This window comes from Nelumbo lutea, chromosome 1 (genome assembly GCF_056320005.1).
Source record: "Nelumbo lutea isolate HS-2025 chromosome 1, American lotus-T2T, whole genome shotgun sequence".
NCBI lineage: Eukaryota > Viridiplantae > Streptophyta > Magnoliopsida > Proteales > Nelumbonaceae > Nelumbo > Nelumbo lutea.
Window position 1 is genome coordinate 45338995 of NC_142684.1, and position 72089 is coordinate 45411083.

The following is a 72089-nucleotide window of genomic DNA, read 5'->3' on the forward strand; positions in this document are numbered from 1 at the left end:
GTGGCCTTCTCCACCACCTTCAAAGGAGTAACTCGCACATGGTACAGGAACCTCGTGCTCGGGTCAATAAGAAGTTGGGCGCAGTTCGTGAAAGTCTTTACCTCCTATTTCGTCACCAGCAAGCGGTGCTCGAGAACCCAGGAGAGCCTCCTCGGCATAGTCCAGAGGGAAGGGGAGCCTATCCACAGCTACATCAAGCGGTTCAATGCTTGCCCATAGATACCCCACTTGGACCCCGCAGTGCGACTCACAGCAGCCAAGAGAGGCATAACGCACAAGGAGTTCAAGTGGCATGTAGTTGTCAACCAACCTAAGACTGTGACCGAGTTCTTCAAGCTCATGGAATAATTCATAGGGACGGAGGAGGAGATTAACCAGAAGAATGAAAATGTGCCTCAAAAGAGGAAAAGAGAAACTGAGTCCTTGACCCACGGGGATAGCAAGAAGAAGAAAGACCCAGCTCGGGGGGCAAGACCAGGTTAGCCTTTCCAAGCCCCTCCAGTATAAAGAATTGACTACACACCCCTGAACGCGAAGCGGTCCGAGATCCTCATGGCAATCAAAGACGCCCCGTATGTGAAGTGTTTGCCTTGGTTGAAAGGGGACCCCAATGTAAGGAATAAGAATTTGTATTGTCGTTTTCATAAAGATCACAATCACAGTACCAAAAGTTGTAAGAACCTCTGCGACGAGATAGAAGAGCTCATCCATCGCAGATACTTAAGGAACTTTGTACAAAATAATAATAATAATAATAATAATAATAATAATAATAATAATAATAATAATAATAATAATAATAATAAGGCAGGTCGGCAAGGGGAGCAAGGTAGAGATGCTCCCGAATCCAGCAGCAGGCAAGCTGAGCAGCCACAGAGGCAGCCTCCCAAAGAGAGACCAGTTCGGGGCACTATACATGTGATCGTCGGAGGTTTGATCGTCGCGGGCTGCACTTCGGCTGCAGCTCAGATTTCAACTCAAGAGGTCGAAAGGGAGGAGCAGAACCCCCCGAAGTGGCCATGGACAGAAGACCCGATCTTCTTCACTAAGGACGACATGCGCATGGTCCACTACCCCCACGATGATGCGCTCGTCGTAAAGATAAGAATTAATGACTTCGAAGTCAAGCGTGTCCTCGTCGATTCCAGCAGCTCGGCAGATATTCTTTTCAAGGCAGCATTCAATAAGCTTAAGCTCTAGGAGAGCGATCTCAAGCCGCAAGTATTCCCTTGGTAGGCTTCAGTGGAGAGGAGGTCAGGCCCCTAGGGAGAATCACAATACCTGTTGAGGTTGGCACTTGGCCTAGCATAATAAGACTCAACCACGACTTCTTGGTGGTTGCAACTCCCTCCCCGTACAACGCCATAATAGGTCGGCCCGTCACTCATGCTCTTTGTGCTGTGGTCTCCACCTATTATTTGGTGATGAAGTTCCCCACGGACTTTGGAGTTGGGGTAGCGCGAGGCGATCAACTCGAGTCTCGCAAGTGCTACGTCGCCGCCCACAAAGGGAAAGCCAAGGTAGTCGACGACTTCAAGCTGGAGCGACTTACGGAGCAATGCGAAGAGCGAGCCCACTTCGATGGAGGACCTAGCTCGGACACTCCAGATAGGCGCTTCAGTCCAAGAGCCCCTGCAATCTCAACTGGTAAGTTTTTTACTTCAAAATTTAGATGTTTTTGCATGGTCCGCGGTAGAGATGCCCGGCATAGACCCTAACATCATAACTCACAAGCTAAATACTAATCCTGTAGTTAGGCCAGTTAGACAGAAGAAACGCAACTTAGCCATGGAATGTTGGAGAGCAGTTGACGAGGAGGTCGCGAAGCTCTTCGCAGTCGACTTTATCAGAGAGGTTCATTACCCGAGCTGAGTAGCCAACCCATTCCTGGTAAAGAAGGCCAAAGGTAAATGGCGCATGTGCGTCGATTATACCAACCTAAACCGAGCTTGTCCAAAGGACTGCTTCCCACTCCTCAAGATTGATCGCCTGGTGGATGCGACCTTAGGGCATGAGTTGCTGAGTTTCCTGGACACCTACTCGAGCTATAACCAGATAAGAATGGACCCTGTCGACGAAGAAAAAATGATGCCCTTTGGACTAGGCCTGTACTGTTATAAAGTCATGCCCTTTGGACTGAAAAATGCTGGGACTACCTTCAAAAGACTTGTAAATAAATTGTTTGAACCGTTGATCGGCAAGAAAGTAGAATGCTATGTAGACGACATGGTCATCAAAACTCATTTTTCAAATGATCTAATAAAAGATTTGCATTCTGTTTTTGAAATTTTGCGTAAGTTTAACATGAAACTAAACCCAAACAAGTGTGCCTTCGGTATCACCTCGGGTAAATTCCTAGGGTACATCATCAACCGGCGTGGCATTAAGGCCAACCCAGATAAAATTAAGGCTATCCAAGATATGAGACCACCCCAAAAATTGAAGGAAGTTTAGAGGTTGAATGGCCATATAGCCGCCCTGAGCCGCTTCATGTCTAAATCGACAGATTGCTGCCTGCCTTTCTTTATGGCAATTAAAAGCAAAGGCTATGAATGGACCGAAGAGTGCCAGCTCGCATTTGACAATCTCAAAAGATACGTCACTAGTATCCCAGTCTTAACCCGACCTGAGGAGGGTGATGTTTTGGAGCTGTACCTCTCTGCAAGTGACGAGGTGGTCAGCTCGGTGCTGATAAGAGAAGTAGATCGGGTCCAACAACCTATCTACTATGTTAGCAAAGTGTTGCAGGGTGCAAAGACGAGGTATCCAGAGATCAAAAAGTTGGCGTATGTGCTAGTCATTGCAGCTCAGAAGCTCCGTCCGTACTTCCAAGCTCATATTGTCGTCGTCCTCACCAACAAGCCTCTGAGGCAAGTCTTGCTCAAGCTCGAGGTCTCTGGTAGGTTAACAAAGTGGGCCATCGAACTCAGCGAATACGACCTCCAATACAAGCCGCAAACTGCTATCAAGGCCCAAGCCTTAGCTGACTTTGTCGCGGAATGCACTTTCAGCACCGAAGTCTCCAGGCTGGTCGAGCCCGAGGCCCCCAGGTTGGATGAGCCCAAGGTTCCCAGGCCAGTTGAGCTCGAGCACCGTGAGGTAGCAACCAGTGTGGCTTCTCTCCTAGTTAGGTTGAACCCAAGCTGGGATGAGGAGCCTTGGATCCTTCACGTGGATGGCTTGTCCAACTAGTAGGGCAATGGAGCTGGAATCGTTTCGTATGGGCCAAGCGGGGTGAAACTGGAGTATGCGTTACGCTTTGAGTTTGCGACGTCCAACAATGAAGTGGAGTACGAGGCGTTAATAGCCGAGCTGACTCTAGCAAATGAAGTGAAAGCCAAGCACATCGTCATCTGTAGTGATTCTCAGCTCGTGGTCAACCAAGTTATATGTGAATATGAAACTCGCGAGCCAACCATAATCGCCTACTTAGCCAAAGTAAGATAGGCTCTGCTCAACTTCCAGTCTCACTTCATCAAGAAAATCTCAAAATCTGAGAATGCTAAGGCCGATGCCCTATCCCCCTTAACCAGCACCGGTGATAATACCATGAGAACCGTGTAAATAGAGAACCTGACTCGGCCTAGCATTCTCGGGGGGGGGAAGGAGGTCGCTCCTATCGTACAAGCAGAGCCGAGTTGGATCGATCCACTCACGAGCTTCCTGCTACACGGGACCCTCCCTGCGGATCGTAATGCTGCCAAGCGGATAGAGCATCAGGTAGCCAAATACGTCATAATAGATGAATGATTGTACCGAAGATCTTACACGCTCCCCTATCTGTGCTGCTTGCGACCTTCCGAGGCCGAGCTCGTGCTCCGTGACACTCATGAGGGCCTGTGCAGCGGACACTTGGGGGGCAGGGCTCTTGCCCAGAAAGCGCTACAACAGGGATACTATTGGCCAACGATGAAGGCAGATGCGATTGAGCTCGTCAAAAGATGTGACAAGTGCCAGAAGCATGCCAACATCCACCACCAGCCCGCCGCTGACCTGAAGTATCTCACCCGCCTGTGGCCTTTCGCATAGTGGGGGATCGATATTACTCGGACCATTTCTACTAGCAACAGGGCAGAGGAGGTTCTTAGTGATGACAGTTGATTATTTCACTAAATGGGTAGAAGTTGAACCTCTTACAACGATCACAACGCAGAATGTGCAGAACTTCTTTTGGAAGAATATAGTGTGCCATTTCAGACTACCCCGAGTACTAATCTTTGACAATGGTAAGCAGTTCGAGGATATTAAATTCCAAAATTGGTGCAAAGATATAGAAATTCAACAAAGCTTCACCTCGGTGGCGCACCCTCAAGCAAACGGCCAAGCGGAGGTCACGAACAAAGCCATTCTCCACGGACTGAAAACACGCCTCGACCGAGCTAAGGGATTATGGGTAGACAAGCTACCCATTGTACTATGGGCTTATCGGACCACGGTAAAGACCGCCACAGGCGAGACCCCCTTCAACCTCACTTATGGCACTAAAGTAGTCATCCCAGTCGAGATCAAGATTCCTACGCTACGTTTAGAAGTGTATGACGACAAAACAAACGAAGAGGAGCTACGCACGCATATATTAGGACCGCGGCCTACCAGCAGATAGTAGCTCGGTACTATAACGCCAGGGTCAAAAAGCGGAACCTCCACGTCGGAGACCTGGTTCTTCGTAAAGTTATGGTGCCTGAGCTCGGTGTTGGTAAGCTCGGGCCAAATTGGGAAGGACCCTACCAAGTAAAGCAGGTGCTCGGGGCAGGAATGTATGAGCTCGAAACTCTAGAAGGGAAACAAGTACCTCGGGCATGGAATATTGTCAACTTAAGGTAGTATTACCTGTAACCACCGAGCTGAGTGGACTACAAGTCGCTCTCCGAGCCTAAGGGCCAATATGTCGAGCTAACAAAAGACCTCGACACTATAAGACCCAGTCGCCTCTTCAGCATGGGCGAACTCCAGAAGGGGGTGAACTGTAGTCGCTCCCAGAGCCTAAGGGCCAATATGCCGAGCTAACAAAAGACCTCGGCATTATAAGACTCAGTTGCCTCTTTGGCTTGGGCGAACTTCAGAAGGGGGCGGACCGTAGTCGCTCCCAGAGCCTAAGGGCCAATACGCCGAGCTAACAAAAGACCTTGGCACTATAAGACCCAGTTGCCTCTTCAACATGGGCGAACTCTAGGAGAGTGGGCTATAAGTTACTCCCCCAAACTAAGGCGCAGGCAGCTCGAGTATGAATCATTTGATGCATAGCCCGCCCTAGTATACAAGTTGGACCCGTTAGGGACAATTGACTTCAACTTCAATAACCCAAGTGTAGACAGGTCGGGCATATGCCTTACTATGTTGCTCACCTCGGTGTACATCATAAAATCACCCCTAAGTACAGGGAGACAACTCGGGGTGATGATAGTTGAGAAACCCCACTTCGGGTACTTAGTTCTAATAGTTCGAGTGAAATAGTCACTTCGGCAAAAGAGTAAATCGCACAACACTTAGAAAAAAAAGAGAAGAACATTTCATTACTAGTTCTTATAAAAAAAAAAACTGGCCTAACAGCCTGGGGGAGTACATCAAGGCAAAAAGAAAAAAGAGAACCGGGCTCAGCCACCCGGAAACAACCACTTCAAAAGATTCATTCAGAAGAAGAAAAAAGAGCAACCAGCCTCAAGGTCCCACCACCTCTACATCCTCATCGCTCTCCTCCAGGGAGTCGGGCTCCTCCTTCACAGTGTCCACCGTCTCTGGAGCCAGTCCTTCATTGTCACGCCTTCAAGGTTAAGGCCGGAGAACTTCTTTCGGACCAACCATTGGCAAAGCTTGAACCCCGAGCGGTAGGACTTTGAGCCGTACTCAACTTGGAGGTCATAGAACTGTTGGGACTCTTTAAAGTCCTCCATCGCCTTACCCCGCTCTTCCCCCACCGCGGCATCGAAGTTTCGGGTCCGCTTGTGGAGCGTGGACTCCAAGATCTGTACCTGCTGACGAAGAAGCTCCCTCTTCGCTGTCACCCTCGAAGACTTCTCCTTGTAATGGGCGCTCTCCTCAAACAATCGGGAGATCCGCCCTTCTTGGTCATTGACGAGCAGCTCCTAGGCCTCGCTCCCCTTCTGAGCCAGGAGGACCTCACTCCGGGCCTGGTCGACCTCGCGTTGGAGCCTCCGCACTTTCGACCTCTGTTTTGTGGCATCCTGGGAGTGAATAGCAGTCTAACAGGCCATGGCGTGAATGGTGGAGTTCAACTGCCAATAGAAAGCCGAGGTAAGTAAAAAAAAAAGAAAGGGGGGAGAAAAAGGGAAGAAGCAGGCACTTACCACAATGCAGTGAGCTGAGGCCAGCTTGGAGAGCTGCCTATGGTGCATCCCGGCCCAGTCTGCGATCTCCTCATGACTGACCGCCTGCCGACTCCTCCGTGAGGCCACGAGGAAGTTGGTGATGCTTTCATCCCTGCCCTCAGTAGGAAACCGCGGGAAGACGGTGGGGCCAGACCGTGCGGCTGGAGGGTACTGCTCCTGGGGTGGGACCTCTTCTTCTTCACCGCCTCCCGTGACTACTCCCTCGAACGGTACAGGTGGGACCTCCGGCAGCGGAACAAAGGTTGGGTCCGCAGCTTCAAACTCGGCCGCCCCAGAAGTGGATGCTTGGTCGGGGCGCGACCTCTTCTCCCTACGCTTCTGGTTGCTCGACAACAGGCAACGTGCATCCACAACAGACATGTTGGCTGCAAGAATCACAAGGCATTAGTCCAGCTCACAAAAAAAAAGGAAAGAGAGAGAGAGAGAGAGAGAAGGCGTCCTAAAGGTAACCTACCAGGGCTTAGGCCGACCTGCACGAGCTTGTCCTCAGCTAAGTAATTCGAATAGAGAAAGCCGACCCCCGCCTAGGACTACAGCGTTTCCCAAACTTTCGGGTCCAAGTCAATGCCTAGATCCTGAATGGCGGCCCTCTAGTGAGTCGGAAAGGGCCACCCCTCTGGGTTGCAAACTACAAAATAACCCCGCTTCTAGGCTGGGATCCTGTTAGGCAACTCGTGGAGGAGCTTGAAGCCAGGACAGGGGGAAAAGTAATAAGAGAACCTTTTTGGAGAGGCTCCGGGGGAGGCATTCATAATTGACAAGATAGAGGCAAAGGTATCGAGGGAAAGAGAAAGACAATACTCAAAAAATAGGGAAATAGTCCCCACCAAGTTTCGAACAGAGTTCAGGTGCAGTTGATCTATGGTGACATTGAAGTGGTAAAGAACCTCCACTATCAGAGGGTGTAGGGGGAGTCGGAGACCAGCCACGAGCTGCTCTTCAAAAATCACGATCTCGTCGTGATCATGTTCCCAGGGATAGTTGTCGGATGGGAGGCTATAAATAAGATCCCCGGGGAGGTTGTAATGAAAGACTAGGGCTTGAAGTCTCTCCATAGACATGGAGGAAGGGCTGAAGCTATCTGGCTCCCGACCCCAGGAAGTGGAAGCCAAGTCACGGGAGGCTTCCGAGCCTCCAAAGACCGCCCTTCGGGGAAACCCCACGCTCCCCCTGAGCTCGAGGGGACCTCGTCTTGGTTACCATCCCACGAGTACCCAGACATTATTGGCCAAGACAGGGGACTCACCAGAAAAAATGAACTGGAAAAGCGACGCGAATGGGGAGAGCTCGACCAAACAAGGCGAAGGCACGACCTCAAAACCGAAAAGCAAGGCAAGTTGGCGTAAAAAAAATGAGGCATGGGGCCCTCCTATTTATAGCCACTGTGCCCGAAAGCCAACGGCTCACAATAAAGATGATTGCACGTCTTCCGAAACTGAAGGCAGTTTGGTGCATTTTTTGGCGCCCAAAAAACCTGAAAACCACGCGCGGTTGGTCAAAGTAATTTGAATTGCAGGTCAAATCCACTTGTCATTTCATGAACTCCCCGCGCTAGAGCAAGATCCTTAGACCGAGGAGTGGGGGCAATTGATGGAGGATGATTTGACCCGACCTCCTAACCAGGGGACATGTGGATATCACTCGACGTAAATGACAGCTTAGCATGATAGCTTGGCCACAACTCAGCATAATGAGCTTGTTGAAACCCCAACAGAACTTCTCGCCACAAAACAGCTTGTTGCAAGGCAGATCGCTATTAGAGCTCGCTACAAAGGAGTGCGCTACAAGGGAGTTCGCTACAAGGGAACTCGCTACAAAGGAGCTCGTTATTGAGCAACCCAGAGTTTTCAGGAAACTCCTTATCCGACAAGACCGTGCCAGCTAGACTGCTCCCACATCTCTTGTCTGGCAGCGCAGCACCTGCCAGTCTAGAGGACTGCGCTCACGTCTCACGTCAGGTGGCGTCGTGTACGCCAGCTTTGCATAACATCTCTCAATTAACAGGACCGTACTCTGCGACGATTACCTGCACCAATCGAATCAGCCTGGCGAATAACGGCTATAGCAAAGAATCAGAGACGATTGCACCCGATTTGGTAGAGCATCAGTATATAAGGACTCCAACTCCCAAGGAAAAGGGTAATCGAAAACCGTGCATCTTCACTCTTAGCATTTATTCCTTCGCAACTCTCTTAGTTTTTTGCCGAGTACTAACTTAAGCATCGGAGTGTTCCCGCCGGGCAAGCTCCCCGAGAATCCTTTACCTTCTTCCTTGCAGATACCTCGTCCAATGCAAGTTAGGAGCATAGCCCCTACCAGCTAGTAGTGACCAGATCGCGCTACATCAGTGGTCATAAGAGACAAAGTGGGTAATGGGGTGTTTGGTAGTGCAGGACCTGACTCCCTTTCGTTGGGCAATAGGAATGTCAAGGTCATCCACAGTAGGAGTAGGGTTAGAGGGTGGACTTACCTCTTGGGAGTCTGATGATGTTAATTGCTCAGTGTTTGGCTGCTCCACATCTCTATCACACCGCTGATCTCTCCGACGTGTACGTTGGAAGACACGGAAGGGAGTACCCCCTGAGGAGAAGGGGGTGGACTTACTTCCTTCTTCCGGAATAGAAGGAAGAGATACATGAACATGCTTCTCCTCTTCCACACTATGATTCTCCCCTTGAGGAGGAGGGAAGAATGGCTCGGACTCAAAGAATGACACATCCGTAGACACAAAAAATTTACGACTAACTGGGTCAAAGCACCGATAACCTTTTTGAGATGAGGGGTATCACTGAAAGACACAAGGAATGGACCGATGGTCTAACTTACCTCGGGATGGAGACAAATCATGGATAAAGGCCTGACAACCAAAGGCTCTCATGGGGATGGAAAATAAAGGAGACTGAGGGTACAATAACTGTTGAGGGGCCATGTAGTTTAGTACTTTGGAGAGCATGCGGTTGATGACATACACAGTTGCAAGTATAGCATCCACCCAAAACCTTTTTGGGACATTCATGTGTAACATCATCCCGCGGGCTACCTCAAGAAGGTGTCTATTTTTCCTTTCTGCAATACCATTTTGTTATGGTGTTCTGGCGCATGATTTTTTTTGCCGGTTTTGGAACCGATTCTACTAAGTATATCAAATCGTTCAAGTGGGTTCCACAATTTTTAGATCTATGGTGCAAGATGCATATTTTTTAAAAGGTGCAAGATGCATTTTCAAGAGATGCAATAGAAAGGAACAATTTATGGAGGAGATTTGTCTAGCGAGCGTTATATGAAGGGCGTCTGATGCAAGAAAAGAGAAAATTATGAAGGAGATTTGTCTGCCGAGTGTTATATGAAGAGTGCTGCCACAATTCAATATACCTCCATGGTTCTTTTTCCCTGAGTAGAATTCTTGTAAGCCAAGAAACTTCCCTCTGAGAGAGACAGAGAGAGCACCATGAACAACGACAACATTTCCATCCGATATCACAGGAAAGCCAGTGTCAAACCTCATAGAGCCTTCACGGTTAATTTCTTCGGCAACAAGATCTGAACCATTGTCACCACCAACTTTGCTGTTGTGAAGAAATGGGTCTACAAAATCCGCTACTTTTACTGTGCCCGGCACGACCAACTCGTCATCGGCCTCGGCGTTCAGTGGCCCGTAAATGACCCATCACAAGCGTATACATTGCAGCTCTGCGTCGGTCGACACTGTTTAGTCCTCCATCTCTTCTACACCCGGTATGTCCCTCGTATCCTCCATCGGTTCCTCGCCGAAGGTCGAAATACTTTTGTTGGCATCTGGAACTACAATGATGAAATCAAGCTGAGGAAGTCGCAGCAAAAGTTGTTAGTTTCTCGTCTTGTGGACATTTTGTGTGTTGCAGCAGTGAGAATGGATATGAGTTTGCAAGCTTCCATGGAGACCTTAGCGGAAGCAATTCTTGGCAGAGAGGGCGTCAATAAGCATATAGAAATTGCAATGAGTGATTGGGGTCGTGGCTTTCTTTCTAAAGAACAGGTCTTCTATGCTTGTCTTGATGCATTCGTTTCATCAGAAATTGGAAAGAAACTCGAAGCTGGGGACTGGACTGATTGAAATGGGTTTTCATTTATATCGGTTTTCTATGGTTTTAATCCTTGCAAACAAGTAGACCATCACCAACCAAAGAAAACCGATCGAAAACGATAAATGAAAACCCATTTCAATCAGTCCAGTCCCAAGCTTCGAGTTTCTTTCCAATTTCTGATGAAACGAATGCATCAAGACAAGCATAGAGGACCTGTTCTTTAGAAAGAAAGCCACGACCCCAATCACTCATTGCAATTTCTATATGCTTATTGACGCCCTCTCTGCCAAGAATTGCTTCCGCTAAGGTCTCCATGGAAGCTTGCAAACTCATATCCATTCTCACTGCTGCAACACACAAAATGTCCACAAGACGAGAAACTAACAACTTTTGCTGCGACTTCCTCAGCTTGATTTCATCATTGTAGTTCCAGATGCCAACAAAAGTATTTCGACCGTCGGCGAGGAACCAATGGAGGATACGAGGGACATACCGGGTGTAGAAGAGATGGAGGACTAAACAGTGTCGACCGACTCAGAGCTGCAATGTATACACTTGTGATGGGTCATTTACGGGCCACTGAACGCCGAGGCCGATGACGAGTTGGTCGTGCCGGGCACAGTAAAAGTAGCGGATTTTGCTTCACAACAGCAAAGTTGGTGGTGACAATGGTTCAGATCTTGTTGCCGAAGAAATTAACCGTGAAGGCTCTATGAGGTTTGACACTGGCTTTCCTGTGATATCGGAAGGAAATGTTGTCGTTGTTCATGGTTCTCTCTCTGTCTCTCAGAGAGGGAAGTTTCTTGGCTTACAAGAATTCTACTCAGGGAAAAAGAACCATGGCGGTATATAGAACTGTGGCAACACTCTTCATATAACACTCGGCAGACAAATCTCCTTCATAATTTGCTCTTTCTTGCATCAGACGCCCTCATATAACGCTCGCCAGACAAATCTCCTCCATAAATTGTTCCTTTCTATTGCATCTCTTGAAAATGCATCTTACACCTTTTAAAAAATATGCATCTTGCACCATAGATCTAAAAATTGTGGAACCCACCTGAACGATTTGATATACTTGATAGAATCGCTTCCAAACAGGCAAGAAAAATCATGGACCAATGGACCCGATTATATTATAACTGCCAAACACCATTAATAATTTCTTTATACATATATATATATATATATATACCACCCTTTCGGCAAATGGCAGCAGTAACATAATTATTATCAACCGCCCCACCAGTATTATAATATTGTTATTATTTAATTATTACTAACCGCCCTATCGGTATTATAAATATTGTTATTATAAATAATTAATTATGAGATTAGTGATTATAATTAATAATTATTGTTATTATAAATATTGTTAATAAATAGATATTTATTTTAATTTTACTTTAAATTAAAATTATAAATACTATTAATAATTTTAGTAATTATCGTTATATTAAAAATAATTAGAAATGTTATTAAAAGTATTGTTATTGATTATTTAATAAAATATTATAATTACTGACTATTACTGATAAATATTGTTAATTTAGTTTAGTTTTGGTAATTATTAATTTAACGAGTATTGTTAATAAATCCTATTCATAAATTTAATAATTACAGTTATATTAAAAATAACTAATATTATTAAAACTATCATTACTGATTATTTAATAAAATATTATAATTACTTACTATTATTTATATATGTTGTTTATAATTAAATATTTATTAAATAATGTTAACACAAATCAGCAAAAATAATGTTTGTTTTTTTTTCTTATTGAATTTCTTTGGTTTAAATTTTTGGGTTTTGTTCTTTGAAGATTGTTGTATAATGTTAGTTAAAAATGCTATTTGCATATAGCTTAATGAATTGCTTCAATGTTCTAAATATCGACACGGGTCAATACACCAGTGCTTTTTTTATGTTTTACTTTATTTTTTTTTAAATCAGTTCAAAGGGGCCGATTTAAGGCTTGGCTCTAAACCAGAGCCTGACCCGATGCAACCTCTGTAGGGGTATATCGGGAAATCACCAGCACAATACGTATCAGTTGATACAGGCCGATACGTGTCGATACTTTGAACCTTGAATTGCCTTGGTTTACATTTATATAATAGATGTCCAAAAATAGCCACTAAATTCTAAATTACTAGAATTTACCAATAAACTATCATATAATAAATATAATACATTAGTATATATTTACCAAGAAATTAGTATATAATAGAAATTACCATAAATTAGTAAAAATTATATTATAGAACTAATTTCCACTAATTAACCAATAAACTATCATATAATAAGTATAAAAGAAGTATATATTGATCAAGAATTCTCATAAATTAGTATAATAGAAATTACCAAAAATTAGTAGAACTTAGCCAAAAATAACCACTAATTTCCATAAAATATTACATTTACCAAGAATTATTATATAATAGAAATCACCAGAAATTAGTAGAACTTAGGATGATGATTACATCAAATTATCAAATAATATGAAGCTAAATAAATTACAATAATTTGTTAAAAATTGCATTTCGTTTTTCCGTGCATCGCACAGGTCCCTGCTAGTGATTAATTAAAAGAAGAGCAAGAGTTCGAGATTCATCTCATGATAAGGTTTAAAGCAAAGGGAAAATCAATACGGATTTTAGCTAGATGCCTAGACCATAACAATAAGCTCAAAACACACCCAAAATCATTACAGATTTTAACTACAATCTATAGATTTCTTGCATGGTATGAGCAATGAAGGAGACTAGAAAGAGTATATACCTGTGAGTGAGGAGAAACCAAGAAAACAATTGTTAGATGGATGGCAACAGAGTTGAAGACTAGTCTGGGATCCTATATTGAACCACTAGCTTGTAAATGTCCTCTACAATTAGCTTGGTAGGACCGAACTTAGTCTTGCTCTTAGGTGTTTGACGAGAGGGTGAGGCCCTTTTGTGGGAACCTCACCGCTCTTGGGCCGAGGACCCTCCTCGGCACGGAAGATATTACCCCTCTCTTTCCCAAACTCAACACCAAACAATGAAAAAAAGGACAAGACAAAGGGAAGACGACTAACCTAAAAACAAATAGACCGACCTCGCTAACGACACCAATTACTTCAACAATGCCGAGCTCCACGACCTTAGAACGCACCAAATCTCCAGAATCAGTAAAGAAAGAAATGGACCCCTGAAGGTCCTATTTATAAATAAACAAATTGAATTGTGAACGACTGAGATTGATTGGATCCAACGGTCCTCAAAGGCGTGATTGTTCGTATTCTAAGGTAAAATGTGTTTAGCGCATTTTTTACCTCCATGAGACTTAATGATTATGTGGCATCTGTGCGTACCTGGAATGCGACATCTTGGCCGAGTCAGATCAATTGATCCGATCGGATCCTAAGCCGTTGGTCGGACCTCGGTTTAAGTTGGAACTTGGGTCAAATAACCTCAGGTTAAACTACTCCCTCACTGAGCTAATCATGTCAGAATTGGGTGTGGGGGGCAATTGATGAGGGGTGATTTGGTCCTCCAATGATATCATGACATGTGGCACTACAGAACTGTCAAATGGCATCTTAGCACTATGTAAGCGAACCTTGGACACCTGGCACCTATCTCAACCTCCTTGACCCCCCCTTGGCAAGATGACCTATGAACAGCCAGGGAGATATCAAGTCGGCATGAAGAGGTGACCTGCCTCCATTGATCTAGCCCAGATCCAGTTAGCAACTTACTCGACATGATGGGCGACTTTCTTCTTGAAAAGGTTACCATCTTCGACTCCTTTGGGATCACGATGACATGTTGACGTAGCTAATCTCAGCCCTGTCTGCTGTGAATGCGACCATATAAGCATTATCAGCTTACGCGAAATCTATCTTTGGGCGTCGAACCACCTTTGAATCAGATGGGTCGGTGATCTTGGACACGCTCTATGGATCTCACAACAATATGCCTATATAAAGTGTTAGACAGTTTTTGTATGCCCTTAGCTTCAATCAGAATGATGTACATTATGAGTTTATTGTAAATTAATAAAGTGCATATTTGATTCATGTTCCTTTGGTATGTTTCTGTGTAATACCCTTAAACTGGACACTTAATGAGACTCATGTTATTTTAGAATGTTCACAACTAGTGGGTCATTCTGGGGAGACATATCCTGATAAGTCTGACACTGATGTGCCACCAAGTCGGTTGGGGTGGCTTGTCTCAGCCGCCAGGGTGAGACCCGAGGCACATGCAATGTAGGATTAATTGAATCTTTGAATCAGACCAAATTTCCAGTATTGCCTTGGACCTTGAAGATTAATGGGAAAAACTGGAAAGTTACACCCGATCCCTAGACTCGATTATGATACTACACTAGGTGTCAGATTGGGCTGTCTTTGATGTACCAATCAGTGAGAACCTTAGCAAGGGTCAAAACTTGGGATGCACTCTCACTGAGTGGGTGATCATAGTGACATGATCAGCCCCTTTGTCGGACAAAGGTAATGATCGAGGATGCACTCTCAGTGATGGAAACCAAGACTACCGGCAACCGATTTCAATCGTTGAGATTTGTTTTACAAAATATATTTTATATGAGATATAAAAGTATATATATATATATATATTGCAATTTTCAAAATGTTTGCAAAAATGTTCTAATTCCCAGGATATATATAAGTAGAGAGTGCAACACTGTTCCTTGCAGTCGAGGGAGAAGTCCTCTCTTGTTGGGCAGCGTTTGATCATTATGGACTGAGAGGTTAAGTGTAAAATCATTGAGGATAATGCTTGATTGGTTAATCTTGCATCTACCCACAGTCCCTGGGTGTTACAAGGTGGCTTGGCTTAGGGACCACTTAAGGTAAGTATTGGGCCCATAGAGCCCATATGATGGGTTTTCAGGGGTGCATTGTCCATAATAGTGTATTCGGCCAGGCCTTGTAACAAAGGCTGGGCCAAACCCATGTGATAGATGTGTAGATCAATGCTTGGGTCCCACGCCATATAAGGAAGCCAACTGGGCAACAGTTAGGAAGGCTAAGTGAGCACATGACCTTAATGGGCATAAAACCCATTTTGAATTGGGTTGTTTTAATTAGTTAAATATGGGGCGAAATCTAGGGTGGATTAGCAGATAGGATAGGGTCTTAACCCTATCCACTCAGAGAGTCCATATCTGAATGTAATTTAGATCCGGAAACCTCCTAATGAGATTAGGAGAAGGTTAATCTAATCTACAAATAAGATAAGGGTTTATCCTTATCACCTAATGGGATGTCTTATCCAAATATGATTTATTTGGATTAGAAACTCCTAATGGGATTAGGATCTGATCCTTTAAGGTTACAAAAGAAGGAAGGGGCGGCAGCCTTTAGAACATCACAAGATCATCGGATCACTACAAGCCTTTAGAGCTGAAATCACAAAAGAGAGAATTCAGCATACGTGCGAAAATTCTCTCTTGCCGCCTCCTTCCTATCGCTGATTCACCTGCCAGTTCAACCTCCTTTTTAGTGGGAGAAATCAATTCGATCTTCATATCAATTCCTTGTGAAGGGACTGATAGGAAGCTGTGCTCATGTGCCATCCTGTTATTTCTTGCGAAGGACTAGGTTCTTGGAGAAAAACACTATTGATTCTGCTCCATCCTACACTGCGCCATCTTCAGTGGGAGCAATCTTTGGATCATTCCTTGGGCGTGAACACCTTCATTGGGAGATATTATTTCTCCATATCAGGTATAAGCCTCTCCTACTGCTTTTGTTCAAATCTGGTTCAATTTATGGTTCAAGATTGATCATTGAAAATATGATTTTTTAAATAGGGATTGCGATTTCCAATTGAAGGGGGAGAAATTTTTGAAATTCGCCCACCTTACTCCGCAAGATTTGGGTGTCCATACGATGGATCTCTCATCCCTTCAGTTGTATCAGAGCCAGGTTTCAAATCTTGAACCAATTCTTTTCAGATCTGAACCTGCGCAAATGGGCAGAAGGCGTTCTACCCAATTTTTGCAGATAAGGGTTTTGGGAAATTGTTCCCAAAATTATGAGCGAATAATCCGAAATTAATTTTTATATAAATCTGATTATTGTTTAGAATTGTTCTTTATGATTTTCTTGATTTATGAGTTGTTCGTACAAAAGGATATCAAAATCTTGATTTGCACAGGGAACCTGCGATTTTGCAGTTTCTGGATTATTTTATTACATTTGGTCTATAAAATTATTATTTTTTTATTTTTTAGACTGAATGTATAGGTATTCGATTTGATGTAATTATTAATAGTAGGTTTTCTATTTATTTTATTTTGGATCGAAGATGGCGACACAAAGAAGGAGATTTCGCAAATGGGAGAATCACAATCTGTGATTTGCAGTTTATGAAACTGCAAACTGTGATCTAACCTCTGTTTTGCAGGATGGATTGTGCAAACAACCATGTTTGACTGATTCTTGATTTTCTTTTATCAGTATTTAATTTTAGATTATTTTCTTGAATTAAAGATTTAATTAAAGATCAAACCCTAGACCCATTCGAACCAAGATTGGTTCAAATTGTTTGGACTGAATCTAGGGTTCGATCAAGGCTAAATGTCAGCCCTAATTTTTCCAAAAATGGGGCCTAAGGATTGATAATTTATTGAATGTTTAATTCGACCCAACCTATAAAGGCCCAGTTTTAAATAGTTAAAACTGCTAAAAGCACACTTAACAGATAAAGTTATATGGGTCAAACCCATCAACCATAATTTGGCCCATATACCTAGATAATATTAATGGTTAATATTATGGATTTAAAATGGGCTTCAAATGGGCTTTATAGATATTTAATTGATTGGATCAATTTATCATTGCATGTGATGTATGGATGTGTGATGTGCTACGTACATGGGTCATAAGTGCTTGGCCCATGTCAATTTATCCTTTCATTGTCATGGCATCCGTTTTGATCATTGGATGACCTCCCTCAATGGTGGGCCCCACACCTCATGGAGAAGTTACGTGCGAAATCCTAGCCGATTTGGGCCCACCGAAATCTGGCTTTATGAAAGTCAGTGAAAGCCACTTTGGTTTGACCTAGATCAAACTAGTGCGTAATTTACTGTTCCCTCCAGCTAATATGAGTGCATGTGATAGGGAGATTTATATGATGAACTCTCTAAAGGCCTTCCATCATTAGTATGAGGATGGGTCCTTTAGTAATGAGGAAACGCACTAGAAAATGGACTATCCATTTGCTGTTGGGCTTGTCTAAGTGTTTCATAAGATGATAGGGGCGTCATAGACCGATGTGAGAGGGGGCTTCACTACAAAATGGGAACTCTCTCATGGTACCATGGTGTTTATGAATATGATGGGTAAGCACTCTCTTGACAGAAATGTTTACCTGAAAATGGCTCTGAACCTTGTCTGACAGAGGTCAAAGGGAAAAATCATATGATGAGTGGATATGATCATTCACAGAAAGGTGATGGGGTTATGCAGTTGAAACAGTTGGTTCCATGCACCCTATGTGATTTTCCACATTTCTAGAGACAACTTGCAGTCTCCGTCACTGATGCTTGCTCTTTTATCAGAAAATGGCAAACGGACAATTTGCAAAGCTTCTTGATGACAGCAAGCTGAAGGGCCCAAGTTATGCTGACTGGTACAGGGCCCAAACTATGCCGACTAGTCTGGGTGATACGGCTTTTGAGGCCCGAAGGAGAGACTATCAGGATTGGGAAGAGAAAAACTCCTTTGCCCGCTGCTATATCATTGTCTCCTTGGACAACCCAATACAAAGACAATTCGATCAGATCGAACTTGCCAAGGACATATTGGACAGTCTCAGGACAATGTACGAAGAGCAGAATCGTTCTACTCGGCAGAAGGTCTTGATATAGTTCATGACCGCGCAGATGTCCAAACGCCAACAAGTTCACGACCATTGTCTTCGGATGATGGGTTACATCAACGAACTAGAGGCTCTTGGATTCGGGCAGGACTTTGCGACCCAGATAGACGCTATCCTCAATTCTTTGCCTCCTTCATTTAATCCATTCATCATGAACTATAACATGAACAAGCTGAATGTCAGCTTGCAAGAGCTCAACAATATGTTGCAACGAGCAGAAGAACTGATTAAAAAGGATGAGCCTATAGCTATGCTTGTTGAAGCTAGCAAAACAGGCAAGAGAAAGAGGAAGGCAAAGAAGCCTCATAATAAAGCCACTAAAGGTAAGAAGCAGAAGAAAGACAAAGCATCAGATGCCTGTCACTTCTACAAGAAGACCAACCATTGGAAAAAGGAACTGTCCTGCCTACCCGGAATCCAAGAAAGGTAATTTTGAATCTTGTGTTATAGAAACCAACTTATTGGTAGCTTCTGTGTCCTGGTGTATTGACTTCGGGACTTCAACTCATGCATGTAACTCACTGCGGGGGTTCAAAGTAAGCAGAAGGCTGAGTGAAGAAGAAGTTACGCTCTACTTGGGGACTTCTGTAACTGTTGCAACCGCGGCCATAGTAATCGTGAAGTTAATTTTTAGAGAATGAACGATTGTACTGAAAGATTGTCTTTATGTACAAAATTTAAGAAGAAATTTGATTTCTGTCTCAAAACTGTGTGCGGATGGTTATTCTGTCTTTTTCAATAATACGATTACTATTAAAAGAAACAACAGATTCATCGCATACGGGGAACTGGAAAACGGTCTCTATGTTCTACATCCTTCTCTAAAAACTAACATAACCAAAACTACGTCGACTGAAATCCCCAAGAAAAGAGTCTGTGATACAGTCAATCCCGCGTGCCTATGGCATTACCGACTTGGCCACATCGGTGTTGACCGAATCACAATGTTGGTAAATGATGGTTCTTTGGATTTTCTAACTATAGAAGATCTTCCCACCTGTGAGCCTTGCCTACAAGGCAAAATGACAAAACGACCATTTAACGGTAAGACTGAAAGATGTACAGGCACATTTGACCTTATACATACTGATGTATGTGGTCCCTTAAGTGTTAGGACACTGAATCAATACGTGTATTTCATCACCTTTACAGATGATTTCTCACAATATGGTTACGTGTAGCTAATGAGACATAAGTCTGAATCATTTGAAAAGTTCAAAGAGTTCAGACAAGAAGTCGAGAAACAGTTAGGGAGAGAAATTAAAGCCCTTTGATCAGATCGAGGTGGCGAGTATCTCTCTGATGAATTCAGGGACTACTTAAAGGACAATGGGATAATATCACAATTGGCTCCTCCTGCTACATCACAATTTAATGGTGTTTCAAAGAGGAGGAATAGGACCTTATTGGATATGGTCCAGTCACTTCTCATACACTTAGAGTTACCCACATCCTTTTGAAGCTACGCATTAGAGATTGCGATTTACGTGCTGAATCGGGTTCCAACCAAATCGGTTTTGAACACTCCATATGAACTTTGGACCGAAAAGAAATCAAGTGTCAAACACTTGAAGATTTGCGGTTGTCCAGCACACGTTAAAAGAACGAGTGCAAACAAGTTGGAATCCAAGACCAACCGTTGCCTATTTGTAAGCTACCCAAAATGTTATGTGGGTTACCTATTCTATGACCCAAGTGAGTAGAAGGTGTTCTGCAGCCAAAATGCACAATTCTTGGAAACTGATTACATCCTAGACACCCATCGTCAGGAAGTAGTTCTTGATGAAAATAGCTCTGGAGCAGTGGGAAATGTCCCACAAGTTCCAGGTAGTGACCAACCTAGAAAATCCACTCGGGTATCCAGGTCACCAGTCCGTTATGGTTATGACCAGGATAGTTACCTGGTGAAAACCTTGACTAGTGAGGAGGATCCCGTGACTTATGCAGAAGCTATGTTGGACATTGATTCCCAGAAGTGGGTGGAGGCTATAAAAGCTGAGATGGACTCAATGAAGACCAATGGAGTCCAGATTCTAGTAGATCCGCCCTCCGGGGTAAAAGCAATTGGTTGCAAATGGATTTACAAGAAGAAGAAGGGCCCCGATGGTAGAGTTGAGACCTTTAAAACTCATCTGGTTGCAAAATGGTAAACTCAAAAAGAGGGCATTGATTATGAGGAAACCTTTTCGCTCGTGGCCATGCTTAAATCCATTAAGATCCTGCTAGCTGTAGCAGCATACTATGATTATGAGATTTGGCAAATGGATGTCAAAACTGCATTCCTGAATGGAGATCTTATTGAAAATATCTATATGCAGCAACCACAAGGCTTCATTGCTGCTGGTCAATAATACATGGTATGTAAACTCAAAAGATCCATTTATGGACTTAAGCAAGTTTCTAGGAGTTGGAACATCCGTTTTGACTCTGCTGTCAAATCGTTTGAGTTCAAGCAGAATCCAAATGAGCCTTGTGTTTATAGGAAATTCAGTGAGGATAATGTTACCTTCTTGGTTCTGTATGTAGATGACATTCTACTCATTGGGAATGATGTAGGAATGCTAACTACGGTGAAAGTATGGATTTCACAACAATTCTCCATGAAAGATATTGGAGAAGCCTCCTATACACTGGGTCTTCGACTTTATAGAGATAGATCGAAGCGAATAATAGGATTATCCCAATCTGCTTACATTGACAAAATAGTCAAGAGATACAGTATAGAGAACTCCAATAAAGGAAATGTTCCTTTCAAGCACAGAGTCACTCTCTCCAAAAAAATGTCTCCCAAGACCTCTAAAGAGAATGAGGGCATGAAAGATGTTCCCTATGCATCTACCATAGGGAGCATCATGTATGCCATGCTGTGCACTCGGCCCGAATTGCTAAGGCAGTGAGTGAGGTAAGCAGATTCCAAGGCAACCCAGTGCAGGAGCATTGAACTGCTGTGAAAAACATACTTAAGTACCTTCGAATGACAAAAGAGTTTTGTCTGGTATTCAATGGTAAATCACTACAGATCCAAGGGTATAATAATGCCGATTTCCAATCGGATCTAGATGATAGAAAGTCTACATATGGATATGTTTTCACGATAGGATCGTGTGTTGTTTGCTGGAAAAGCAGCAAACACGGGTCCACTGTAGACTCCACGACCGAAGCCGAGTACATTGCCGTAAGTGAGGCTGCCAAAGAAGCCATGTGGATGAAGAAGTTCGTTCACGAGTTGGGAGCAGTTCCGTCCAGCACATCACCCATCCCGTTGTTGTGTGACAACAATGGAACTATTGCTTAGGCTAAGGAGCCACGAGCCCACTCGAAGTCAAAGCACATCGAGAGCAAGTACCACGTGCTGCGAGAGATTGTTGGTAGAGGGGACGTCCTGATTCAGAAGGTAGCGTTAGCAGAAAATGTAGCAGACCCATTGACGAAGCCACTATCACAGAAAGTGTTTGAGAAACACGTAGAAAGCATGGGACTCTAGCTTGTACCAGATTGGGCCTAAGTGCAAGTGGGAGTTGTTAGACAGTTTTTGTATGCACTTAGCTTCAATCAGAATGATGTACATTATGAATTTATTGTAAATGAATAAAATACATTTTGATTCATGTTCCTTTGGTATGTTTCTGTGTAATACCCTTAAACTTGACACTTAATGAGACTTGTGTTAGTTTAGAATGTTCACAGCCAGTGGGTCGGTCTGGGGAGACCTATCCTGATAAGTCTGACATTGATGTGCCACTAAGTCGGTTGGGGTGGCCTGTCTCAACTGTCTGGGTGAGACCCGAGGCACATGTAGTGTAGGATTAATTGAATCTTTGAACCAGACCATATTTCCAGTATTGCACTGGACCTTGGAGATTAATTGACAAAACTGGAAAGTTACACCCGACCCCTAGACTCGATTATGATACTACACTAGGTGTCAGATTGGGTTGTCTTTGATGTACCAATCAGTGAAATCCTTAGCGGGGGTCAAAACTTGTGTATGTCGAGACAATCTGAGAATTCATCTGAGTGGGTGATCATAGTGATAGGACCAACCCCTTTGTCGGGCAAAGGTAATGATCGAGAATGCACTCTCACTGATTGAAACCAAGACTGCCGCAACCGATTTCAAAATGTTTGCAAGAAGTTTTTAATTCCCGGGATCCATATAAGCAGAGAGTGCAACACTATTCCTTGCAGTCGAGGGAGAGGTCCTCTCTTGTCGGGCAGTGTTTTGATCATTATGGGCTTAGATGTTAAGTGTAAGACCATTGAGGATAATGCCTAATGGGCAAATCTTGCATCTGCCCACAGTCCCTGGGTGTTACAAGGTGGTTTGGCTCAAAGACCATTTAAGGTAAGTATTAGACTCATAGAGCCCATATGATGGGTTTTCAGGGGTGTATTGTCCATAACAGTGTATTCGGCCAAGCCTTGTAACAAAGGTTGGGTCAAACCCATGTGGCTGATGTGTAGATCAATGCTTGAGTCTCACGTCATACAATGAAGCCCAACTGGGCAACAGTTAAGAAGGCTAAGTGAGCACATGACCTTAATGGGCTTAAAACACATTTCGAACTGGTCTGTTTTAATTAGTTAAATATGGGGCGAATTCTGGGGTGGATTAGTAGATATGATAGGGTCTTAACCCTATCCACTCAGAGAGTCCAGATCTGAATGTGATTTAGATATGGAAACCTCCTAATGAGATTAGGAGAAGGCTAATCTAATTTGCAGATAAGATAAGGGTTTATCCTTATCACCTAAGGGGATGTTTGATCCAAATATGATTTGGATCAGCAACTCCTAATGGGATTAGGAGTTAATCCTTTAAGGTTACAAAAGAAGGAAGGGGCGGCGGCCTTTAGAACATCACAGAAGAGAGAATTCAGCATACCTACAAAAATTCTCTTGCCGCTTCCTTCTTGTCGCCGCCTCACCTGCTAGTTCGACTTCCTTTTCAGTGGAAGAAATCAAAATTCGATCTTGATATCAGTTCCTTGTGAAGGGACTGATAGGAAGCTATGCTCACGTGCCATCCTACTATTTCTTGTGAAGGACTAGGTTCTTGGAGAAAAACACTGCTAATTCTACTCCATCCTACACTGCGCCATCTTCAATGGGAGCAGTATTTGGATCATTCCTTGGGTGTGAACACATCCGTTGGGAGATATTATTTCTCCGTATCAGGTATAATCATCTCCTACTGCTTTTGTTCAGATCTGATTTAATTTATAGTTCAAGATTGATCATTGAAAATATGATTTTTTAAATAGGGAATGCGATTCCAATTAAAAAGGGAGAAATTTTTGAAATTCGTCCACCTTATTCTGCAAGATTTGAGTGTCCATACGACAGATCTTTCATCACTTCATAAAGGCGTTCCCTTTCTTAGAAAAGGTACGCACGATTTAGATCTCACAACACTCTAGCTCTCTAGCTTTCTTGTTATCAAATATCAGTTCATTGAATTAAGCATTGAAGTGCCCACTCAGTGTAAAACAACCCAATACTCTGATATCTTCTTTTGCAACTCAGTTAAACGATCTGCTTATTTTGACATCTGAGTTGTTTGGAAGCAAAAACCACCAGTTTGCACATCATCACTTTTTATCTCATTTCTAGTACAATTTAAAAAAGATACATTTTGATGGACTCTGCATATACATAAGGAAATGAATTATAACTTTGAATTTCTAAACGAGCACTAGTATTTCATTAAAAGTTCCTCAATATGTACACACTAAGCTGAGATATAGTAGTTGTTCATCTCTCAAGGCCATGATGATGCGTAGCTGAAGAAATTGGAATCCTAGGAGAGGCAACGACCTTAAAAAATTTTAGATGAATTTAATTATCTTTAAAATCCTAAATCCATTTGCAGTGGGCCCCATTCACTCTCTAGTAATGAATAATGGGCCCAATATCTCTCTATTGTCTTTGATTGAATGCATCACTCAAGTGGTTGGATTCCACTATTTTGAAAATTTGAAGATTTAGCAAGGGTAAAAGGTACTTTTTGATGATTCCTTTACACATAATTTTGGCAGGAGAGGATTTAGTCCAATTTGAAAGTTGAAGGGAGGATTCAGTATTTACAAGAAATAGGATTAGGAATGAAGTTACTCCTATAATTGTTTGGGCACATGCATAAAAAAAGACCACCAACAATGCATGTGGGTATTAGAAGTGATTTATTACACATTGAAGAGGCTAAGCTACCCACAATAATTAATTGATTAATCTACATTATTACTTTCTCTTTTAAAAATTGATTGATAGCTTTCTTGCAACACACAAAAACCTCCTTGGTTAGTCACTACTTGTTTCATGAAAATCTTACACCATAAAACAAATTATGTGGAATTATATAAAATAAAAAAAATAGAAAAAAAATTGATGATACATCAAATTATTCCGTTTTAATATATACATATAGATTCTGATCATTAATGACAATAAAATTTGACTTAAGGCAAAATATTAATGGAGAAGTAGGATAAGCCCATTACAGAATTCTGATTTCCATTGCAGATCTACAACATTTTGAAAGATTAATTACCCCCACCCTATGCATCAATGCCCACCCTTGAATTGGCATCAATTCTAAGCTAAAATCTACCCCAACTGTACTTTAAGCCTATAAATTCTAACCCTGGGCTGAACCTTCATTCTCCCAAATAGTAAAGCTTAATAATTATAAATACATATAAAATAATATAAAATATAAGATTTTGCACTCTAGATGTTTGTATTTTGTACTCCTTCCAAATGGAGCCTAAATGATCAAATTTGGACCAAGGTATCCCACTGCAACCAGAGGCTCCAGTCAAAATATTTGATCTGAAGCCCGGATGGTTGGACTCGACCTTGATTGAAACCTGGTTGGTTGATTGAACCAAAACCAACCCAAGTTACATACTGAATCCAAGTATGATAACCATAATTACAAATTTACAACCTTGATTTGTTTCTCATAGTGCGCGACTCACGAGAGAAAGCCCATACTATACACCCGCACATGCACATCCAACTGTGTATTGAGAATATCTCCCATAATTGTTCACATGCACATCCAACCATATATTAGGAATTTCTCCCGTACTTGCCCATAGGGAGATGTGTGCATGGTCAGATGAGCGTGTGGTGTGGTGCGGTGCACCGGTAGGGAGGTCCTGCGAATTCACGGATCAGCTAAGCGCTCTGTGTAGAGAAGATCCCCACCCAGGGTTCTCATCCGCCCCCCACAACTTTGCCCCCCAAAAACGTCCCACGGGCTGTGAGCATGCCGCGTGTCCTCCCACACGCGGATTAGAAAGACTTGTGCGGAGCTAACCTCTCACCCAAAAGGTCATCCTTCTCACTCCTCTCTCTCAAATTTTAGATCACTTCAACCAAATTTCAACTCACTTTAACCATCAACCTTATGCTTTCATAACTGAAACCGCCCGGAGATTGTCCCCCTTTGAATTCCGCCCATCGACGCTAACAGCCGCTTCGGAATATTTATTTAAAGGAGTTAAGTATCCCTTAGTTCTCAAATAAGTTTTTTCTCATTTCGTATTGATGTAGCGGGATTTGGCTCGACCTAATAATACGGGGGACACGTGGAGATGATCTAACTGACAGAACGACAATTCGTCCCGATGTACCAAAGTCTACAACGGGCCGAGCTCGGATAACCGAACCACCTTGGGGCAAGTCCACCTCGAAAGCAACTCCACTTCGGGACAAGTTCACTTTGATTATAAGACACATCGGCATTCGTACTAGGACGGACCCAAGGGGCACTAGTTCGGGTAATATTGACTGACCTCTACAAGTTACCCTCAAAGATACCGCCACTAGATTCCATGCTTTACGGGATCACACCTTGTAATTGCCAGCCTTATCTCCCCCATCCAAATCGAGCGAAAGCGATAAGGCTTATCGGCTGGTAACGTTATCTCCTGCTAATACGGATATGGGCCTCATCACGGCAAGAATCTCGAAACCACTCTGAAAAACCCGCAAGGACTCCAGTATATAAAGACTCCAACCCTTCGGGGAAAAGGCATGTGTAATCACTGCTTACTAGCTATCTTGCTTTCTAAACTATCTTCAGCTTGCACATTACTAACTTAAGCATCGAAGTGACCTCGTCGGGTAAGCACCCCCGGGTTCTCTGATTCTCTCTGTGATTAACCAGCTCCATCGTCTACTGAAGCCAAATCATCTCTAGGTAGGAGCAGCCAGATTGTGTCACATCATTTGGCGTCTTCTGTGGGAATCACTTCAAAAAGCGTTTTTTTCCACCAAGCATCCTAAATTCAACTTCCATGGCATCTTCCAGTAATGTCGAGTAAAACGCCGACATGAACACCTCCGGGGGGCAACTTCAGGTCCCAACAGTGTGCATCGGACAGTTCACCGTACCTCTCTCTACAAACGGGGTCCCCACTCTGAATGTGCCTTTAGTCATTGCACCGGTGAATGCCCCACTCCCTATCACGGTGGGTGCAACCTTCGCCGAACCTTCTGTCATTCCCCCGGCGGTCAAACAAAGTCAACTTGACGACCTGGTACACTACATGCGGGCCATGCAAGCCCAAATGCAACAAGTCCAGTAGTTTCAACTGTACCAACAGTAAGTCCTACACCATGTTTATCAGCAACAATACCAACAACAGTTCCCCCCGCTGCCTCAGAATCAGCAGTCGGTTCCACCTCGGCATCCGGCCACACAACAAACCAAGCCTCGCCGTCAGAGCGAGCGCCCTCCTCGTCGGGGAGAGACCTCCCAAATCCATAACCCTCTTGGGAGCCAGGTCTCGTCCCACGGTAGGAGGGAGAGACAGGTTACTCCTCCCGCCTCACAGCAAGTGAATAGGTCGGAGGACACCCAGCCCACCAAAGCCGCTTCACCTCGGCCTTCACAGTTCGAGGTTCCACTTGCAGAAAATCGTTTTGGGATCCTGGTCGTGGACTCTAGACAATGCCCCTCAGTCCACAGCAGTCATAGCCAACAATCTAAACAACTCCCGGCCAGAACCATGCCTGACAAGGCAGAAGCCAGTAGCACTAATGCAGAGCTAGTGAAGAAGCAACGCTAGCAGTGTTGCAAGGCTCGCTGAGCTACAGTCCAAAGTCAGCCCGAAACAGCCCAAAGGCAAAGAAGAGGCGAGCTCAGGAACAGTGAAGACCACCCCGCTCCTTTTTGTGTCATCTCCTTTATCCCCCAAGCTCCTGGTTGTCCCAATGCCCAAAGATTTTAAGGTACCTCCCCTGGACAAGTGCGATGGGTTGTTCAACCCGAATGACCACGTAGATTTATTTCAATCACAGGTGCACCTAGTCGGGGCTGATGAACCATGCATGTGCGTTGCTTTCTCCACAACCTCTAAAGGAGTAGCTCGCACATGGTATAGAAACCTCACGCCCGGGACAATTAAGAGTTGGGCATAGTTCGTATAGATCTTCACCTCGCACTTCATCACTAGCATGAGGTGTCCGAGGTCCTAGGAAAGCCTCCTCGACATGGTGCAGAGGGAGGAAGAATCAATCCGGAGCTACATCAAGTGTTTTAACGGCACATGCCTGTAGATCCCCGACTTGGATCCTGCTGTGAGACTCACAGCAGCAAAAAGAGGCATCACCCACAAAGAGTTCAAGTGGCACGTGGTTGCAAACAAGCCCAAAAATGTTACCGAGTTCCTCAAGCTCATTGACCAATTCATCAGAAAAGAAGAAGAGATGAACCAGAAAAGCAAGAATCCACCAAAGAAGAGGAAGAGAGAAGGTGAAGCCTCAACTAACGGGGATAATAAACAGAAGGATGAACCAACTAGAGGAGGAAGTAAACCGGATCAGCCTTTCCGAACTCCTCCAGTTGCAAAGACAAACTACACGCCCTTGAACGCAAAACGAGCAGAGATCCTTATGGCGATCAAGGACGCTTCTTATGTGAAGTGGCCACCTCGGATGAAAAGGGGATCCGAATACCAGGAACATGAATGTATACTGCCACTTCCACAGAAACCATAGTCATAACACCGAGAATTGTAAAAATCTCCGCGACAAGATCGAGGAACTCACCGTTGCAGATATCTCAAAAACTTTGTATTAAAAGAAAAAAAAATAAACAAATTAGTAGGGGGAGCAAGGTAGAGATGCTCCAACAATAAGCAAAGCGAACAGCCGTAGAGACAACTGCCCGAAGAAAGACTGGTTCGAGGGATAATTCACATGATCACCAGCAAATCGATTGTCATGGGCTGCACATCAACCACGGTAAAGACGTAAACTTGTGAATTAGAGAGAGATGAGCAAAACCCCCAGAAGTGGCCAAGGTTAAAAGAACCCCTATTCTTCACCGAAGATGATGCGCACGGAATCCAGTACCCCCACGATGACGTGCTTGTCACAAAAATAAAAATCAATGATTTTGAAATGAAGCACGTCCTGATCGACTCAGGCATATCGACAAATATATTGTTCAATGACACATTCAACAAACTGCATCTACAAGAAAACATCAAACCCATGAATACTCCCTTGATAGGCTTCAACGAGAGAAAGTCATCAGTATTCAAAGGATAGAATTACTTTTAGCTTTCCATAAAAAAGGCTCCGCCACTAAATGACGATTTAGGTCATTGAAACTTTTCAGCAGTGTGGTTCTCCCTTTTGAGAGTGATGAGGAGACTATGTTCATTTGTTTTCATAGTTTCGTATTACTAAAAGAGCTTAGGCCGCACTTGGAAGTTTCTCCGAGGGGGATTTTATGCTTTTCATATTGGAGAAGCCAAGAGTCGGTTAAAATTTGTTTGGTAAATAAGCTCAAAATGAGCTTTTTGAATCAAGAAAAAACAGTCCGTGTGAATAAGTACGGGAAAAAATACCTCCATTCAATTTTATATGATTGCAAGAAACCATTTTAGCAACAAAACAAAACAAAACTACTAACTAAATACAAAAAAAAAATGTTTTTCAGAAAAAAAAAATAAGTATAGAAAGTCTGGCGCAGGCAGGATTATATCCCAAGTCTCCCTAAAACCAGCAAAGGATCTTACCAAACAAGAAGGGGAATTTGAAATTTTCTACCCAAAGGGTAACATCAATAGCCCACAAATCATAGCTAACAAAAACAGCAAGAGAATGAACGTATCCGAAACAAACTAACGCCTAGTCGACACTTCTCTTAAAGAAACTCTTAAAGAAACAGGTTTGTACTAAAATTGTTAATAAGAGTAACTGAAACTCAGACAAACAGACAGACAGATCTAATATGATAATCGACAATAATGATAAGATAATATTAGATCTCACTGAAATATGTCCAAGATCTTAGCTAGAAAAAAACTAAGAGGCAAGAGAATCTGATCCACTGAGACCAAAAAGGCAAAACTAGTACTTTAAGGGGGGAAAGACGAAAAAAGAGGAAAAAACTAACATTATATCCTAACAAAAATCAAGCCTTGACAGCTCCCCCCAAAAGAGGAAACTGACCAGGGTCCTCGATGCAAGGTGCAGGAGCAGCGTTGCTACCTGGCTGCCCTGAAAATCCTCCCCTGAATCCACCACGCTCCCCACGTCCACGACCTCGTCCACCACGTCCTCCTCGTGCATACCTCTCACCTTCCGCCGGCTTCAGGAATTCGTTTATGCTCAGCGACTGCAAAACAGAACAAGATAATACAATGCAAAGTAAAGCCTTCTTCATTTCTTTTCATCTCTTTTTCCCTGTTTGACAGTCACCAATATAAAATACAAGCAACCCTTCAATCTCGTAAGATATAATTTTAGAGACAGAAGATTAAGGTTGCTAGAAAATTGTTCACTCATAGCGTCTTCAGTAAAGTGGTGAGTAGTTTACTGTTTAGCAAAACTGGATATGCCCTAATATTTATTACCAACACTATGTAACCTGGCGGATTAGCTGGAGACAAAAACATATACACCCGGCTGAATTACTTATCACGGTTGGACACGCCAGTATTTAATACAGCTGGGTCTCAGATGGGGCTTCAACTGTGATAGGTAGTTCAGCCGGGTGTGTATGTTTTTTGTCTCCAGCTCATCCGGACTGCTTTTAACAACTACATAAACGCTCAAGAGGACGATCAAACGCAAGTATAAACTAACTCACTGAATACGTGGTAAAGAAGACTGATAGGTGATCAATGGGTGGATGCAGAATGGAAATTGGTCTACTGGCATCTGCGAAATAGCAAATGTTCTACAAATTGTTTTTTTTTTTTGATAGATAAATGTCCTACAAAATGTTGTAGCCACAGAGAAGGAGTTGAGTTGTAATAGGAACCTGCCCTTCAAAGTTAACCATCAGGAGGTGGTATATTTTGTTTTTGGGGCAACCTTGGGGAGTTTAACTTATTGTATTTCTCCATTTATTATTTTTATGATATTCTAAATAAATTGAACATAAGTGTAAAAAAACAAGATTCTAGTGAATATAGTCATCCTTTTACACACTATCTGTGTATATTTGCACTGAAATAAAAGCACATTTCACATTTTGAGAACATGAACACCTAAAGAAAGCTCTAAAACTCCATAAAAACACTGGATGTAAGAATATCTACCATAAGAACCGAATGTGGTAAAAATAAGCACTATTTTAAAAGAAACTTGGATAATATCCAATATAACACTGCTCCAGAAATCTAACTCAACAACTGCACATACTATATCTGATTTTGGTTCTTGACAGTACACATTAATTAAGCCCTTTTAAGGAGTCAGGGTTGGGGGGAAAACAACAACCTCAGCTGTTACTCGTATATGTTCACCACTATCCATACATGGCACAAAAATAGAAGCATATTAATTAAGCATTCTTTAACTTTTCTTCGGGAAATGCTAAAAGGAGTATATGCTTTTTAACCAATAACTGTGAATTTCATTTACGAAGAATTATAAACTTGAGTGAAGAGAGATAAAGCCAATCACTTCTCCCCCCAAAATAAAACTCTACCTTTTCCTTACAATTGAGCCCGGAAGAGTATATCCATAATCCATCCCCACCCCTTGTTTGGCAAGGCATCAGCTAAAGAACTAGCACCTTATTTTACCCAATAGAGTATCACTTCCACACTACTTAATTGTTCAAACCAGGGGGAGGGGGTTAATCAACTGCTAAAAACTTGAATTTATTCATTATTTTTCATAAACAGTTTTGTGAAATCGTGTCATCACTGCTGCTTTCAGCTTATTTTTTGTAGTAGCACCCATGAAAAAGCATGCTGATCAAAAAACAACTATGAAACAAGCTATTGGTTTATTAACTACCCTAAGTATGAAATGCATTCAGATAACACATTAAATATGATTTGCAAGAAGTGCAAATAATGAGGCAGACAAAATATGAGGAAACATGAACAAGATGCCAGGAATCTAAAAACAGGCACAGAAAAGGCATATTGGAAATCATATGGCAAAGGAAGCATAAAACTTTGCCATGTACATAAAACACTTCCGAAGCACAAATCTTCACATAACCAAGAAAGGTAAACAATAAATTATACAAAGAAGCACATCAGTTTGAGAATTCATGCCAGAAATCAAGAAAATAAGTAAACATCAACTACCTTACGAACTTTCTCCTCCTTGTCAAGGCTATCCTTCTTCTTAAGTTTGTCCTTCTCAGCTTTCTGAAAAGTACAAGAGAAAAGCACCTTAAACATTCATGGACATTGTAAATTTGCAATATAAATAACAAACGGTGTAGTCAATGTATTGCCTAGGCATACTGAGACCAACTAGGTATCAAATTAATTTGGAGGCATATTTGCCTAGGCAACAAATATGGTACAAATATGAACATCCAAATGCCATAATCCCCTCTTATATATCATGGTTCTCTTCAAATGTTAAATGCCCTTGGTATTAGGATATCTGATCCGAAAGGCTAAGCTATTAAGGGCTAGTATGAACCTCCCAATACACCAGATAGTTGGTACAAACATTGGACAATGGCCTTTTATGAACTTGTTCAAATCAATCCCTAGGGTTGATTTCTAACAGTGTGGCAGGAGCTTTACCGCATGTTGGGACAGCAAAAGATGTTTTAATAGGGATTGCATTGTAAATACATTTCGGTTTGTTTTTTAGTTCAAGAATGTGGTGACAGCCATTGGCTGAGTTGCATATTGCTACCCTGTGCAATGCATCGTTACAGGAAATCCCTTTTGACATTTCTAAATGGGTCAAGCCCATCCAGTTCCAATCCAAGAATTATTAATAAAAGTTAATACATTTTTTATATTTTTTTTAATTTGAATTAATTTAAATTGTTTTAAATCTTTATTAAAAATATTATTTTTATTAGTTACTTTTTGTAAATTTTTATTGTTTTCAAAATAATAAAAAATAATTTTGAAAATGATAATAATAAGAATAATAATATAAAATTTCGCTATTGTGTTTAAACTTTAAACTAGGCTGAAAGAACCATTTTGGTTAAAGCACATAAAGGCCAAACTAATTATCGATGTTCAGAAAACCGGACCAGGTATAGAACCGGAGAAGGGAGAGGTTCACAGGTCAAACCAGAGGTTGAACCATAATAGAGTGGCAATATAGATATGTATACCACGGGTCATGTAAATACTATATATAATATATTTTACACCTTCTGATCTACTTAAATATGATGGATTGATGGTAAACTTCTTAATTTTTAAAATAAATGACTAGGATTCAAACCTTTTAACTTACATTTTCTTTAAAATATATGAATAATAATGTAATATGTATAATAAATAGTCATTAATTAGCATAGGTAAAGAAGTGGATTAGTGGTAATTAAGTAATTTGTGAAAATAAAAAACCTTGAGTTCAAATCTTGTCAACAACATTTTAAAATTTCACTTATATATGGACCGGGTGGGTTCATGAAACCGAGACAGATTCAACGGTTTTCTGGCTCAACCAGCTGATCAGCCAGTTTTCAGCTGATTTTCAGCAAGTCTGGTTAGTGGGATATGGCCAAACTGGTTAGGGCGCCAGGTCACATTCAACCAGTCAGTCCAGTCCAGTTTTCTAGAAACTGTTAATTATGAGTTACAAATTTGGTACTGTAGCAAATACAGTATTAAGTGCTGGCAACATTGTATTTTACAAGGATCGTAAAATGGGTAAGGAATGTCTGATTACTTCATCTTCTTTGCCCAAATGTACAACCGAATTCTATGCAACCAAAAAACCTGCAATCATCTAAGTTGATAGGAAAATGGCTAGTACTTTTTTCATGGTGCCAACTCTAAGACACTCCTAATTATAGATATACCCACGTGTGAATTGGCATTCTTCCCACTTTATGAACTCAGCACCCTTGAAGTGGGATGCCAAAGTTTTCCCTTAACATTATATTTTCTAGAGATGAAAATTTCCACCCTAATCAACAGTACCCTCCTTGACAGGGCTTTTTTCGTCTGAAAAAACTGATTTGTGGGGGGCAAGTTTGGGGATTTTACAATCTGTATGAGTATGGGTAGGTTACAGTATTAGGCTAAATCCAACCCTTACTGGCCAATATATTGAACTTACTAAAACCACCCTAGTGCTTATGTTAAGGATGATTGATAGTTTGTGTTTTTCTTATGAATAACAGAAATTTACATTATTAGAGAGATAAAGAAAGGAAACAGCCATCCCAGAGGTTAGGATGGCAATACCCTGAAGTCCTAAACTTTTCTAATCGCATATACAGTACATCAAGAAGTGATCCATTCCCCAGAACAAATTCCCTCATTTAACCCCTTGTCTTGCTAACCCATCTGCCAAACCATTGGCATCTCTGTAAGTCCATTGAACAGCAACAGCTATTTTTCTTTAGGTTGATTGTCTCCCTCGTAAGATGTCTACACTGCCATTCTGCATTCATTTCCAGAGACTGCTTTTGTTGTCTTCACCTTTACAGAGACCCTTGTATCTTATGCATACATTAATTACTCAAAAAGTTTGGCTTTTGAGACAATTGATCACTGGTTCCATGAGAATGGGCTCGCCCAATCCCATGCAGTTCTCCATTTGTGTTTCTCTTGCTTCCTTTCCCAATTCCCACCTACGCCTGATATTGTGTTATTTTTGGAGATGAATTTCATGCAACCTTCACAGTCTACCATTGGTGGTATGCAAACCACATCTAACAGCAAAAAGAACGGTGCCAGTGTGAACAACCTTGTTTTAATATATAGATATACATTATGCTTCTCATTTCCATCCTAGTGGTAATATGATCACTACTTTTTAATGAGTGTAGTCAAAGTTTTGCCTAGGCATTGAGATCATCCAGGTGACAACTTAACACTAAGTAATTTGCCCCCTTCTATATAAAATTATTAACTTTAAATTTTATTAAAAGTAACTATAAAGAGAAACTATTACAAGGGGACTAAGAAGAAGTGAAAGGTGCAGCCTCTCCCAAGGCACATCAAATTACAATTGAACCCTATCAACCCGTTGCTTGGCTAGAGTATTTGTCATCCCATTAACTGCTCTTTTCATTGAATTTTAAGAGTCATTGCTGGTAAGTCATTTGAATCTTTTGATTTTCATCCCTATAAAACCAGGACAACTACCAACTTAGAGTACCCTCTTCAATGACCAATTTATCATAATTCAACTGTCTTGCAAGCTGTATGCCCCCTTAATATATTGACACTGCAAGCAACATATGTTGGGTAAAAACCATGGTTATTAATATGTTAAGCCAGAGAGCCCATTCAAGAATCCTGTTATTTGTTTATGAAAATCAGTTGCAAGTTGCAATTAAATCATCTTCCAATTTAATTTTGTAGCTTAATGGATTATAATTTACGTGTAACCATATAACAATTATGTATAATTAACATCTAATGATATTGCACTAAACAGAACAGAATGGTGAAACAGGATTCATGTAGCGATATGGCACTCCTGGTGCTGGTGCACTTTGTGCTTCAGTTCAGGGGCATGCCTCAGTTAAGTTTTACGCCTTTTTGCACTTTTTGAAGCACTGTGGTCAGGCCAGGGTCTTCGAAAACCACCCTTTATTCTAATGGTGATCATTCATTCCTAATAGAAGATATTTTTAAAGAGATAAACTATAATTAAAACTAAAAAAACAATTTTTACATGTGGATTCAGAATTTAAGATCCTAGCATAGACATATTGCTTCAAGGGGCTTGGTACAAAGGTGGCTCATAGGATTAGGAACGCAAGATGCTTAACATCACATCAGCTGTTTGAAGTAATGTGATTGTGGAAGAAATAAAGAAATTGAAATTTAACAAAAAAAAAGAAATAAAGAGAATAAAAGTTCCACACAATTGAAATGTTGAGTGCTTGAATATGTTTTGCTTGTTATGCTTGAATTTATTTTTGCATCTTCATTTGAATATGTTTTATATGTTATGCTTATTTGTTTTAATTTGAGCTAATAACTTTTTGTACCATTTAGTTTAAAACTAACATTAGCATTTTTTCAATTAATACTATTCTTGCTTTGTTTTTGCTTTTTTGCTTGTTTATGAAATTTTTAAGAACTTTGCACCTTGCCTCAGAAAGGTATGCTCTTCACCTTGCACCTTAAGCTTTTAAAACATTGTAGCCAATCCAATATAATTAGGATAGGCATAGATGATGTTAATAATGGTGACATCTATACATTGTAAAATTTGTATTCACACTTATTTATTTCGGTTGCCCAAACAACACCTTGTTGTTTTTTTATCAGCAGCAACACAGTTGTTGCCTAGGCATTGACTTGACTTGCCAGTCCAAAACACCTAACATTGCCTGGATGACTTGACTTTACTGATAACAACAGTAAACAAACAAAATGGAATTGGAAAATGGAAGACTAAGCACACAAATAAAAGACAACTAGTGGTTTATGGTATACTCACCAGCTTAACGTAAAGGGTGTCCTCCTTCTTTTTCTCAATAAGTTGCATCAACTCAAAGTCTTTGTCAAGGGTAACTTTTCTTTCCTCAGATTTAAATGCTTCCAGAGACTTCCTCTTTTCATAAAGTACTTTCTCATATTCTTCAAGGGTCATTTCCTGTAAGATAATTATTGAACAAAAAAAAAGAAAAAAAAAAGCATTTTAGTTGTCTCAGATCATTAAGGGTTGAAGACTTGAATGCTGTGCAGCAACCTGTAAACTGACCTTATCCTCTTCTTCCGGCTTTTTGTCAGAAGCATCCTGGTTTGTGCCTTGTTCAACCTTTTCCTGTTCAGATTCCATGTCCTTTGGTAATTCAGTAGTCACAGGAACATCCCTGTCCAAAAAAATAGGTCCAAGTAAACTAACAGCATTAAAGCAGCATAAAAAACATTGATAGAATAGAGAATCAAAATGAAATAAACAGAAAAAAAAAATCCATCTCTTTTAGCAATAAGATAAGCCAGAATGTCCCCTATTAGTATATACAAAGAAAATTTGACACATAACAAGATAGGTCAGAAATATAAAGACAGATCAGATGATTGATGGAAAAGTAGGGCTGCAAACATTTGATCAAATCAGATATACCTATACCCAAATTTGATTTTTTAGCAATCACATTCTGATCTTACCTGTGGAATTTATACTGGATTTACATTGAACTCAGATAGCAATTGCACATTGAATATCATTAATAAGTTGAACTAAAAATGATCAAAATGAACTAAAAAAAGACTTTGATTAGTTGATAATTGCATGTAAAGAATAAAATGAATTAAAAATAACTTTTTTTGTTAATAGCAGAAAAATTAAATGAAAATAAAACATCAAATCTTACAGCCTAGTGTAGAGATTACACCACAAACCATTACAAAAAACTTTCCAGATTACATTCTTAGATCTCAATAACAGTCCAAAAAATTAAACCCCAAATCTTATGCAGACACTTGAGCAAAATCCAGTAGGATGAGCACCCAATCAGAGGCAACCCTTCCCAGCAACCTAATCATTGTGATAGCTTTTATTGTAAAAAATCAACATTCAAGCCAATTTTACTATAGATACGTTTTAAATTATATATAGGAAAGTTTATGCTGCCAGAAAAGACAAGAGACCAGAACTTTGATGAATCATAACCCCCATAAATTCTAATAAATAGCACCTGATTGGTTACCATTTGTACGATACCAATTGATTGATTACAAGTTTTTCCAGTATCATAGTCAAACCCTATAATAGATGTGGGGTGGGGTCCACATTCAATACAATTATAATCAAATTGAAATTGAATCACCCTTACCAACATCAAATTCAAATTCAAAATTGGACAAACAAATATAGCTTCCAGCCCAAGAAAATAAGTTGATTTCAACCTCTGATGACAATAAACCATAGCTATGCACCGTGCTAAGCACCTATTTCAATGAGAAAATTAACAAAAGGAAAAAGACTGCAAACAAGCAAGGTGCAAATCAAGTACCCAATTTGTAGAATTTCTCCCACAAGGACTGGACCCCTTCAAAATTTAACAAATGCTCAACCCAGGCCCACTCATGTTGGACCCCTACAGACAAGATACTAAAGAAGAAGAAACCTAGAGGGAGTGAGAGAGAGAGAGAGATGTAAAAAGAATAATCCATAGGGATTGATCTCCCCCGGGTAAAGGCTATGCTGCTCATTAAAGCAACCAATGAGGTCTTCATTAGTGGCATCAAAACGTTGAAAAAGAAAGAAGAAATATGTTGGCACTGTTAACGTATCTTCTTCCATTTAGCATAATATAGTTTGGTTGTGTAAACTTGGTCAGTTCATATAGCATTCAAAAACTACTTCTGTAAATTTCAAAGACCATAAAATTTGCAATAATGGGAAATTGTGATGCTACCTAATAAGAGAATGACTTTTTTTATAAGCCTAATAAGAGAACGACTTTTTTTATAAGCCTAATAAGAGAGAACGACTTTATGCACTCTAATTAGTCAATTTAATGACATCAATCATATAGACTACAGTTAGAAAAATGTATAACACCTGTAAGAATCAAACAACAAGAAAACACAAAATCGAACAACAAAAAGAAGTGTACAAGTAAAGAAGAAAACAACTAAAGTTTCAAGCATGACATAAAGTGCAAAATAGTTAAAGAAAAGAGGACTTTCAAACATAAAATGAGATATACCATTCATCTCCGCCGTTGTTGTTATCAGTATTGTTTCCAGGTTGCTCTTTCCCATCACCAAGTTCCACCTTCTCTGAACCATTCGGAGTATCCCTACCATACCTTGCCCCGTCACGATCACCAAACCGGCCCTCTCCACCCCTGAAGCCACGATTTCCAGCACCATAAGCCCTTCTTTCGTCATTCCCATTCCGATTTTCATTCCTGAACGCCCTATTGTCATTTCTAAAATGACGATTCTCATTTCCATAAGTTTTTCCCTGAGATTCAGTCCCCTCTTCCCAACCATCACCGCCAGTCTGACCCTGGGTTTCATTGGCACCAGCCTGACCTTCATTTCCAAAACCACGATCTTCATTAAACCCTCTTCCTCGGCCACGCCCTCCGCCTCTTCCCCTGCCACGACCACCGCCACGCCCGCCACGCCAGCCATCATCAGCAGCATTCCCATCAGATTCCCCACCATAGTTCCGTTGGTAACCATTGGCACGGCCATTCCCGTACTGCCCGGCTTCGCTCCCACCCGAGCCACCCCTTCCTAGCCCACGACCACCTCGGCCGCCTCTTCCTCCCCTGCCTCTCTCTGCTCTCACTGGAAGAAACACCAAGAAAAGTATGATTTAAAAATAAGAAAAGAAAAGAAAAGAAAAAGAAAGAAACAACATGAAAGATAAAGTAAATTGAAGAATTTGGACACCCAAGAACAACCAATAACCCTAACCAATCAGAAAAAAAAAATGGATAGATTTAAACAAAGAACAAAGAACACTCACCAGATTCGGCAGGCGGAAGAGGCTTCGAAGGGAACTTAGCAGCAGGAGCTGACGAAGCCTGCTGCGCCTTCTGTTGAGGCTGCTTCTTCTCTGCCGGCGGCGAAGCAGCAACCTTGGCGGCGACGTTGGCAAGGAGAGCATTGACATCGTCACCCTCCTCATCCCCCAATAGGGCAAATGAGTTCTCCTGGCGAGCCATGATATCTGCAAATCGAGGGCTATACACTAGGGCTTATTTCGAGGCCCCTCTTCCGATCACCTTCCGGTTGTCAAACCCTAACCCTAGCGACCGCTTTACCGGATCGTCGTTCCATCTTGATCTTGAAAGGAAAAAAAGGCACCTTTTGCCTTTCTGTCCTCGGAGAAGCGACGCGATAGACGAGACTCGAGAGTGAAAATTGAAAACTATAATGGAGTAAGTAGTACGTGCGGTGGTGGGGAGGGGACGTATATAAAGAAGAGGCCAGAGGGCGAAATGACCTAACCCCAGTTTGTCTTAACTCTTAAACCCCGGTTTGGGATTTAAGAATGAAACTTTTTTGTGGAATTCCCCTTTCACCCTTGTTGGGACATTGGTCGATTGGATTTCCTGTTACCGGTTCTTTCTTTTGGTAATGGTTGCAATTTGAGCCGGGTTGAACCGAACCGAACCCAATGGGTTGGGTTGAAGTTCAAATTAGGATTAAAATTAGGATAAAATATAAAAACTTAACTTCCCCTGACAATAGTAAAAAACCTCCAGTCTCCTGTAGAAGTCGAACATTTCAACACTGACTGAATCCCACCCGTTGGGGAGTTCACATCTGCGCCCCACAAGGGGGCGCCATCATGGGGAGACAGAAATGTTCCCATTAAAGTCGGAATGTGTTGTGGGCATTGTGGAGCACAGATCTGAACTCCCCTTGGGCTGAACAATTCTGATTTAAAGCAAGTAGGGAATTCACATTCGTGCCCAAGGGGGGATGCGCCCCACAGCACATCCCGACTGTGCATTGAAAATATCTCACAATGATAAACACTAGAGATATTCCCTATGCACGTTGAGATGTATGTGCATGCCAACAAAAATCATGGAAACCAGTTTTAGATATACCATTGAATGTGATGGATTTTTCCCGAATCATCAAAATTGAACAAGGAGCTAATTAGCTTGGTATCGTTTGAATTTTCAAATGATGGTGAAAGATGATGTTATCAAGATCATCCATTCATATGACCCACCTGTTTAGGATTTTTCTGATGGTGGTTGATGTTGTGTTGTGGGATTTTTCCTGTAGTACTTCGTTGCAATTGTGGTATCTTTGCAATCCGAGATGTAAAACAACAATGTGGAGTATACTTGCATATTGTGTATGTGGAAATAAAGAAATTGCAGGTCTGTTAAATCCTCTTCAAATATTGGATCAAATGTGTTTGGGTCCCCTTGTGTGATGGGAATAACACAAAGAGTTGAATAGCTGATCGAATAAGGTATAGTCAATGAGCAATAGGAGAAATCTGGCAAGTAAGATTGTTGATGGTGCATTGAAGTTAATCAACCAACACAAAGAGAATGGTGACCGGTGCTGCTAGTATTTGTCTTGGCCTGCGTGAGAAATGGTAGAGTTATCATGGGTTGTGGTGGTGCTAGTTGCAAAGTGATGCACGATAAATGGATCCCCTCTTTTATAAGTTGAACATTGATCTACATTTTGGTGGCAATGAAGCACAACAAAATGAAGACAGATGTTGGTGGGTGAGTTCTTGGTGGTTTTTGAGTTGTTTCAGCCAAGGTTCAAAGTATCTACACACATCGGCATGTATCGGTCAATACATGTCATGCCGATGGCTTCCTGATATGTCCCTCCATGGGTTGTATCAGGTTAGACTATGGTTCGGATGGTAGTCGGGACTTAAACCAACCCCTCTGAACCAGTCTTGAAAAAAAAAACATAAAAAAAAAAAACACTCATACAGGCATGTGTCGATACTTTGAACCTTGGTTCCAGTCAATTGAAGTCTAGAAGGGTAAATATGGAATACTTATTTTGAATATTACTCTAACATGTACTAGGGGCAATTTCGTAACTTCCTTGTCTCCATTATTGGCCAAATGGTGGGAAGTGATTGTCAATATATTGAAAGTATAGGGGAGATTTTTGTTTTAACCAAAACATAGGGGAGGTTTTATGATTGTGAAAAAAATCAGGGGAGGTTTTTATATTTTACTAATAAGAAACTAAGAACCCAATTTAAGTTTGGGTTGGGTTAAGGTTGAGCCATTACTCATTAACCAACCTGAATCATACATGCCTTCATTAGAGATGACAATTTTCCTTGTCCCTATTGGCAACTTTGACTCCCCGACCTTATTAGGTCAGGGAGACTACTATTTTGGTTATGAAACTGTTGAGTATAAGCAAAATTTTGGACAATTGTAGTTTGAAATTGTTTTGATAAATTTTTAATTATTTCAAGGGACTTAATTTGATAATCCATTATACATTGAGGGCATGTCAGTTTCCTCTTAACTCTTATCTCTTAAGAGGAATCTTTTAATTTTAAGAGAAAAATTGTTGTTTGTTTCCTCTTATCTCTTATCTCTTAAAGTGTAATCATACAACTTTTTGTTTTCCAATGACACCCCTAAAAAGACAAACAAAAACTCTAATATATAGGTTCAAATCACCCTTCATATTACTCAACCGATTACATGAGCTTTGTTCTCTGATTTTGCTCACCATTTGAGTGGAGTAAGCCGGTGATAGGAGATATCACCCAGGGATCTCTTCTCTCGGTTCAGACGAAGTCCACACCTAAAGTGCCATTTCTTCTCACCGAACTACTGATCGTAAGTTCTGGTCACTATCCTAGTTGCTCTGTTCACTTATCGATTTCAGGCCTAGACATCGTCAGATACGCCTCATCATCTCCATGTAGTTAGCCTTGTTGCAGTCATTTTCTATTTCTCTTGTATTTAGATTGATTACGATCTGAGGGAGGGAGTGAAAGTCGAAGGAGTTAGTGATGAAGCTCCACTGAACCAGCTCTTATAAACCATATATTCCTACTCAATCTCAGTGATCGTCATTTCTTTACTAAACTGATGCATCTAGATCATTTGTTAGTTCCTTGTTAAGTTTGCTTCCATTTGATTTTATTTTTGAAAATGAAATACCATATTTTCTTTTTTTGGGCTTGCTAATAAAATGCTTCCCATTTTGTTCTACTATGTATAGGGCTGATATTAATCATGTTTCATAGTTGTCGAATAGTTTAGTTTATGCTTTCCTTTGTTTTATTTTCTTAGTCGGGATGAGAGCAAGGCAATAGTATTCTAGTAGGTTTGTAAATCAGAACTAGAGGAGGTAAAGGAGTGATTCAAAAAAAAAAAAAAAGATTGTAAGGAGAGGTATAATCATAAGAGGGATGGATAAAAAATATAGAAAAAAGAAGTTGGTAGAAGTAGCAACAAAGAGAATAAGTTCAATTAATAGTAAAGAAATAAATAGAGAAATAGGATCTCCTAAAAAATAATAAAATAGATAATTAATAAAATAAAATGAAATAAGGTATAAAATAAAAAATAAAAAATGGCTCCAAAAATAAAAAGAGAAAATATAAATAAAATAAAACATAATATAAAAAGGAGATAAAATTAGAAAAAGGAAATAGAGTAAAAAAAAGAAGACAAAAAAGTAATAAAAATAAAATAAAATATTTAGGAAGGATCTTTCTTTGTGTTGATTTGTTATTCTGTTTTGTTTTTATGATATTAGTATATAGGTTCTGCTTGATTAAGTAATCTCACTTTTATAATTGTATTTGTTTGAAATCCCATGTGGGCTCCACCTATCAGACCCGGGAGAGGGGTGCCTAACCACTTCCCTCACCTATCCAAGTCTTACCCGGACTGGTTTAGTTAGTGCCTCGGGCCTTGGAGTCACTAAAAATGAAAATGATTTTTTATGTCATTCCTGAAGGTCCTATCACCACCATTTCCTTAGTTGATGGGTGGCGACTTCAAATCTAGCCCAAGTGAGCCATTTTCCAATGCTTACACCTTTCCTTCATTAAAATTTTCACCATGGTATAAGGATTAGACTTCACTAGTTAGTTATTTGATTATTGGTGTCAATGGAAATTTCTTTTGAATTTATTATTGGTTTCATATAGATTTTGAGCTCATTATGTTAACTTGAGGTTTTAGTATATTTTGATATAAAAACAATTCAATGGATCTGGAGAACTTTTATTTTCAGGTATTAAAATTTATTCTTGAAGATCTTTACTATGGTTATAAACATGTTAGATTCGCATGTTCTATAAGCATATGACGCTTTTATGTTCTTGACTTATGCCCAAGGTGTGCATAATTTAGTGGTATCAAAGTTTAGGTTATGATTATTAGAGAATTGCTTAGGTTTCCGGTGAAAGGCAGAAGTTAGGATAATTTTGGATGATTTATTTGATAAATTGTATTTTATTATTGCTTCCTTAGTTGACCCTAGATTACAATTTAGTTTACTTTGCTAAAGTGAATCAATGAGTAGTTGAAAATTTTGTGACAATTGATGAAATAGGTCACTACACCTCCACACTCAAAGAAGTTATGATGCTTTTATGTTCTTGACTTATGTCCAAGGTGTGCATAATTTAATGGTATCAAAGTTTAGGTTATGATTATTAGAGAATTGCTTAGGTTTCCGGTGAAAGGCAGAAGTTAGGATAATTTTGGATGATTTATTTGATAAATTGTATTTTATTATTGCTTCCTTAGTTGACCCTAGATTACAATTTAGTTTACTTTGCTAAAGTGAATCAATGAGTAGTTGAAAATTTTGTGACAATTGATGAAATAGGTCACTACACCTCCACACTCAAAGAAGTTATCAAATGTTCCTAAAACCTCCCATGCTATAAGATGTTAGAGCTAACAACCCAATGGTTCCTATTGATAAAAGGATGTTAAAAGTTATGCTGGCAATGTTGGGGTTTTAATGGAGGTCAAATACCCCAAATTAATGTTATGACCAAACCAATCTTAAGAATACTTTTGGGATTATCAAATGCTACAACAAATGGTTGGATATTTGTCCATTATAAGATTGAGTTATCTATTGAAACCCCATTAAGGGATGTTTTGATTACTAAACATGTGTGTAAGTTTTGTGTAGTTAAAGTTGATATTAGGGAATTCTTAGCTAACCCAATGATACTAGAACTAAGAGATTTTGGTATAATTTTGACATGGCTTGGCTAATAGCCAATTAAGCCTTCGTGGATTGTTCAGAAAATAGGGTGATTTTTTGAATTTTTTTTTTGTAGGTAGCGTGGTAAATGTTGCTTGGGTCATCTTTGCTTTGAGTAGATGTTGCAAAACTTACTTGATTGTTATAAAGAATTTTAGCTAGAAGAATTAAATATTGGGGATATTCCAATTGTAAACGAATTTCAGAATGTGTTCCTAAGGGGCTTTCCATGGATGCCTCTGTATAGAGAAATTGAGTTCTCCATTTAATTAAATCCAAGCATAGGACATATCTCTAAGGCCGCAAAGATGACTCTAGTAAAGTTAAAGGAGCTAAAAGAACAATTGCAAGACTTGTTAGAAAAAATGTTCATTAGGCCTAGTGTGTCTCCTTGGAGTGTTGTAATTCTATTTGTAAATAATAAGGATGGAAGCATGTAGCTCTACATTAACTATAGAGAGTTAAACAATGTCACAATGCAGATTAAGTACCTTGTACTAAGGATTGATGATCTTTTTCTCATTAGTTTTCAAGGTGCTCAAGTTTTCTCCAAGATTGTCATCCATTCCAATTATCAAAACTGAAGATTAAAATAGAAAATGTTCTTAAAATCACCTTTATAATGAGGTAGAAATTATCAGTTTCTTTTAATGCTGTTCGGTTAACCAATGTATGGATAACATTTAAGAATCTAATGAAAAGAGTGTTTAATCCCTTTTTATATGAATGAGTTTGTAGTAGTATTTATAGATGATATCTTTGTGATTTTGAAGAGTAAAGAGCATGAAGAAAATTGAAGAATGGTGTTGCAAGTTCTAAGAGTGGAGAAACTTTATGCAAAACTAAAAAGTGTAATTTTTGGCTTGATAGTGTAGCATTCTGTAACATCTAAAATGAAGTATTAGAATATCATAAGAAGGTTGAAGTGATATTGTATCAAGATACCTACTAAAATTTGCAATTTGTGGGGTTTAGTTTGGTATTATAAGAGGTTTGTTGAGGATCTTCTTTGTATATCCATGCCTTTAACTCAATTGATTTAGAAAGTTGTTAAATTTGACTGGTCAAATGAGTGTGGATAGGGTTTCAATAATTAAAGAAGTGGTTGGTATTGGCTCTAATTCTCATAATTTCTTTAAAGAATGGAGGTTTTACCATTTGTGATGATGCTACTAATATTCAAGGTGTATCATCATGTAATATATTAAAGTGGTAACATATGAAATTACCCCAAACATGACATAGAGTTTGTAGTTTTCCTTAAAGATATAGAGCCATTACTTATATATGAAGCAATGTGAAATATTTACTAATCATAAAAACTTTAAATACCTTATAATTCAAAAGAATTTGAATATGAGATAGAGGAAGTAGTTGAAATCACTAAAAAAATATGATTTGATTATCAACTACCATTTGTGAAAGGCCAAAGTGATAATCAGTGCTTTGAGTAGGACATATAGTTATAATTTAGCTGTGTTATGCACTTACTCATGTCATTATATTCATTAGAGATTTAATTACTTAATTTTTAGTATTAGCAGTGAGTAACCTAAAATGTCTTATACATTTTAATAATATGATTCATTTGTAGATAAGCTATGTGAAAAAACAATATACATTTAAGTTTTTAAAAGCATAAATAAATAATTACATTGAAATTTTCTGCATTTAAATTCTTCATACTTTATTTTTCTCAAAGACAATTACCTTACTTGCTTAGTAGTTGCATAAATAATGATTTTTTTTTTATAAATGTGTACCGACTTAATACAAATATATTTCATTCTTGTTTTAATTAGTCGCTCCTTGTCTATTGCATAAAAAGTAGATGAATCTCACGTCAAGAGCTAATGTTGAATACATTATGGGGTTGCTAATTTTCTTTATTTTGTATTTGTGAGTCATCAAAAGATGGAAATATCTTATGCCCTTCTGTGAAATGCTCCAATACACTTTAGTTTTTCAGGAGAGATGTCTTTGATCACCTAATTTTGTAATGTCTTTCTTAAAAGCTATGTTCAATACATTTTTCATGGGAAGATATTAATTCCATCCATTACATGGGTTATTACATCTATGAATGAGAAAGGGGTGGATCTGGGCAGGGATCATATTCCCCGTTCCTAACCCCAATTATGGAATAAATCCCCATCCCTAACTCCAATCCCCATCCCTAACTCCAATCCTTGTGAGTGATAAAAGTTGTCCTCCATCCTTGATTCATAGTGGGGATGGGTTCCCCAATGACCCAAATTCCCAAAATTTTTTAGCTAACAATATTTTTTGAAAAATAAATTTACTTAAAATAAATAAAAAATTTCAAATGCAAATAATATTTTAAATATTTTGATATATAATATAAACAATATCATGTATATAATAATATATATTTAATACGAATAGTATTTAATATATAATTGGGGTTAGGACGGGGCGAGGACCTCACTCCCCATCCCCGACCTAGGTCAAGGATCCCTATTAATCCCCATCATTGTCCCTGTCTCGCCAAAGCAATCCCTATCCCGACCTGATGGAGTCAGGGAAGTTCGGGTGCCCGTCAGGGATGGAGAAAATTGCCATCCCTAACATGATGCTTTCTCAATGAATACAATACACAATGGTAGGGATATGATTATGGAAGAATAACTTTACAATTGAAATATAAGTTTGAAAATTTGAAAATGATGTAGTGCAAACAATTTTTATAATTTAGAAAAAAGTGTTGAGCAACAATTATACTCAAATTGCACAAACTATACAAGGTTATCTTTTGTGGTGCATTTGTATCATCTAAAGTCTCTTCATGATAAAGCAATAAATTGTTTTCTATATTGTTGAAAAATACGCTATTAAAGAAAAACACATTTTCAAAGTTCTACTGTGGGTCGGGAACCCTCACCGCTGGTGGGGTTAACAATGTTAATTAGTATGGAGATCGAACTTCTTGCTCATAGTCACACAACATTCCCAACTTTAGTCAACTCGAATTGGAAAAGAAAGGGGGTATCTTTTTATCCAAAAAAAATTAATCAAAGGCATAAACTAGAATGAGAATGGCATTCCCTATGTCCCGGGGTATGGGGGAATGCCCATTCCCCTTAGAATGGGAATGGGATACCCATTTTGTTCAACCAAACATCTGGAATCAAAATGAGCCATTTCGATTCTGATTCCAATCTCCTATTCCCTTGAACTCAGGATATTCTTCTTCTTCCTCTCCTCCTCCTCCTCTTCCTCCTTCACTCCTTCTTCCTTTGTTTTAACTAACTACAAGGGAATAGGAGTTCAAGGGAGAGGAAGAAGGAGTGAAGGAGGAAGAGGAGGAGGAGGAGAGGAAGAAGAAGAATATCCTGAGTTCAAGGGAATAGGAGATTGGAATCAGAATCGAAATGGCTCATTTTGATTCCAGATGTTTGGTTGAACAAAATGGGTATCCCATTCCCATTCTAAGGGGAATGGGCATTCCCCCATACCCCGGGACATAGGGAATGCCATTCTCATTCTAGTTTATGCCTTTGATTAATTTTTTTTGGATAAAAAGATACCCCTTTCTTTTCCAATTCGAGTTGACTAAAGTTGGGAATGTTGTGTGACTATGAGCAAGAAGTTCGATCTCCAAGATGGTTGAACAAATACCATCTAAGTGCATTAAGCACCCGCCCCACCACTTACGAATTAAGATCTGAAAATATATTTCAAATATAGTATTAAGAGGAAATACCAAACGTCTGTGGCACTTAAAAAGCAACTAATTCAAATCTCAGACATCTAAAAAGTGTAATCAAACGCCACCTTAGGATTTATTTTCTAAGAAGGGAAAAATTGTAAGTCATCAATTTAATTGGTGTTCTTAAAAATCTTGAACCCATTAAGGAAGACTATACTAACGATAAATGGAAATGCTTCAAGGTATTATATAATTTGATTATTTTATTAATTACTATTATTACATTGTGTTTTAATACACTATGTTAAATTAGAATTGTTTTTTATATCATAGAATTTTTTAACTTAACAAAATATGTTTAACAACTAAAGAGCAAAAATTAAAGTCTAATTGTTGTATTATTATGTAGGATGTTTGAGTGCTTTATCTTTTTCATGTAGTGTTTTTTATTTAGATATGTTTTATTAGTTATTAAACATATGATACATTATCTTATTGTTGTTTTATATGTATTTTTTTCCTTTTCATTATGATATATTTAATGAATTATATTATAGTTTTTTATGTTTATTATATTTTGATATTTTTATAAAATTTATATTGGTTTATTAAATTCTACATATTTATAAATTTCGTTGTCAAAATTTCTCATATAATTTTAAACAGTTATCTTTAGTCATGTTTACTAAAGTTGAAATAAAACAAGTGACTTGATGAAGAAAATAAGACATTGATTGAAAGTTTATAAAAATTAAATATTGAGCTCATGTGAAAATGTGATATTAGTTTTAAAAATAGTTATATATTATAATTGGGCAAAGGATTCTTAATTATAGTTTATAAGCAAATCTTCATATTGATTTTAGGTTTATATGGTTTAAACAAAAATACTTTGTAATTGTTTAAATGTTAAAAGAATGTGATTATAGGTGGGGATAATACAAAGATGATTATGAAAGGTAAGTTATTCATCCATTCATTATCTTTTATAATATCTAGTGATGTATTTTGTTTATTCATTTATTTATTTATTTTTTGATATAACTTTTCTTATTTATAATGTCACGGCAATTGGCAATCAATTGAAACTTTTGAAGAAGTTATGCATTATATGAAAATAGACGATGTAGAAAATGATAAAATGCATATTAGTAACGATGCCAATTTAGGTGATGAAGGCCAGTTAGTTCCTCAACCTAACATTTTAACCTTTATAGACACGAATAGTTTAAAAAAGAAGAATAAAAAAACTAAAGAAAATGAGACAAATAAATAAAAAATATTGCAGATACATATTAATATGGAGGTATAAATTTCATCTATTGCAGACATATTTGGGTCATTAAAATAGGATATTAATATCCACTGTAAGACGATAGGTTTTGTAATGACTCATGAGGATGAGCATAAGTAATGATGAAGTAATGATAATGTGTTTAGAGCAATTAATATTCTATCTATTGAGAAAACAAAACTTAATATATTTTCAAAACTTCCACAAGTAATGAGAAAATAATTTGTATTTAAAATCTTATTTATCATAATTTTGTAAATCTATTTTTAATCATTAGGTGATATATTATTCATATCATCATTACAATTTGATATATAATGAACATTTTTTTATATGTGGATATATAATGGATTTCGTTATATTTTGTCACCGAATTATCTTTAAGTATTATAAACATTTTTATTACATAGATATATGATGGACTTAATTATAAACATTTTTATCATAGTTTCGATACAAGGTATGAAAATATTATGTATATAAAAATAATTGTATTTTGTATTAGAGAAATAAGACAAATGAAAAAAAAAAACATAGTGGGTATATGATACCAAATGAATAGTTAGACTAAATTCAATGCAAGTTTTAGTCCAAGATATAAAAATATAATGTATATTAAAATAATTGTATGCTGTATTAGAGAGATAAGATAAATGAAAACAAAAACATAGTGAGAATATGATATTTTTGAGTAAAACTTATGAACTATGTATAAGATGATTTTGAATTTTCATGCGAAATGAAAAAAGGAAAAAGATTACAAAATTCTTATATTAGTTTCTTTTAAAACCAAGATTATTCATATCGTAAAAAATACATTACTTATGAAATGACAAGATGATAGTTGTATTAATGATGAATTCTTAAGACATTCTATAAATTCTTAAGTGTAAAAGGTCTAAGGGGGCATTTGATAATGCTTTTTAGAAGTTTAGTGTTTGCAAAATATGATTTTCAGACACTAGACTCGTTTTGTGTTATTTATGAAAAATGATTTGAATTTTGTTTTTAGATATAAAATTGAAAGTGTGTGGCATGATTCTTAATGTGTTTCAGAGTTAGAACAAAGTCGAAACTACTCCCGAATATTTTCAAAATGACATAATTTTGCCCCTATTTAACTCCAAACCAAAAACCTAGCACATTGGTTTATTTTTCTCTCTCGGATGGGAAAGAATATTTCCGCTCATAAAGATTACTCCAAGTATGTTTAAATGGTTGCAAATCTTTCTTTTATCTCATTTTTACTTTTTCATTGTCAAATATCAAATTTGTCACCATATTCTTCATTTTTTAGGGGTTTGTGTAGCATCCTCATGTCAGACACTTAGCCAAAGGTTAACAAGCGGTGAAGGTATCGTCTTCTTCTTCATTTTCCTCTTCTTCTTTAAATGACGAAAGTATCTTCTTCTTTATTTTGATGTGTTTATATTTAAATATTTTGATTTGTTTATGTTTTAATACTTTGGTATCATTGAAGTCATTGATTTATTACTGATAAAAATTCAACCATATTATTATTACTTTGTTATTGATAAAAACCCTTGATTTGTTTGATTTGTTTATGTTTAATTATTAATTATTAGTTAGTAGTTATTAATAATTAATTATTTATTATTACTTAATAATTAATAAGTGTTATTTATTTTAATATTTTATTAGTTATTAATTATTTTATTTAATATTTAGTAAATATTATTTTTAATTTGATAAATTATTTTATATAAAATAATACAAATTGAATACAAAATTACCAAATAGTTTGTTTTAGAAATAATATAGTAAAATCAGGGAATTTCATATGCTAAAGATTTGATCCAACACAAACAACAAAAGTCAAGAAGCGCGTATGTTTCTTTCCAAATTTCAGATACTTTTAATATCTTTTTAACTTTTCATATTTCATATTTCAGATTTATCAAATGCTACCTAAGTCTTGATATCCCCAATTTTTATCTAACGCATGTAACATTTGATTGAGGTTGGCTAATAATGTATTTAAACAATCAAGAATATAAATATTACTCAACACTTGGCTTATCATCTTAATAATTTACAATTTGTCTCTATAGTTGTATATGGAACAATTTAATTTAATTTTTCATTGTTTGTTTATAATTATTGAAGTCATAATAATAAAATACATGCATACTTAAAAAATTTTAATAACATTAAGACTTTCAATTTGTCAAGAAATCAAAAATTTAAAATGCATGCAAAGTAATGTAGACTATTAATGACTTTTTCACATCTGTTAATTTAATTAAGTGGAGTGTTAAAGGAAAATATATTTGTTATTCTTGTTGTAGGTAGGGTAAGGCTAAGTTGGGGGTGGTCTCTTTGAAAGACAGAGAAAGACCGAGAGTTGGAGTGAGATTAGATCTCGGGCTAGGATGCTAGGTTTGAGTGGTAGAGTTGGGGGTCAAAGGCAAAGAGTGCTTGATTGCTCAATGACTTTCAATACTAGGAGGATCTCTATTTATGGAGATCCCGAGATCCTAAAAGGTAGGAGACAAAGATGCTCGTTTCCTATTAGGAAAGGGGATATTGTGTTTGCTGTCAATCATTAAGTGCACCACTAGGGTTTCGCCATGTGTCTCATGAGAATCAGCTTTCTTTTAAATCAGGAACCCTCATTACTCACGTGTGCTACCACCCCTTGTGTGCCTTAATGGGCCATGGGTTTATCACAGGTCTAAGCATGTGCGGGTCTCGCCACGGGTTTAACCCAGGTTTGCCTTGGCTCGGGCTGTGAGTGGGCTCGTCGAGAGCGTGCGATGAACTACGGGTTTATTGCGGTTCTGCGATGCACACTGTGGGTTCATTGCAGGCCTGTGGTGCATTGCCAATTCATCGTAGAAGGAAAGTTGATTGTAGACCGTTCGCATGCATCCATGTGGTATCAATGCAGTGTTTATTGTTCTCTGAGGGTCTGGATGAACACTATATACCTACATTAGCCCCCTACTTATCAATAAGTGTAAACTTGTCGATAAGCACTTGCTTCCTCATTTTTCAAGTCTTGTGGTGTGTTCGTTTGCGTGCGTTGGGTTTGGGAATTTACTCTATTTTGTGGTTTTGTATAGATGATGTGCGCCTTGTGTCTGCGGTGGGGATTTCTTGCATTTCATAGTTTAGCCCCCACCCCCTCGTCTTTTGGTGATTTCCTTCCTATCAATAGTCAATGCTACGCTCTGTTTGTGTGTTTCAGTCCCCTTGACCATTGATAGGACTTAAACTGGCAAAAGACACTGGGAATTACTACTGTCGACCGTCTCCTTTCTAATGGGCGAACTTATGTTCGCTTTGTAAATTTTAGCCCCCCTGGTTGTTGGCGGTGGGGTATCTATTGGAATGTCAATCCCCCTTGGCTACTATTGGCAAGAAGGGGATTGGTGGAGGGTGATATTGTTAATGGCTTAGTGGGGGCGAATCCCCCCTATGTGACAATGCGACAAACTGTTCAATGCTTAATGCTTATCAATGGCGAGTGATTCAATTGCTATTGTATTCTATTGTTGATGGAGGTCGGGATGGCCGTTGGGTGGTGCCCACGTGGTGTTCATGATTAGCGATTTCTTCATTAATTAAACTGTAATTAATGTGGCTTGATCACTCGTGTGACATCATTTCATTACCTGATGTTTTAACATGATGGTTGCTGGCATGGTGCTACGTTTGAATTAATGCATCATTTTATCCCATGTTTAAAAGGGTGTTTATGTAAATTACATGGGTTACTTTTTCGCTAAGCATCATTTCGGGTCTTGTACTGGCGTCTGTTAATCTTTTCCAGTGCCATTTAGCATTCTATACGCATGGGGAAATCTCTACAAAAGTGTAGGGAGACCACATCAGCTCTCCTTTTTACCTTCTTGCTATCATCTCGGTAGTGCTCTTCGTGTCCTTTATTGCCTCTTTTGTTTCATATTTTTCCGTCCCTTGATTTTTGTTCGCCATGGTTCATTGTCAGAAGAAAGGGGAGAAGAGGGTTGAGTGTCCCTTTTATGATTTCATTAGGGAGGTAAACACGACAGAACTATTGCTGGAAAGGGAGGCGGCTATATCAGCCGAAGGGGAATAGGGTTTTTGGCCTCCAATCCAGGTTTCGATGGGTGTGGAGGGTATATCCGATCCCATTGGTAGCAATGAGTTGCTGTGTTTATGTGGGTAGTCGAACCAGTCTATGTCCTATAAGTGTTAGGAGTCCATAACTGATAGTGCAAAATCCCCTAATAGCTATACTGCTTGGGCAGGATACATCCTCAAAAACCCTATGTACTGTCGAATGTTGTAGGATTTTGGTCTGCTTAGTTTCGTGGATTGCTACATGGGTCTTTTTGGTAGGGAGGGGGTAAAGTACATAGGGCATTTGTTGGAGCACTGGTGCTATTGTACCCACACATTCGTTGGGGCTTTTGGGGAGTTCACCGTTATGATGGAAGATGTAGCTGCCCTATTGGCTTTACCCATTGGGGATGCCGTATCTACCTAACACCTCCAACATATTGAGTCTACTCCTACTAATTATTGGGGGCTTTGTGATGAGCTCCTCCACGAGACCGCAACATAAAAAGCCTAGGTGGATTGGACCAGTTCTCGGGGGAAGATGCCATTAGATCAATGGCTAGAGTTCTAGTTTGAGTCTCACGGTGCGAGGGATGTAATGGTGAGGGGCATAGATAGTCAGTGCCATCTTGCTACTTTTGTTCTTTATATTGCTTCTCGATTCCTTTTTTTATGGGCTTCCCGACTATGGCATGCATACAACTTTGGTTCCACTGGCTATCCTTGCTGCTAGTGGCCATCAGCTGCCTCTAGCTTTGATGTTCTTAGGGTACCTTTATGAGCATATGGACGACACTATCCATCAGGTAGTGGACCTGAGCTGCAAGAGGCGTATTAGTAATGTTTGTGCGCCATTCCTCTGAATGTTCTTGTGTGAGTGCCTCAATCTTACTGTCACTCCACGCCCGCTTTCATGCATGCAGGATCTCATTGCTACTTTGTGGGGTGAGGAATTCAAGGTGAAGGTGTTTGACTTTTGTAGAGGCAAACGTTGGCTTTCAGCTGCCTGCAATAAGAGTTTTAAGATGGTTGAGATCAACATGAGGCTGGCCTCCCTTGATGGTATTATATGGAGGCCGTATGCTCGACTTGTTCATCATGCAATGCTGTTTTGCATTGGCTTGTCTGTTTTTAGTGATGGCAATTATGTTATGGACATGACACCCGACAACGCGCTGTGTCGCAACCGCAGGTAGCAGTGCGCACAGCAGCGTGCCTAGCGGCACGCACCGCCTGACAGCAGGACGCACCACACGGCAGCGGCACACACCACACGGCAGCGGCACACACCACACGACAGCAGCACACACCTCACAACAGCAGCAAGGTGAGACTCACGCGCCAGCAGTAGAGCGGGGCCACACGATAGCTCATCCGGGTGGGCCCACACTTATCCGGCCACAGCAGCCCTGCGCACCAACGTTAGCTGTACCTTTCCCTTATCCCCTATTTTTGTGTTCCCCTTAGAAGTAGGAGTTTGAGTTTTGATAAAAGTTTAAGTCGCGATAAGAGAGGGACTACCTTAGCCAAATACAAGAAGGAAACTCTCTTGTAATCTCCTATTTAAGGAGCTGATTTTATTCAATAAAGTTATCGAATTTTCAGTCAAGAAAGAGAGCAAGGAGAGTTAAGTGATCTCTTGAACAAATCACCCCTCAGTCCACCACCATAGGGTCAACTCGTAAAGGCACGGGCAAGGGAAGGCAAGGAGTTTTCCTCACAGACCGCCCCGTGACGAGATCCTACGCTTGGGCCCATAACATTTTGGTATCAGAGCCAAGCGTCATGGGCGACATGGAGCAGCTATCATCCAAGGTTCACGAGCTGGAACATCGTCTCATGGAAAATCATGCGGAGGTAAGAGAAGTTAAAGAGGACGTCAGGGAACTTCAGCGTCTACTGGAGTTATACTTCTCCACCAGGGAAGGGAGCCCTGAAGGAGTAGACACTAACCACAGTCGCCACCCAGACCGAACAGAGGGCTCCGGTGAGCGACAGAATGACACACCGACAACAGCAATCATACCCAAATACAGTCGTCTGGAGTTCCCCTCATATAGCGGCAGCGATGACCCACTTGGATGGCTATACCGCTGTGAGCAATTCTTCCACAATCAACGCACGGAACAGAAGGATAAGGTCAGCCTGGCAGCATTCCACTTGACCGATGAAGTACAACTCTGGTTCTACCGAGTGGAGCAGGAAGAACCAGGCCTTAGTTGGGGCCAGTTTAAGTCGTATTGCCTCCTTCGGTTCGGGCCCCCATTAACGAGCAACCCCTTGGGGGAGCTCATTAACCTCAAACAAACCGGGATTGTTGCGGAGTATCAGCGGCAGTTTCAGACTCTTCTCGCCAGAGCCTCTTCGGTTCGGCTAGACCAGCAGGTGGATATGTTCACAGCCGGCCTATCTGAACCCATGAGAGTTGATGTGGAGATGCAGAGCCCACCCAACTTGGACACAACAATGAATCTGGCCCGAGCCTTCGAGCATAAGCTGCAGATTAGCTGAGGGCCGTCCAGCATGGGGCGTCCGGCAACGACTTGGGCGAACCCAAGGTCTACCACAGGAGGGCCTTTCACCAGCAACACTACCTGAGCTGCAACTAGCATGGGTAGCAGCACGACAACACCTCCCATCAGACGCTTATCTAGGGCTGAGATGGCAGAGCGCCAAGCCAAGCGCCAATGCTTCAACTGTGATGAGTTGTACTCAGCCGGCCACCATTGCAAGCGGTTATTCTACCTCCTGGTAGGCGAGCTGGAGGAGAAAGAAGAGGGACAAGTGGCACTAGAACCCGAGATCTCCCTCCATGCCATCAATGGAGTCCAAAACTCCCAAACCATGCAGCTGCAGGGCCAGGTGGCAGGAAAACTGGTACAGATTCATCAGCAAGCAGGCTGCGCTCCAACTGAAGCTACCAATGGAAGAAAGACCGCGGCTCTAGGTGGCTGTAGCAAATGGGGAGAGAGTTTACAGTCCAGGGATCTGCCAAAGCATCCAAATCCAGGTGGATTCTGAACCATTCCTCGCAGATCTATCTGTACTGACCCTAGACGAGTTCGACATAGTGTTGGGGATTAAGTGGCTCATCACCCTCGGCCCCATCCTATGGGATTTCAGTGCCTTGACCATGATGCTTGACTTACATGGGAAACGGGTCACCTGGAAAGGGACCAAGATGAGAGCAAGAAAACCATAGGTGCATACTCTCCATGGCAACGCCTTGCACACCGCAGAGATGGAGAGGCTTCTTGCCGATTTTTCAGACGTGTTCTCATAGCCTAAGGGCCTTCCACCTAGCCAGTTGTGTGACCATCGGATCTCCTTAATACAAAGGGCAGGACCCATCGCCGTGAGGCCATACCGCTACCCGCACCTACAGAAGGACGAGATAGAGAGCCAGTGTACAAAGATGCTGGAACAGGGAATCATACGACCCAACCGCTCTCCATTCTCTTCACTAATCTTGTTGGTGCCAAAGCAAGACGACACTTGGAGATTTTGTGTGGACTATAGGGAGCTCAATAGTAGAACCGTCAAGGACAAGTTCCCAATCCCGATGGTAGACGAATTGCTAGATGAGCTCCATGAGTCTCAGTACTTTTCTAAGCTGGATCTCAGGTCAGGTTACTTCCAGGTCCGAATGGCCCCTAAAGATGTGGAGAAAACAACCTTTCGAACGCATCACAACCACTTTGAATTCCTAGTCATGCCTTTTGGTCTCACCAATGCCCCATCTACATTCCAGGCCCTGATGAATGAGGTATTTCGGCCCCACCTTCGTAGATTCGTCCTAGTATTTTTTGACGACATCTTAATTTACAGTACTTCGTGGGTAGAACACATTTGTCACCTAAGGACAGTTCTGGAGCTGCTACAACAGCACAAGCTCTTCCTAAAACAAACCAAGTGCTCCTTTGGAGAGACGCAAGTCCTTTACCTAGGCCATATAGTCAGCAAGGAAGGAGTCTCGGTAGATAATTCCAAGATTCAAGCCATCCGGGAGTGGCCCAAGCTTCAGACCATTAGGGCTCTCCGTGGGTTCTTGGGGCTCACAGGATACTACCACAAGTTTGTAAGGACTATGGACTCCTGGGGGCCCCATTGACCAAGATGTTGAAGAAGAATGCATTTCATTGGGATGAAGCAGCTAACACCGCCTTCACAAACCTAAGGGACGCACTCTCCACTACCCCCGTGCTGCAACTACCAAACTTTGACCAAGAATTTACGGTGGAGTGTGATGCGTCTAGCATAGGCATCAGCGCAGTACTGCAACGAAAAGAGCACCCCATAGCCTTCTTCAGCCGCAAACTAGCAGATCGGCACCTCAAGCTACCGGCCTATGAGCGCGAATTGATTGGACTGGCCAAGGTCGTCTAGCACTGGAGGCCGTATTTGTGAGGCAGGCCCTTCGTTGTCAAGACAGATCACTACAACCTCAAATATCTTCTAGAGCAGCGGCTCACTACTCCACCCCAACAGCATTGGGCAAGCAAACTGCTAGGGTTTGACTTCCGCGTAGACCACAAGGTGGGAGCCTCCAACTGGGCCGCTGATGCACTGTCCAGGCGTGAAGAGGACACGACACACCTTTGCGTGGTCTCCTAGCCCCGCGTGACCCTACTGGAGGACCTAAGGAACGTGTTGCCCCAATCACCAACGTGGAGAGACCTGGTGCAAGAATTGCAGTCTGGCATGACCAAACCAAACTAGATCATCCACGAGGGACTTATGCTATACAAAGGAAGGATATACCTCCCAACAGATTGTCCCTTGATTCCAGCTATCCTCGCCAGCATCCACAACGCCACCCATTAAGGGGTGCAGAAGATGTTACACCGCGTCCATGCAGACTTTCATTGGCATGGTATGCAAGGCTTGGTTAGGGATTTCATCCAGAACTGCTCTGTATGTCAGCAAAAAAAGTGGGAGAACTTGCACCCAACAGGACTCCGGCTGCCCCTTTCACTCCCAATGCAGATCTGGGCCGATATCTCTATGGACTTCGTTGAAGGCTTGCCTAAAGTCGGTGGGAAATCCATCTTATTCGTAGTGGTGGACCGCTTCTCCAAATATGCTCATTTCATTCCATTAGCGTAGTTTCTGTGGCCCACGCCTTTTTCACACACATCTTCCGCCTACATGGGCTGCCCGAGTTCATCGTTAGTGACAGGGATGCAGTCTTCACCAACACCTTCTAGAAGGAGTTGTTCAGATTACAGGGCACGACCCTAGCCTTTTCCTTTGCCTATCATCCATAGACGGACGAGCAAATGGAGGTGGTCAATCGCACCATAGAAATGTACCTCCGTTGCTTCGTAGGGGACCAACCACGACGCTGGGTGGACTGCCTCCCTTGGGCCGAATACTGCTATAACACATCCTACCACTCGTCCCTTGGCATGACTCCCTTTCGCGTGGTGTATGGGCGAGAGTAGACCGCAACCTCCAAGACTGCGATGCCCTACTGGCTGAAGTCTCCTTATGTTTGCAGCAGGCACAGGCATGCATGAAGATAACCTACGATCAGCACCGCCGCGAGGTCACCTTCCAACCAGGACAGTTCATTTGGCTAAAGCTCCAACCCTACCGGTAGCTCTCCCTCAGGCGACGGGGCCCCCAAAAGTTGACCCCAAGGTTCTACGGGCCCTTCAAGGTTCTTCGACAGATTGGGAAGGTTGCCTATCAACTTGAACTACCAGAGCACAGCAAAATCCGTGACGTCTTCCATGTGTCCCTACTCAAGTCTTTTAAACGAACTCCCCCAATGCAAGTGCCTCCTCTACCCCCTCTCAAGGAGGGCAGACCCATCCTCCAACCTAGAGCTCTTTTCTGGTCACGCATCAATTAGTGCATCTTCGAGGTTCTAGTAGACTGGGACAGACTACCATCAGCGGAGGCCACTTGGATCCCGTGGACCGACCTGCACAACGCCTACACCGACCTCGAGCTTGAGGACAAGCTCGTTGTCTAGGAGGGGTGTAATGTTATGGACACGACACCCGACAACACGCTGCATCGCAACCGCAGGCAGTAGAACGCACAGTAGTGCGCCTAGCGGCACGCACCGCCCGACAGCGCACCGCGGTACAAGCTGCACGCACTGCCTGGCAGTGCGCCGCGGTACAGGCTGCCAACCGCATGCCGAGCGGCACACACTGCCCGACAGCAGCACACACCGCATGGTAGCAGCACTTGGCAGCAGGACGCACCACACGGCAGCAGCACGCACCACACGGCAACAACACGCACCTCACAACAGCACACACCTCATAGTAGTAGCAAGGTGAGACGCACACGCCAGCAGTAGAGTGGGCCCACACGATAGCTCATCCGGGTGGGCCCACACTTATCCGGCCATAGCAGCCCTGCGCGCCAACGCCAGTTGTACCTTTCCCTTATCCCCTATTTTTGTGTTCCCCTTAGAAGTAGGAGTTTGAGTTTCGATAGAAGTTTAAGTCGCGATAAGAGAGGGACTACCTTAGGCGAATACAAAAAGGAAACCCTATTGTAATCTCCTATTTAAGGAGCTGATTTTATTCAATAAAGTATTGAATTTTCAGTCAACAAAGAGAGCAAGGAGAGTTAGGTGATCTCTTGAACAAATCACCCCTCAGTCCGCCACCATAGGGTCAAATCGCAAAGGCAAGGGCAAGGGAAGGCAAGGAGTTTTCCTCACAGACCGCCCCGTGACGAGATCCTACGCCCGGGCCCATAATAGATTAGCAGTACGCGGTGGATGTTAATAGTCCTACTGCGGGTGTGGCGCGACTGGTAACATGGCCTGGAGTGGTGGGCCTGGTGGCGTACCTTGATCACACGGGCGAAGCACACAGTTAGTTGCCCCCAGACTGGGTGATGCGTCAGTTCAAGTATGACTATATCGGTGGTCAGTTCCTAAAGTCTTCAAGGGAGGATGTCTTCTAGGTTCGACGTTTTGGGTCAGTTCCTAAAGTCTTCAAGGGAGGTCAGTTCCTAAAGTTTTGGGTTGTTCGTGGTTCCCGACCACGGGGCTTGTAAGGGGTCAGGGTTGCAAGCCCCTTCATTTTTCTTATCTTTGTGCATTGTCTGGGGGTTTTCAGGAGTTCGGGGCTCTGAAGGGTCATGCCGTGAATTAGGGGTTCATTCTATCCTCCATTGTACCGTGATCACCAGTGGTGGGGGCTAAGTGCGCGCGGAGGCCTTCAGTTTTTGAGGAGGGGTAAAGAAGTTGTCCCCCTATCGAGAAAAGGCCGAGGTCAGCGAGGGTGCTGCGCTCTTTCCAGTCTGTGATTGTGCCGGGGTCTATTGATTCAGCTGCGACTTCATCGCATGCATGGGAGGTTCATGCTGAGGGTGGTCCGGGCTCTGCAGTGTCGCCTCCTGTGGAGAAGACTGTGCTGGCCATGGAGCCAGTAGGTTTGATGGTTTCAGCGCTCTCTCCCGGGGGTGCCATCATTCGCTTCTCGAGTGGGCGAATGAAGAGGAAGGCTACCCCTCGTCCGAAGCGGGGTCCCACAGATAGTGATTCGGTATATGACTCCGTCTACTTCTTTCTTTTATTTGAGTCAAGTTTATCACGCCTAACTAAGTAGTTTATGGTTTTGTCATTCTCACAGTCAATGGAAAGCAACGACATCCAGGTGGATGTGGACGTTCCAGAAGCTCCTCTTGGGGAAGCTGTTCTAGTAAGTTGGTTTTGTCTTTCGGGAACTATTTGGTTGTCGTTGCTATTATCTTTGTCTTACTATTGTCGTTATTAAACTGTTTATAGTCTTTTGTGTTGAAGTACGTGGAAGCCGATGAGGCTCGTCCTAGTTCAGAGGCATCGGGTGCCAATGTTGCGGCCGAGGAGGTATGTGTAAGTTTATTGTTGATTTTGCGTTAGGTGTTGCCGCGTTGCATTTTATTTTGTTGACTGTTTTGTGTTACTTAATCATAGGTTCCATTTGGTGCGGTCCCTGCCACTGTGCCTATCACGCCTATTATTAGGCGGTTAGTGGAGGTTCTGAGATCAGTGTAGCCCCCTTTTTAGTTCCTGAGGCATCTGAGCATGTTGGTACTAGGGAAACTGTTCTTGGTGTTGCGGGGCGGGAGGAGGTTCCTGTTGGCTCCAAGACAGCGGTGCATCGTGAAGAAGCTCCAATCCGGTTGCGGATGTTGCTGCCGAAGTCCCTGGGGTCTCAGGGGCTAGGTCTCTTGACGTGTCGGAAGCCCCAGTTGGGGAGGTTGGGGCCTCTATGGGTTTGGAGGTTCTACCGGGAGACGGGGGTACGAAACCTGAAATTATTTTCCCGTTAGTAGAATTGTCCTATGAGGAGGAACTGGCCCAAATATATCAGGAATTGAGGGAACACTGTGACAAACATGATATCCCCCCTTTGGGCTACCAAACTGTGGATCCCGTGGAGGTTCAAGGTTGTCGTAAGGGTGATAAGTATTCTGTTTTCGGCTCGGTGGCCAAGTTTGCCTCGACGGTCATACAGTATGGGTGGCTTCCAACTTCCAACTTTCAACTTTCATCCAGTGGTTGTGGGGCCTGCGCTGAATATTGTTGTGACCATGATTGGTCGCATAATGAACCTGCCCGTTGAAGAGCTTTTGTGGTCAGATTTCGCCCGTTGGCTAGAGGCATGCAAGACTTTTACTGCGATGGGGTTTGCCATGTCTCACATCGAGCACCGGGTTGTGATGCTGGCTCATGCGTTTTGGAAGGCTAGCCTCCAGGTGTCACAGTCTGTATTATTCCGTTCAATGAAGGATGTGCGCCTTCACTGGAAGATAGTTGAAGCTAGTATCACCAAGGTTGCAAGCAAACTTGAGGAGCTCAAGGCTGAACAGCCGAGGCAGCAGAAGATCCTCGCTGTGTATGAAGCGGAATTGGAAGATCTTAAAAGCTTTGAAGGGTGCAGCTAGGCTTTGGAATCCATCGTCACGATGAGGCAGGAATGGGCTAACTCTCAAATGTAAAAGTGTAAATGAAAGATGATGTAAATGAAATGTAAATACTTTTTTTTTTGCTAAATTGCTTTTGATTATCTGTGCCTTAGTTGCTTTATCGCTATTACAATTGTGTGTGGGTTGGGTTTGAGCATGAAGTTGTGGTCTGAAATGCGACATGTGGTTTGATTAGGTAACATATAGGACTTAAGAAAAACTTAAATCAGATAGTTCATGAATTGTCATTGATAGCTATAAATATATAACCCTAGCAAGTGTATTAGTTATCAAGTCGTATAATAATATCATTTCCATGGGGATTAACAAAATAAGTATTATAATCATAGTTTTCCCTAATTATTGGACAATCGAAATTTGGAATTGAGCAAGAACTACTAATAATAAAACTGGAGCAAAGAAGGTAAAAGCAAGGGTGATCACTAATTGAACATGCAAATGATGAAATCGCTAAGACCTTTGGTCCACCTTACCAATGTAATGAATATTGATGGGTTCGATTAATCAAGATTAACTGTTATTCCCATAAGCTGAAGTTTTTCCCAATTTTATTCAATATTCTTTCCCAAGATATATTAAACCTTTTTCTATCAAGTAACCCCTCGATCACTCGACTAGAGTTCTCAATAATAGAAATGCATTAAGTGCAAGAAAAACTCAAATATTCAGATGAATCATGTGTATATATCCCTATATACCATTCAATTCACACCATGAATTATGTGATCGAGTATATAAATTCCTCTCCCGATTCATTCATATACACCAAATCAATTAAGAGATGGCCACTCCTAATCGCATTAAGCAAATAATTCATAGACTATATAGGAATCACAATCTTGAAAAAATCATAGAGATAAAAATATATTCATTATCGTGGTTAGGCTTTCCACAGTCCTAGCAAGAAACAAATCAGTTCATGATGGAAGAATTAAAGCAAACAAAGAGAAAGAAAGAACTCTTGAATTCGCCCATGGTGTTGAGATCTCTTATTCTTGCCGCCACCTTGTTCTTGGGGATTCTTGAATTCTTGATCTCCTCCTCGACGTTTCTTGAATTCTTGGAAATTTTTGGCTGATTGCTTATTTTCTTCTTGATTCAAATCAGGAAGTGAGTGATTGTGTGATGCCTATAGCTGGTCCGCCCCCTCCTTTATATAGCTTAAAGGGGAGGGGGTGGTCTCCTACTTCCTCTTGAAGTTGATATTTACAAGAATGGGAAGTCCTATCCTAATTCTAATCTTATCTTTTTATCTAATGAACTCAATCCTCTTATTTCTCTAAGATTACATCAAGAATTTAGATCTGGAGGACTCTTCTCAGTTTCTTATTCTTGGATTCGTATTAGACATCCTCTGCGATTTGGGCTTCAACCAGACTTTTTTGCAAGTTGAGATTTAGCTGCGGATTGGGCCTTCCTATGAAATTTCTGCAAATTCGGGCTAGGATTTGACTTCGATGCAGGCCAAATCTGCAAAAGCCCAAAAATGAAAGTTGTGGTTTTTTCTCTTATCTTTCCAGTGGATCTTGAAGCTGCCCATATGGAGTTTGGATATGCAAGTTAGGCCCAGATTACTAAATGATGTCGAAATTGTGAAAAATCATCCGATTTGTCTTTCTTTGCTCCTGATGCCTTCTTTCATGCCTTGAACAGAAATATGAGTCCAATTAGGTGCTAATTCAGTATAAAAGACATAATAATTGAGGATAAAAATATGATAAATTCTACTCTCATCAGTCATCATGACTGGACGTTCTTTTGTGTTTCCTTGAGCCCGGCTTATTATGATTTGCCCTAAATCACAAATTATTTTGAAGAGGAGGAGGCAATCTGCTATGGCTTTGCTTCCCAAAACTTTGCCTATTGCGATAAGGTTATAATGTAAACAATTTGTATCATGCGCATAGAGAAGGATATTTGGTGAAATAATCTATGGCTACTATGATAAAGCAGTACCCTCTGGAAGGGGGATGGATCTTGCCTATGAGGTCTACTCCCTAAGTATGGAAGGGCCAGGGCGTGATAATTGGGTGAAGGCTGTTGGTGGGTTTGTGGATCCTCTCAGCATGAATTTGGCACTTGTGGTATTTTCTTGCATGTCTCTGAGTATCCTCCATCATGGTTGGCTAATAGAAGCCTAAGTGCAGGATATGATTGTATAATGCTAGCTGTCCATGGTGGGTGACCGGTTCGGAGCTATGGGCTGCCTCTAGTATTTCTTCAATCTCATCGCCAGCCAGGCATCGCAAAGGTTTCCCCGTATGTGACTTCCTGTATAGTATCCCCTCTTGGAGGTAAAACCGCCTAGCCTTAGATAGTAGCTTTCTCCTCAATGTTGTGTCTATAGGTAGCGTACGGTCATCTACATAGTTTATATACATTCTCCTCCAGTCTTCCTCACAAACCACAAGGCATTCTCTTCCATCTACTTGCGAGATGCACTTATTGCATTTGCGTTGTACCTTGGCGGAGTCTAATTTCATCATAGGCAAGTAATACCCTAACCTTTATAATTTTCTGAATAAGGTGCTTGTAATATCCCTACAATGGGTCTTATGTGTTTCATTCAGGACCACTTTGGCCTCATCTTTTCCCAGGCATCTCATTCTCACCCTGTCTGACTATCTTTGGTATAGTACCCCATTCACCAGTTGGAATTTTCCAAGCAACTTGCTGTCCTGCGTCTCTATGGTCTGACTATTCAATTTTTGGATTATTTCATATCTCCAATCGTCTGTTGTTATTTCATTTTCTCTTTTTACCCAATCTTTCAATGTGGTAGTTGATTGCTTGTCTACCGACTGGATGGTGATCTCTATGGGCTCTTTGTTGGACTATATTTTGGATCCTAAAGTGGCTAGTGCATTGACGAACCTGTTCTTGGCTCTATTTTGATGCTTAAAATCTACATCCAGGTTGTGGACTAGCCTCTGGATCTGGGTTTTGTATGGTAGGATAGTTAATTCCTTCACTATTGTACTTCCATCAAACTGGCCAATCACCAATTTGGAGTCGCCGATCACCTTGATTTTCTTTGCACCAAGACTCTTTTGCTTTGATCATACCTAGGACTAGGGCCTCATACTTTGCTATGTTGTGAGTACAGGGGAACTGGAGCTTGAAAGAATAGGTGGATGTTTGTCCGCCGAGCGATGTTAGGGTAACCCCGACACCGACTAAGGTGTTGGTGATACTTCCATTGAATGTCAAGACCCATTTGCTACTTTTGGCCACAACGATCATTGGTATGTCTCTAGGTATTTCTTCTGACATGGGAAAATTGCCACTTGAAGGGAAGGTAGCTAACAGGTCTGCTGCTGCTTGGCACTTAATAGCTTTGGGCTGATTGTATTCTATCATATACTCACTAAGCTACATCATCCACTTGACAAGTCTGCTAGAGAGGGGAGGTCTATTGATAAATAATTTAATCGGTTCTTTCCTTGCGATGAGTCTGACCCTTTGACCCAGAATGTAGTGCCTGAATTTTTGTGTGGCAAAACCAGTGCTAAACATTATTGTTCCATATGGGAGTAATTCTTCTTGGCTGGCTTAAGGGTCCTGCTGGCATAATATATTGGAAATTCCATTCCTTCATCATCTTCTTGTGCTAATAGACATCCTATGGCCTCAGAACCCGCTGCGATGTATATCTTGAATTTGCGCCCGTCCTTGGGCAATGACATGGTTGGGGCCTTAGCGAGGACTGGTTTTAAATTTTCAAATGTCTATTGGTGCTCCTTGGTTCACTTGAACTCTATAGACTTCTTGACTAGCTTCATTAATGGTAGTGCTGCATGTGTAATGCCTGGGATGAATCTCCTCTGGTACAAGACTTTTCCTAAGAAGGTTTTCAGTTGAGATTCATTAACCAAGGGTGGGAGGTCTAAGATAGCCTTCACCTTGCTCTCATCTGGGTGTATCCCTTTGTAGTCTACTCTATAACCCAAAAACTTGCTTGATTGTACTCCAAATGTGCATTTCAATGGGTTGAGCCTTAGCTTAAAAGTCCAACATCGGGTTAATACTTTCCTTAGAACCTAAGGGTGATTCTCCTTCTTCTTCGCCTTAACCACTATGTCGTTCACATAACGTTCGATTTCCTTGTGTATCATGTTGTGGAAGACACTAGTCATCGCTCTCTGGTATGTGGCCCCAACATTCTTTAGGCCAAAGGGCATAATCTTGTAGCAGAAATTCCCTATTAGTGTCATGAAGGATGTGTGGAATGCATATGCGAGATTCATGAAGATCTAATTATATCCACTGTAAGCATCTAAGAAGGAGAAAAGCTCATTTCCTGCAGTTGAATCTATCAAGACCTCTATATTGGGTAGTGGGAATTCATCCTTAGGGCAGGCCTAGTTTAAGTCTCTAAAGTCGACACAACACATGCGATAAAGTGAAGTTAGTTTTTTTCGGTAGAGTATTAACGCAAAATGACTAGGCTAGGGACACTAACCTGAGTTTCCCATTCTCCTTCTTTACTGGTACTATGTTGGCTAGCCACTAGGAGTGTGCTATAGGCTTGATGAATCCTACTTTCAAGAGCCGCCTTACTTTTTCTTTAATCTTCAAGGTTACTTCCGGTTTGAAAATCCTTAGCGGCTGCTTCACTGGTCTAAACTTGCGATCTATGCAGAGTGAGTGTCTGACGAGATCTAGGTCTAGTCTCGGCATCTGGTCATATGACCAGGAGAAAACATCTTGGAATTCTGTGAAAATACACAGATTAGACTAGTTTACAAGTATTAATGTTTTTCGATAAGGAGAGTTCCATACCTTTTAGTAGTGCGATAAGCTATTCTTTGTCCTCAGATCCTAATTTGGCTGATATGTATAGCAACCCCTTTTCTGTTCCTTCATCCACTATGTTGATTTCTTGTAAGGGTTCCTCTACTGCGTCGATGGAATCCATCATGCACTCGTGAGGTGCTCTAACTTAATCATAGTACTCTAAGACATCCTCTTTGAACTCCTGTCATCATTTGGTTATTTTATATTTGGTTTTTGTGTTTTCTATCTGGCATACTTTTGATTCAAATTAAAGTCATACCTCTGTTTCATGCTCAGGGCATGGTTTATTATCTGATGGTATTACTACGACGACATCGGTTTGTGGAAATGGTTCAATAAAATAGTGCTGGTTGAAACATTACTTAGAGTTCTTTGTTAGAGGATTATGATGATTTTCTTATTAGAAAATAAACAATATGTATGTGCATTTGTGAAGGGTTACAAAAATATGTTTGGAAGGGAATTGTAGTTCATAATGCACTTTCTTAAAGAACAAGTTTGGTAAACAATCTTCAAGACAAAGCAATCAGAAATCGAAAACCTAAAAAAACTCATACTTCAGGGACGACCATTTTGTTTGCCGGTGGTTCATCATCATTGCAATCTGTGACGGTGGTGTAATAGTCCTTTGCATTGGTTCTTGTCACCTGTACACATTTGCTTCTCTTCTTCTGCTCGACAGTCTCTGCAGGCTTGCTCTCTATGAGGTTAGGTAGCTTCGTCCCTTCAACCTTGGCTATTCTTGTTTCCCCTTCATCTGTCAGCTCTGTGAAGTAGATAGCATCCTGTAGGTGCATCTCTGACTTGTCGAAGGGAGCCCTAGTGGCTGGGATCCTAATTGAGTGTCCCCTATGTTTTGCTTTCATGCATTGGTGGTATGTCGAGGGGACGAGGGCCAGGTCGTGTATTAGGGGACATCCTAAGAGGGCATGGTAAGAGGTCCTCCCTTGGATCATCTGAAACTATTGAGTGATAGAGAATGGGCCGATCATGACTTGAAGCTCAATGGACCCCTTTGTAACAAATGCGTTGCCGTTAAAGTTTGTTACCTCTAGTGGCAAGCCTTTGAGATCTTCCTTCTGTATGTTCACCAGTTTTAGCGTGTGGATGGAGATGAGGTCGACTGAGCTTCCTGGATCAACCATTGACCTTCTCATTTCGAAACCACCTATCCTTGCTTAGATATACAATGGCCTGTTGTTGTGGGGGTCAGCAGCTAACATGTCATCCGCTATGAACTCCACGTTGCTTCGGTCATGACTGTAAGGCTATAGTGGATGTCTAAATACTTCTACCAGTGCTCTAATGGCTAGCTTCCATGTCATCGTGTTCGTCCCTTGCTTGCTAAAGAACTGCTGTAACTCTTGACTTTGTTCAAGCCTTTCTATCAACACATTGGATTGGTAATGGATGGCTACACCTACCATGTTGACACTGCTTCCCTGGGTATGGGCTAGGAGGGGGTTAGTTTCCACATGCGCGGGGTCTCTCTTAAAAAATTCAAGTTTCACTTCTTGTATGAACAACTTTCTCAGGGTAAAACAATCCATCAGGTCATGGTGAGGTGATTGGTTGAAGTTGCACCACCTCCCGCTGCATCTATCTTTCTCAAGGTCCACTCCTACTGGTGGTGGGGGCAGGTTGATAACTCTATCTTCGACTAACTTGTTCATAATCATGATTACCTCCTCCCTTGTGCAAGGGAAAGGAGAGGGACTGGTAGATCACTTCTCTTTCCTAGGGCGGTGTTGCAACGGTATGGCCCCTATCTAGTTCCTCCGTTGCTTTGGGACTTCCTATCAACTACGTACGCCTAATTCCTACCGTACGGGGAGGTGTCATTGACTGTGCGTGCCGTCCTTTCTGCACACCTCCACAGTTGACTGAATGTCTCTACTTCTACATTCTCGATGTCAATCCTGTAGGTGGGGCACATGCCCTGTACGCATTGTCCGATGAAACTCTTCTCTATAGCATGTTCGTCGAAGACGAAGTGCGTTAGCTTCTAGAGTCTCATAACATAGGCTAAGAGATCCTCTCTCGGTCATTGTTCCACATACCTCAGGTTAGCCATCGTTAGCTTCCTTTCTAGGGTGAACCACTTCAATAGAAATTTCTTGGCCAATTCACCCCATGAATCAATGCTTGCAGCGGTGAGGTTGATGAACCACGCATATGCTGGGCCGGTTAGAGACTTTGAGAATTCACAAACTTTAAGGTCCCCGTCCAGGGTGAACGACCTGAGGGTGTCCTTGAACTTGTTGATGTGCTCTTATGGGCTTCCTCTCTAGCCATCGTACTATGGCCATTGTTGTGGAGGGGTGTACACAATAGGATAGGGCTTATACAAGATCCGATCAGAATACAACTTTTATAGGACGGTCAAATCTTGCACTCGATTGCGGCTTTCCACCACTAGTCCCTAGATGTATTTCCTAAGCTCGTTCCAACTGAGCGGGGTTTCTGTCATTGGGTTGGTGGTGGCCTATCTGGGTTGGCCCTATTTGATTGCTCCAAGATGGTGGGGATTGGATTGGAAGCGTGCCGGCTGGGGTTGGGGACACCGGCAAGAGTGGCGGCGGGGGTGAAGGGGGACTGTTCAGCTTGAGTTGAACGTTGGAGCAGGATTTGGAGAGTGCTCCTCGTCTCCTCTTGCATCTGTTCGATCCTCTAGAAATGAGTTTCAAAATGTGCGTCAAATTCATACACCTTGTTTGAGAGAATTTTGATGTCAGCTTGGATGGGCGTCTCCGGCTCGAGTTGGTCCTCTACTACTAGGTTGGTGTTTTTTGGGATGTTTCTCTGCTCTTTGGGGATAGTAGTAAGGTCCCTTCGTGTGGCCATTCTCTATGACCATAGGAGAACTAGAGATTCTACTGTAGGTAGGGTAAGGCTAGGTTGGGGGGTGGTCTCTTTGAAAGACAAAGAAAGACCGATAGTTGGAGCGAGACTGGATCTCGGGCTAGGGTGCTAGGTTTGAGTGGTAGAGTTGGGGGTCAAAGGCAAAGAGTGCTTGATTGCTTAATGACTTTCAATACAAGGAGGATCTCTGTTTACGGAGGAGATCCCGAGATCCTAAAAGATAGGAGATAAAGATGCTCATTTCCTATTAGGAAAGGGGATATTGTGTTTGCTATCAATCAATAAGTGCACCACTAGGGTTTCGCCACGTGTCTCTTGAGGATCTTCCTGTGGATCGGCTTTCTTTTCACTCAGGAGCCCTCATTACTCACATGTGCTACTACCTCTTGTGTGCCTTACTCACATGTACTATCACCTCACGTGTCTCGTGAGGATCTTCCCAGGGAATGCACAGTTTCCACGATGTTAATCCTTATTAATGAATATATGTTAACGACTCTTGTTGGGGCCTCACAATAATCGCCCACAATATAAAATAACAAGGTATTTGAAATAGAAACCATGAGAAATATAATAGCAACAAAAAGATAATCCAAGCAACGACAAATAAAAGCATGCGCCATAAAGAACACAAAGATTTACGTGGTTCAGCCTTACCGCCTACGTCCACGGGAGGGACGGAATTTGTTCTTCACTATGAAAGAAAAAACTTAGAACAATACAAGTACTTTGTGGCTTGCAGCCCAAACCAAGCCTTAACCCTTGTACACCCGTTATCCCTTTCCTCTCAACCCGAAGAACAAAAACGAGAGAAAAAAACCCACTCTTACACCAAGAGCACTCTGTATTTTTCTTTTACACATTTTCTCTTAAAAAGCCTTAGCCCTACATACAAAAGAAAGCCTTTATATGTAAAACCTCTTTAACTTAAAGAGGGACCACACCAATTGTTAGACTGAAATTAATCCAGCGGTTGTAAAATAAGACACAATCCCAATAATCTCCACCTTAGCTTATTTTTCAACCACTTTAGAGATATACTGTTTGTGCTTCCACCTGTTTGCAAATATCACAAACCTCCATTGGCCTTGTAAAACATCACCAGGTACACATAAATTGAATCATTTGGTCTTGACTCCACCTGATTCAAATAAGACAACTAACGTACCTGTGTAATTGTACCCAAGCTAACAGTCCTAGTAAACTTTAGAGAGGGACGTCGATCCTTTCTCTCTTCCAACATGAATCTTCCTCTCACCATCATCTATACCTTGGAAACATGTAGCACTTGTCTCCATTCTATCTGCAAAAGAGACTCTCTATGTGGCCACACTACCATGCACATATCATTTCTAGCATTCTGTCGAGGTCTTGGGAACCACTGTACTCCCAACCAGATGATACAAACCCTTGCATTTTTCTCCTGTCATCAGGATCATACGCTACGTGTGATTTTCATGGCTCCACCTGCAGCAAAATCCTTTCATCTCTTGGAGTCTAACCGGCTAAGTGATAATAGATTTCTGCACATTTTTGGGACATACGCCATGCCACCCAAAGTGCGAACTACTCCATCAAACATTTTGATTTTCATTGTCCCAACACCCGTGCTGTTCCATGTAGATCCATCACTCAAGGAGACAACACCTGTCTTATTCTCTTGGAATGTGTCAAAATATTCCTTCTTGGAGCAAATATGTATAGAACATCCAAAATCTAAAACCCACTCATTTGGAGAAAAATTGCACATACCTTCGAAGACTGTGAGAACATCTTCATCATCTTCAGATGCAATTTCCACGTTTCCGGATTCATCCCTACTCTTTTTCCGAGTAGGACAATCTCTCTTCATGTGAGCAAATTCCTTGCATCTGTAACACTGTATCTTGCCCTTTTCCATGGCCTTGGATCTAGACATGCTTCTCTCAAATCCCCTATCAGACGACCTTCCTTTTTGATTCTTTCCCACCATAACCAACGTAGAGTCTTGCCTATTCTCATACTTGGCCTTCCTCCTAACCTCATTGGATAAAAGAGATG

General features: G+C 41.1%; 1 protein-coding gene and 1 long non-coding RNA gene across 2 annotated transcripts; one reads left to right on the forward strand and one right to left on the reverse strand.

The window, feature by feature from the left end:
• Positions 1–29492: 29492 nt before the first annotated feature.
• Positions 29493–39682, reverse strand: LOC148874491 (uncharacterized). Its single transcript, XM_088960537.1, has 6 exons — positions 39185–39682; positions 38412–39003; positions 36455–36566; positions 36191–36346; positions 31888–31950; positions 29493–29954 (listed from the first exon to the last, which is right to left on the reverse strand). Exons 1-6 carry the CDS (start codon positions 39381–39383, stop codon positions 29751–29753), a joined length of 1326 nt encoding a protein of 441 aa, XP_088816663.1. The 5' UTR covers positions 39384–39682; the 3' UTR covers positions 29493–29750.
• Positions 39683–61232: 21550 nt separating this feature from the next.
• On the forward strand, positions 61233–62450 carry LOC148874492 (uncharacterized). Its single transcript, XR_016109594.1, has 2 exons — positions 61233–61287; positions 61375–62450. It is a non-coding gene; the product is annotated as an uncharacterized LOC148874492 (long non-coding RNA).
• Positions 62451–72089: the final 9639 nt, after the last annotated feature.

Excerpts from the sequence above, each read along its gene's own strand:
- LOC148874491 (XM_088960537.1), bottom strand. The coding sequence starts at position 39,383 with ATGGCTCGCCAGGAGAACTCATTTGCCCTATTGGGGGATGAGGAGGGT. Across the intron at positions 39,004-39,184 it reads TCTTCCGCCTGCCGAATCTG|TGAGAGCAGAGAGAGGCAGG; the intron begins GTGAGTGTTCTT and ends TGTTTCTTCCAG. Across the intron at positions 29,955-31,887 it reads AGGAGGAGAAAGTTCGTAAG|TCGCTGAGCATAAACGAATT; the intron begins GTAGTTGATGTT and ends TCTGTTTTGCAG.